Source organism: Pan troglodytes, chromosome 6 (genome assembly GCF_028858775.2).
Source record: "Pan troglodytes isolate AG18354 chromosome 6, NHGRI_mPanTro3-v2.0_pri, whole genome shotgun sequence".
Lineage (NCBI taxonomy): Eukaryota > Metazoa > Chordata > Mammalia > Primates > Hominidae > Pan > Pan troglodytes.
In genome coordinates, this window is record NC_072404.2 from 141,242,212 (window position 1) to 141,314,300 (window position 72,089).

General features: G+C 35.0%; 1 long non-coding RNA gene across 1 annotated transcript; it reads right to left on the reverse strand.

Annotated features, from left to right (window-relative positions):
- Positions 1–20,802: 20,802 nt before the first annotated feature.
- Positions 20,803–31,359, reverse strand: LOC129144612 (uncharacterized). Its single transcript, XR_008549064.2, has 3 exons — positions 31,098–31,359; positions 28,836–28,953; positions 20,803–22,382 (listed from the first exon to the last, which is right to left on the reverse strand). It is a non-coding gene; the product is annotated as an uncharacterized LOC129144612 (long non-coding RNA).
- Positions 31,360–72,089: the final 40,730 nt, after the last annotated feature.

Sequence of the window (72,089 nt, forward strand, 5' to 3'; positions counted from 1 at the left end):
GCATACATTTCAAAGTTTTACATGAGAATAAATTTTTAATAACTTTTTGTGACATATCCAAACAAAGTCTAGTTTGAGGCACTAAGAAGTATGAGACGCCAGTTTGAAAAGAGCGCCTACTAGAGCAACATGAATTCTGCTAATATGGAAGCAAGAACAAGCATCAAATTTATGGCGAGGCTTGGGTGAAAGAATGGTGAAATCTTTGATGTTTTATGAAAGGTTTATGGGACCAATGCCCTTAAGGAATGATCGGTTTACAAATGTATAACTCATTTTAAGGAGGGATAAATGATGTTGAAGATGAAGCCTGCAGCAGCAGACTATCCACATCCGTTTTCCAGGAAGAAAAGCCCTTAACTGGAGAGGACCAAGGATTAACAGCAGAAACAATAACCAACACCATAGATATGTAAATTGGTTCAGCTTACACAATTCTGACTAAAAAATTAAAGTTAAAAAACATTTCCACTCAATGGATGCCAAAACCATTGCATCCTGAGCAGACAAGAGCAGAGCTTTCAATGAAAATGTTTAAAACCTGGGATCAAAATCATGAAGCACCTCTTTGAAGAACTGTAGCAGGAGATAAAACATGGTTTTACCAATATCATCCTGAAGACAGAGCAATCAAAGCAATAGCTACCAAGAGGTGGAAGTTGTGGTCCAGTCAAAGCAAAAGTGGACTGGTCAAGAGCAAAGGTCATGGCAACAGCCTTTTGAGAGGTTCAAGGCATTTTGCTTGTTGACTTTCTGGAGTTCCAAATAATAATAACATCTGCTTGTTTTGAGAGTCTTTTGAGAAACTCAGCCAAAACTTTAGCAGAAGAAAACCTCTTGGGAAAGCTCCACCACAGACTCCTTCCCCATCACAACATTGCTCCTGCTCCCTTCTCTCACCAAACAAGGGGAATTTTGTGAGAGTTTCAATTTGAAATCATTAGGTGCCCACTCTACAGTCATGATTTAGCTCCTTCTGACTTCTCTTTGTTTCTTAATCTTAAAAAATCTGTAAAGGGCACCTATTTTTTCTTCAGTTGATAATGTCAGAAAGACCTCATTGACATAGTTAAATTCCCAGGGCCCTCGGTTCTTTGGAAATTGACTAAATGGCTGGTATCATTGCTTACCAAAGTTTCTTGACCTTAATGGAGCTTATGTTGGGAAATAAAGTTTATAGCTTTTATTTTTTAATTCCATTTTTGAAAATTTTCCACAAAAAATCACACACACACACACACACATGCACACACACACACACACACACATGCACACACACACAGAGAGAGAGAACAGGAGAAAGAGTGAGAGCAGGAGAAAGAGAGAGCAGGAGACGGGGTGGGGGGAAGGTTTATATTATAAGGAATTGACTCATGTGGTTATGGAGGTTAAATTCCACAATCTGGCATCTACAAGCTGTAGACAGAGAAAAAAAAGGGTGGTATAATTCCAGTCCTGGTCTGAAGCCTAGAGGAGAAGAAGCACTGATGATATAAGTCCTGGTCTTACAGCAGGAGAGGATCAATGTATCAACTCAAATAGTAAGAAAAAGTAAATTCTCCCTTCCTTTGCCTTTTGTTCTATTCAGACCCTCAGTAGATTGGATGATGCCCACATACAGTGGGGTATTTCTGAGCTGAGCTTTACTTAGCTTCCAAATTCAAATGCTAATTTTATCCAGAAACACCCTCACATATAACCCAGAAATAACAGCTAACCAAATAAATATCAGGGAAACCTATGGCCCAGTTAAGTAGACACATAAAATTAACCGTCATAGATAAGTAGGCAGATAGATATAGATATGAATACAGATATAATATATAGATAATATACATTCACTTTGCCAAGCAATGGCAGATACAATATTATTTTTCAGAGCCAACATATCACTTGCTAAAGCTGACCACATCTTGAGTCACATAGTAGCCTCAAAAACTTGCAAAGGATGGGAATTTTCAGAAGATCAATAGCAGAACTAGTAACTAAAAAGTACTCAGATGTCAGTAAATTAATTGGTGCATATTTCAATAAGCCATGGATCAAAGAGGAAGTAACTATGAAATTCAAAGATATTTTGAATCATCTAATAATGAATAAATAAATAATCTGAATGATAATTAGAACTTATGATATTCAGGCAAATTGGTGCTTAGAGTTACTTAAATGTCACATCCTAAAAGAAGACAGAATAAAATGAATTATCCAGTCTCTCATCTCAATAAGCTAAAAAAGGGCAGTATATTAAACCCAAAGAGAGTATTAGGAAAGATAAGGCCAGAGATCATAAAAAGGAAAAAATATATATGAAAGAAAATCAATAACCACATGAATTTGTTCTTTGGAAATATCAATAAAATTCGTGAAATGCTATCAAGGCTGTTTAATGAAAGAGAAAAAAAGAGAGCTAGCAATGTTGAAAATGAAAAGTGGAAATGAACACATATCTTTCAGATATGAAAAGATAAGTGAGCAATGCCAATTTTATGCCAAAAAATTTACTGAAATAGAATATTCATTTGAAAAACAAAACAAAGCTGACAGAATAGAAACATATAAACTCAATCATCTTATGTATTTTAAGAGAATTGCATTCATAATTAAAAACATTCCAAGACAGTAAACTCCAGACTTGACTCATGAATTTTTTCAACTATTTAAATAAAGACGGTGAGAATTTTACCCAAATGATATAATTTAATTATAGGCTAATAAAAATCTGATTAGAAACTTGTATATCATGAGCCTCATAGTTGGGCAATCTGACTGGCCCTCTTCACTTGGAGAACCACTGAAGAAGTCTGAATCTTGCCCCTTTCCTATGCGACTTGACAGGTTCCCTTTGACAGTTCATTTATTTTTCTTCCTTGTAGATTATAGACCTAGATGGAAGCATTTTAGAAGCTGAAGAAAATCTAAGCATTCATTAAATAGATATACATTCAATACCCTGTTTTTAGCACATTAATCTTCACCCTGGTAGTCCCTGTTTCTGATACCCCCTGCTCCGGGGATCTACCATTTTACTCTGCTAGAAAATAAATCTGGCTTCTGCTTAGGTAATCACATACATAGATGGTGTGAGAAAAGGAATCTGGGATATGCAATAAAATTTAAAAGTGCTTTTCATTAGTCCTCATGTTTTAACCTGAAGATGTTCACAAGTTTGCCTTTCTTGAACTCTTTTGGAGCTCATTGATAAAAAGATTACTTCTCCACTTTCTCCACTCTGGCTTAAGCTTTAGCTCTCTCTAATCTGTGACATCAGCTGTCATCATTCATCCATCCCAGCTTCCAAAACAATATTATTGTTGTATCCTTTCCCATTCTCTTTGACATTTTTAACACATTCCTAAGAAACACTTTTCTGTTATTTAGTGGAATTTGCCAAATAAGCAAAGGGATATAATGCATACTCAATCTGCCCTCTTTAAAGCCTAGATCACTTTTCTCAAAGTGTGGTCTGTGGAACTCTGGGGGGTCCCTGAGACATTTTCAGGGTTTTGGCGATCTCAAAACAAATATACAAATATCATAACAATGTCAAGATGTCATTTGCCCTTTTCACTGTGTTGGCATCTTGGAATTTTTACTAATTGTGCAAAAGTAATAGTGGGGAAAACCACTGACATCTTAGCAAGAATCAAGGAAGTGTTACCAAATAATATGAGCAGCCATTATAGTCTTAATCACAATGTACACACTGTTAAAAAAAAGTCATTTTCACTAAGAATGTCTTTGATTAATCAGTAAAATATTATTCACTTTCATTAAATATTGACATGAGTACATTTTTAATATGCTTTGGATTAATGAAAAACATGCATAAAGGATTTCTGCTGTAAACTGAAGTATAATTATTATTTCAAGGAAAAACAGTTGTATGACTAGTTTTATTGAGCTAAACTAGCTGCTTTTTTTTTTTAATGGAATATCGTTCTTTTCTGAAGAACTAAATCAACAGAGTAAATCTGCCACTTCAAGGGAAACTACTCACAATATTGCCAATGATAAAATTTGAGCTTTCAAAAAACAAACAAACAAAAAAACCTAGAATGATGGGAAACTTGTATCTAACATCATGTTTGACAGTTTCCCAATACTTAAGGACTTTTCTGATCAGATTCATGGTTAAATAGGTGAACATGAGTTTTACTATTATATAATGAAATGTGTCAATATTTGTAAAATCTGCATAAGTTAGGGAACTGATACTTTTAGATAACTAATTCATGTTACAAAATCAGGCATGGGTGAAAGAACCACTCAAATTTGAAGAGAGACCAAGAGATTTTAGCATAACAGAATACCAAAACTTCACTGATATGGTTCCAGACTCCAAGCAGCAATTAATCTTTAAAAAAATACCACTTAACTTTTTGTACCACTTAATTTTTGAATATTAATTCAAAAATTCACAATTAACTGAAAAGTCTGATTAAATGTTCGCCCCGTTTCTTTCCAACAATGTGTCTATAGGAAGCCAAAGTATCTTCATACACTCCAGTTGAGCAGATTGAAAACAGAAGCAGATGTGAGGAATACAATTGTCTTCCATTAATCTAGAAATTTAAGAATCTTGGAAAATGTACATTTTTTCTTACTAAACTTTTTTCTTCTCCCTAAACAATTCTTGTCACTAAACTTCCATTTTTCGTTGTCATAAAATATATGTAACATAAAAGTTACTATCTTAACTCTTTTTAAGTGTACAAGTCAATGGAATATAATACAGTGGTAGTTTTATAAAACGGTCACCAACATCTAACTCTATAACTTGTTTCATCCTGGAAAACTGAAACTCTGTACACATTACATAATAATTCCTCATTCTCTCCTTCTCCTACCCCCTGCCAACCACTATTCTATTTTCTGTCTTTATGATTTTTACCACCCTAAGTATCTAATATAACTGGAAACATATAGTATTTGTCTTTTTCTGACTGGTTTATTTCACTTAGCATAATGTACCCTACCTTCATCCGTGTCATAGTGTACTTGATAATTTCCTTTATTTTTAAGACTGAATAATATCCATTATATGGGTAGATCACATTTTGATTATCCATTCATCTGTTCATGGACACATGGGTTGCTTTCACATTTTAACAATTGTGACTAATGCTGCTGTGAACATGGGTTTACATATATCTCTTTTAGAGCTTGCTTTCCATTCCTTTGAGCATATATCTAGAAGTGGGATCCTGGATCACATAGACATTATATGTTTAATTTTTTGAGGAACCGTTATACTGTTTCAGTAGACAGCCCACAAGGGCTGTATCATTTTACATTCCCACCAACAGTGCATAAGGGTTTTCTCTGCATCCTCACCAACATTTATGTTCTGTGTCTTCGATAGTGTTCATCTGAATGGGTGTGAAGGGGGATCTCATTGTAGTTGTGCTTTGCATTTCCCTAATGATTACCTCACTAAACTTTTGGAAAATACAGTTATTTTTGATAACATATTTTTTGAGTAGCTAGGTGTTGAAGTGGTCAAGTAAGACAATGAGCCAATCTGAAGGTAACCATCAAGGCTTTATTAACCTACTGCAATGTGTAGGCAAAATGCAAAAGAAAAGGGTGCCAGCTTTGCGTTATTGTATTTCCCACAGAGAATGACACTGAGTAAGGGTCACATGACATGCAGCACAGGTGGGGTGGTGGGACGAATGTGTTACTCACTACTGAAGAGTCCCAAGAAAAAGAACATTATCTTTGATAGTCACAGCAGGCTTGAAAGTGGGAGAAAGGAAGGACTAGGAGTTGAAAAATACTGAGTCACAACGGAGAAATGTGTCTTTGGCAAGCTTCTTCCATTTGGAATGGCCGTATTTACCCAATGCCTGTACCCTCATTGTATCTAGGAACTAACTAATTTGCTTTTGATTTTACAGGCTCATAGATGGAAAGGACTTGCCTTGTCTCAGATGAGACTTTGGACTGTGTATTTTTGAGTTAATGCTGAAATGAGCTAAGACTTTGGGGAACTGTTGGGACAGCATGATTGGTTTTGAAATGTGAGGAAATGAGATTTGGCAGGGGTCAGGTGTGAAATGATATGGTTTGGCTCTGTGTCCCCAAGCAAATCTCATCTTGAATTGTACTCCCATAATTCTAATGTGTTGTGGGAGGGGCCTGGTGGGAGATAATTGAATCATGGGGGTGGTTTACCCTATACTGTTCTCATGGTAGTGAATAAGTCTCATGAGATCTGATGGTTGCATCATGGGTTTCCATTTTTTCATCTTCCTCATTCTCTATTTGCCTGCCACCATCCATGTAAGATGGGACTTGCTCCTCCTTGCCTTTTGCCATGATTATGAGGCTTCCCCAGCCATGTGGAACTGTAAGTTCAATTAAACCTCTTTCTTTTGTAAATCGTCCAGTCTCAGTTATATCTTTATCAGCAGCATGAAAATGGACTAATACAGTTCCCAAACCTCAATTATTGACTTCTTTGCACCCACAGGCTCAACACCACATGGAAGCTGCCAAGGCTTGGGGCTTGTGCTCTCTGAAGCCATGGACTGAACCTTACCTTGGCCCCTTTTAGCCATGGCTGGAGCACCTGGGATGCAGGGCACCAAGTCCCTACGCTGCACACAGTAGGGAGACCCTGGGCCTGGCCTGAAAAACCATTTTTTTCCTTCTAGGCCTCTGGGCCTGTGGTGGGAGGGGCTGCTGCAAAGGTCTCTGCATGTTCTGGAGACATTTTCCCCATTGCTGTGGTGATAAACATTCAGCTCCTCGTTACTCAAGCAAATTTCTGCAGCAGGCTTGAATTTCTCCCCAGAAAATTGTTTTTTCTTTTCTATTGCATCATCGGCCTGCAAATTTTCCAAACTTGTATGTTCTTCTTCCTCCTGAACACTTTGCAGCTTAGAAATTTCTACCACCAGATATCCTAATTCATCTCTCTCAAGTTCAAAGTTCCACAGATTCCTAGGGCAGGGGCAAATGCCACCAGTTTCTCTGTATAGCAAGAGGGACTTTTACTCCTGTTCCCAACAAGTTTCTCATCTCCATCTGGGACCACCTCAGCCTGGACCTTATTGTTCATATCACAATCAGCATTTTGATCAAAGCCATTCGCGAAGTCTCTAGGAAGTTCCATACTTTCCCACATCTTTCTGTCTTTGGAGCCCTCCAAATCTCTAAGAAGTTCCAAACTTTCCCACATTTTCCTGTCTTCCTCTGAGCCCTCCAAAGTGTTTTAACCCCTGCATGTTACCCAGTTTCAAATTCTCTTCCTCATTTTTGGGTATCTTTACAGCAGAGCCCCTCTACCTGACACCAATTTACTATATGTTGCTAATGAAGACATACCCAAGACTGGGCAATTTATGAAGGAAAGAGGTTGAATGGACTCACAGTCCCACATGGTTGGGAAGGCCTCACAATCATGGCAGAAGGTGAAGGAGAAGGAAAGTCATGTCTTACATGGTAGCAGGCAAGAGAGAGCTTGTGCAGGGGAACTCACATTCATAAAACCATCAGATCTCGTGAGACTTATTCACTAGCATAAGAACAGTATGGGGGAAACTGCTCCCATGATTCAATTATCTCCACCTGGCCCCACCCTTTACACATGGGGATTAATACAATTCAAGGTTACATTTGGGTAAGGACACAGCACGAAACCATATCAATGATATTTGGCATCACTATTCAGATTTAGTAATCAGTATGTGGTGGCACAGTATTCAGATATTTATCTGTGAGATGCATTTAACAGCTCATTAAATTCAGGGTGATAGCAACTCCCTGGGGAGGCTTACCAATGATTGTGATGTGGCCAAAGTCACAAAGGCTACTATGTGGGGGAGAAAGGGGAGAATGTTAAGATCCCTTCCTCCTAGCCTCCCATTTCTGGGTCTTAGGGTTCAAAGGTGCTCATGTTCTATCAGTATAGTGAACTCCTTCTCATTGATTATTACATGGGCAATCTTTCATTACCATGGGCAAGCATATTGCCCCAGATCCTGCCCTCATGGCCATGAGTCCAAACTTTCTGGCTTGGGATCTCTTGTGGGTCAATAAAAGTTTTTAACTGTATATATTGATATTCATCCCATGGGACTATCCAGGAAAAGCAGCATGGCCACTTTAAGGAAAATGTTCAACTACAGATTTTAAATTGCTTGTCATTATTCTTGAGATCCTTGTGGGCAAAATTTATGCTCTTCACCCAGGGGGTAAATGGAGGAGATTGCTGTCTACCACCATTTACTGTTTAATAGCCCTTCTGATTTCCCATAGAATTGAGTTTTCAGGAAGCAGTTAAAATGGTTTGAAGAGACTTTCAGGGCTCACCATGGAGACTAAAGTGTGAATAATTGAAAAAAAAATGGGCCAAGGGGAGGGGGGCAGCCAGGCCAAATGTGGTATAAATGAGTATTACTCATTTGAGGAATTGCTGGATTGAGATTCCACTCTGCTTGCCTGGGATGTGTAGGCTGGGCTGGGATTATCATGTCCCCTGCTTAAGTCTTCCATTTAATTGTCCATTTAAATACTCAACTGCCTCTGTGTCTTGAAGTAACATGTAGCATAGAGAGCACATTTTATGGTCCATGATTGGGCTCATTGATGTGCATCTTCAGCCTCAAACCTGAGGGTGTTTCCAGATGAAATATTCCAGGGAACCCAAATAGAAAACAAATGTAGTCTTTTAAGGCCTGGATAGTGTGTCTTAAATCAGCAAAACATACAGGGATAACTAGGTCAAACTAGAGAATGTGTCAACTCCAGTCAGGATCTAATAGAACCCTCTGAAGGGGCAAAAGGCCCAATGCAATTGACCAGACAAAAATACCCCAGCATTTTGTCTTGTGAGATTTATCTACAAGCAGCAGCCTTGTATCCTTGCCTTTTAGCCAAGTCTTTTAGGCTTGGCCAGGATCTTGCAGGTGGGGCAGTTTTTCCACGCTGTTTTGGGATGTTCTGATAACAGAGTCTGTCCACGTCTGTGGGCCCAGCCCTAAATGATGTTTGAATTCCTGTGGGCATTCTTTAATGAATCCAAGAGGCAACTGGTCACACATCTGCTTGCTAAGGAAGAACAATTCAGTCTCCACATTTGGGTAACAAGTGTGGTCTGCTCATTGATTTTTCTTTTCGTTAGTCAATATAGGGGCCTTTCTGATGAAGATACACATGGGTAACAACTAATTAGAGCAGAATCTCTCTTATACAAAAGTCTCATCTTCAAAGAAGGGCTTAAAGTTTGAGGCCTACTAGTGTTCCAATCAAATAGCCAGGCCATTAGCTTTGGCCCATAAGTCAGTGAACACAGCACAGCTCATTTTCTGGGGTGGCTTGGATAGCTAACCACACTGCATGAGGCTCTGTCCATGCAAACCCATCAAGTTGTATACATTAGCTATGTACAACTTTTTCTATATCAATTATTATTCAATGAAGTGGCTAAAACAAAGAAAGCAAAAAACTTTTAAGCCTTTTTTTTTTTCTTTTTAGTGGACTTGAGCTCAGACTGAGTTCTGGCCTTTCTCCCCTATTGTAATCAACTTGGATAACGTCTTCCTTGTTTGTTTAATGGTCTCTTGCAATTTTTGCTTTGAAACTGGACACAAGTTTTCTAGAATCGGAGGGTGTAGAGAGTTGGATGGGGCAACGGACCTAGGATGGGTAGCCCAGTTTCATGGCCAGGATCCCTAGGGGTGATGCAGGGGGGCCTAATCTGGACACAGTCTGGGATGTTTCTGGGACAGTGGTGCCCAGAAGGCTGCTGCTGGTCTGAACACCATCGCAGTGCCTAGCACTGTGCCGGGCTATGCAGTGGTAGAGGTTGTTTGGAGAGAGGAGGGGGACATGGCCGCCATGCTTACTACTACACTCTATTCTGGTCGATCTTTAGGAGGGAGTGGCCAGGAGCCACTGTGCCATGGACACTGACAGACTAGGGCATGGTGCTCTGTTGCTTTTTCTCTGTTCTCTTTTTGTGGCTGCTGTCAGGGCACTCTGAAGGAACAGGTATGCAGTAGCATACCCACATGTCACTACCTTTTTTGATAAGTTTAATTAAGACTATCCCCTTTGTTGTGTAAACTAACAAACGGAGTCTCAGGGTCTCTTCAGGACACAGGCTACATGAAATCCTATACATCTCTACACTCTTTTCCACTTACGTTTCAACAATCCACTGCACCATGTGGCATTTACTGGTACCAATAATCTGCTTAGAGTTAAAAACAGTTGTTGAGGCCGGGTGCAGTGACTCATGCCTGTAATCCCAGCACTTTGGGAGGCCGAGGCGGGCGGATCACAGGGTCAGGAGATCGAGACCATCCTGGCTAACACGGTGAAACCTCGTCTCTACTAAAAATACAAAAAATTAGTCAGGCGTGGTGGCAGGCGCCTGTAGTCCCAGCTACTCGGCAGGCTGAGGCAGGAGAATGGCGTGAATCCAGGAGGTGGCGGAGCTTGCAGTGAGCCAAGATCGCGCCACTGCACTCTGGCCTGGGCGAAAGAGAGAAACTCCGTCTCAAAAAAAAAAATAAAAAATAAAAAATAATTGTTGAGCAAAGCTCAGCTGGTGGGGTCTCCCTCATTTTTTGGTCCCATCACCAGAGGAATTTTTTGTAATGGCTAGAAGACTGCTTCCCTACCTCTCTAAGAACCTGTTAGATCTCTAATTTGACACATCAGCTGAGTTTCCATGGAGTCCCCTTCAGGACGTTTCTGTAAATTTGGAACACTCCCTAAGACCCATTCACATGACTGCTGAAATATCCCTTGACATCTGTTAACACTCCTCTGGACTTATTGGTGAGGTACCTCGCCAGACCCAGGGGCTCTTGCAAATCCAAATCCACCAGCATTCCGTAAGAGTGCCTCATAGAACTCTCAAATGTTTTGCTCTTCCAGAAGGGCATTGTTCTCAGTAGATCACCCAACTCAATGTAGTAACTTATCCAGCTGCCAGGGTGCTGAGGTGATAGATTTAGAGAAGTGGCCCTAAATCAAGTTTAGCCTAACTTTTCCTCCTTACATATTTTAAGTTCAGCCTAAAGGGTTTCTCTGCACGTCGTGAAATATAACCTAAATGGAACTGTAAACAGAGTGTAGCCTACTCCTGTGCCAATCACCGAGTTTTGGCCAATCAGATGTGACCCATTGTTCAAATCGTGTTCAGATAAGGCAAACGCCGAGCTACAACCAATACAGCTGTTTCTGTACCTCACTTCTGTTTTCTGTACATCACTTTCCTTTTTCTGTCCATAAAGCTTCTCCCACCACGTGGCTGTGTTGGAGTCTCTGAGTCTCCTCGTTCTTTGCTCAATTAAACTTTTTAAAACTTTAATTCGGCTGAAGTTTTTTTGGTAACAAGCCAAAACAAAAATAACAATCAAGGCTTTATTTATTTACTTCAATAGTGTGGGCAGAGGGCAAAAGAAAAAGGTGCCAACTCCCCAGTGTGTCATTTTTCTCCATGAAAGGAACGCGGTATGATTTGGATGGCATGTGGCACAGACAGGGAAGGGAAGGAGCTCACCTTACTGCCAAGGAGTCCTGAACAAAAGGCTCTTGACTGTTTATAGACTCAGGTAGCTGTTGGGTACAAGAGGAGTAAAGCTAGGAGTTGAAAAGAAATTAGAGTGAAGAAAAGTGCCTTAGCTTAGATCCTTCCATGTGGAGATCCCCTGAGAGGTGCCTGAGGAATGCAGATGTGCATATGATAGTGGATTGAGGTGGGAGTGGAGGTGTGAGTCCTTCACTGCACCTCCCTCCAGAAAACTGTAACGCAGTGGCTGTCCAAGTGAGGTTTGAGGAGGGCAGCTTTCTCCCATGAGGTTTGTCAGGAAAGCTCTGTCACTGCCTATGATTGTTCCTGAAATATAACCCATTGGATTCTGGCCTGGAGCTGGACTCCACAAACATATCTAATATCATGTTAACATTTAATGAGTTTATTATATTCAGATAAGGTTGTAAGTAAATATTTCAAAAATTTATCCATTTTAGTTTTAATATTGCACATATTAATAGATATAACTCACTTAAAGAAAACTATTAGGAATCTATAATAATTTTAAGGGTGTAAAGAGGTTCTGAGACCAAATTTTTTAGGACTACTGCCAGCAGGTTTTTATTTATTTATTTTTCCTATCTTTACCATTTTATTTCCTCCTTTTACCTTTTTACATCTGAGACCTTCCTTCTAGGATCATTTTCCTTGTTCCTGAAGTGCACCCTTTGTAAATTATTTTAAGAAAGGTCTCTTGATTGTAAACTCACTTACTACTTACTTGTCTGAAAATATCTTTATTTTACATGCATTTTTAAAAGGTATTTTGACTGAGTATATAGTACTAGATTAACACAACTTCTCAGGTCTTTGAAGATATTATTTTAATGTCTACCAGATTCCCTTGTTTTCAGTTTTGATCAGTGATCCAGATATCTAATCATCATTTATTTGCAGGTAATGTATTAGCTTTTACCCTCGCGTCTGCCTTTGAGAAATTTTACTTCTACTTGTCATTTAGTTATTTCTCAATTGTGTGTCAAAGTTGACATCATTTTTCTAATCTTTATTTTTAAAATTTTATGTTTTACTTTTATTCAGCATCCTGAATCTGAATATTGGTGTCTTTCATGTCTTTATTGCTTTCACATAATCTATATTGCCTAGCTTTAAAAATCCAATTAGAGATATTTTTATCTCATCTCATTATCTTCCATGTTATTTAATATTAACCCCTCATTCATATTTTATATCTTTGTCTTTACATGTTTTATTTCTGGTAATTTTTTTCTGACATGTCTTTTTATTCACTAATTTGCTATTCAACAAGATCAAGTCTGTCAAGCATAGGAAGTAAAATAATATTCTGTACTTGATAATTATTATGTCTATGTATCTCTCAGCATTTTGACCCAAGTATTAATATGACTTATGATTTTAAAAAATATTATGTCCTCATATTGTTTGATTTTTTATTGGTAGAAATTCCTTGATATTTTCATTTGAAGTTCACTTCTTTAGTATATTTGTTTGTCAGGCACCTAGAAGCACCACTAATTTGGGACTATACTAAAATAAAACTTTGTGTCCTTTGAACAATGCAGATAGTATGAATTCATAAACTAAATTCAGGTGCATGTGGACATTGGTTAGAAATTGTATGTATGCTTACTTCAGATTATCTGCTTTACTTACAGATAATTTGAGAAAGACATATATTCCCACCGTATTTTTTTTTCTTTTCTCTACTAAGTAATATCTCCTGGGGATTCCAGTTTTATGAGGGGTGGAATTGGAGGGACTTTCTAATATGGCCTGGAAGTATTGGCAGTATTCAAGCTCTGCCTCTTATATTTCAAGGTAGACGCCTGTTAGAAACCAGGATTTATCCTACCAGATATCTCCAGTGGCAGTTCCCCTCTCCTTCTGGAGTAAAGCTTTCTTAACATTTGTGTAATTGATTTTCCTGCCATTTTAATTAACCATGGAATTAAAAAATGGAAGATATTTCATGGAGGAATATTCAGTGTATTAAACTGGCAGGAGGATTTCCTCTGAAAATTCAGTCAGCATTTGCTAAAAATTTAAGCAACTGATCTTTCTAAATTTTAAAAGTGATTATTTTACCTAGATGTGTAAAATCTTTCAATAAATCACCTTAATTTTAGAATAAATTGAAAATTATTATACCTGGCATCTAAGCCTATTTCTCCAGCTTAATCTCATCACATACCAACTTATGCCTCAAGTATGGGCAAGTTAGAATGAGGCCTTTGGATTTTTCTGAGTATGGCCTAGTCTCTCAGCCCTTCATTATCATGCTTTGATAATTTCTTTGTTCCTAAACCATTTTCCTGGAATTACACATTGTTTCTAAAAATTTTCTGCTTTTATTTCTGGTTTCCCAACATAAAATTTCTCCTGATTTATTCTATTTTTATTTCTTATCTATGACAATGTGTTTTATTAAATATAGTTTTTGGAGAAAAATCAAATACTTCAACACAATGTATACCTAGATGAAGATCTGGATATTTATCGAGGAAACTTCAATTATTATTTTTTTTTTGGTCATCTTTAAATTTATTTATGATGTAATAGAAGAAAAGCTAAGAAATAAATGAATGGAATGTGAAAAAACAATTAAATGATTAAATCAATAAAAATTATTCTTATATCAAGAAGCTCCTTACAGCAAAATAATTTTCAGCGCATACCAACAGCAACAATTTATTAGAAGGAAAATTTTGAATAGAAGTAATGGTTTGGTTCTTATTTGATAAATTTAATTAATGAAGAAGAGTGAATCATGAACATAGGGAAATATTTAAATTCTTACAGATTTGACACAAAATACTAACAAGTATGAAGAGAACATAAACTCATCATAGAACAAGGAAGACATTGATGAGCAACTGGTGATGTATTTAATCAGTTTAAAGAGTATTAAAACTAGTCATTATATGGGTAAATTTTATTTTTTAATGTTCTTTTGTAATTTTTTTATTATTATTATACTTTAAGTTTTAGGGTACATGTGCACAACGTGCAGGTTTGTTACATATGTATACATGTGCCATGTTGGTGTGCTTCACCCATTAACTCATCATTTAGCACTAGGTATATCTCCTAACGTTATCCCTCCCCCCTTCCCCCACCCCACAACAGTCCCCGGTGTGTGATGTTCCCCTTCCTGTGTCCATGTGTTCTCATTGTTCAATTCCCACCTATGAGTGAGAACATGCAGTGTTTTGTTTTTTGTCCTTGCGATAGTTTGCTCAGAATGATGGTTTCCAGTTTCATCCATGTCCCTACAAAGGACATGAACTCATCATTTTTTATGGCTGCATAGTATTCCATGGTGTATATGTGCCACATTTTCTTAATCCGGTCTATCATTGTTGGACATTTGGGTTAGTTCCAAGTCTTTGCTATTGTGAATAGTGCCGCAATAAACATATGTGTGCATGTGTCTTTATAGCAGCATGATTTCTAGTCCTTTGGGTATATACCCAGTAATGGGATGGCTGGGTCAAATGGTATTTCTAGTTCTAGATCCCCGAGGAATCTCCACACTGACTTCTACAATGGTGGAACTAGTTTACAGTCCCACCAACAGTGTAAAAGTGTTCCTATTTCTCCACATCCTCTGCAGCACCTGTTGTTTCCTGACTTTTTAATGATTGCCATTCTAACTGGTGTGAGATGGTATCTCATTGTGGTTTTGATTTGCATTTGTCTGGTGGCCAGTGATGATGAGCATTTTTTCATGTGTTTTTTGGCTGCATATATGTCTTCTTTTGAGAAGTGTCTGTTCATATCCTTTGCCCACTTTTTGATGGGATTGTTTTTTTCTTATAAATTTGTTTGAGTTCATTGTAGATTCTGGATATTAGCCCTTTGTCAGATGAGTAGGTTGCAAAAATTTTCTCCCATTCTGTAGGTTGCCTGTTCACTCTGATGGTATTTTCTTTTGCTGTGCAGAAGCTCTTTAGTTTAATTAGATCCCATTTGTCAATTTTGTCTTTTGTTGCCATTGCTTTTGGTGTTTTAGACATGAAGTCCTTGCCCATGCCTATGTCCTGAATGGTATTGCCTAGGTTTTCTTCTAGGGTTTTTATGGTTTTAGGTCTAACATGTAAGTCTTTAATCCATCTTGAATTAATTTTTGTATAAGGTGTAAGGAAGGGCTCCAGTTTCAGCTTTCTACATATGGCTAGCCAGTTTTCCCAGCACCATTTATTAAATAGTGAATGCTTTCCCAATTTCTTGTTTTAGTCAGGTTTGTCAAAGATCAGATAGTTGTAGATATGTGGCATTATTTCTGAGGGATCTGTTCTGTTCCATTGGTCTAAGTCTCAGGATACAAAATCCATGTGCGAAAATCACAAGCATTCTTATACACCAATAACAGACAAACAGAGAGCCAAATCATGAGTGAACTCCCATTCACAATTGCTTCAAAGAGAATAAAACACCTAGGAATCCAACTTACAAGGGATGTGAAGGACCTCTTCAAGGAGAACTACAAACCACTGCTCAATGAAATAAAAGAGGATACAAACAAATGGAAGAACATTCCATGCTCATGGTTAGGAAGAATCAATATCGTGAAAATGGCCATACTGCCCAAGTTAATTTATAGATTCAATGCCATCCCCATCAAGTTACCAATGACTTTCTTCACAGAAATGGAAAAAACTACTTTAAAGTTCACATGGAACCAAAAAAGAGCCCGCATCGCCAATTCAATCCTAAGCCAAAAGAACGAAGCTGGAGGCATCACGCTACCTGACTTCAAACTATACTACAAGGCTACAGTAACCAAAACAGCATGGTACTGAGGCAACTTCAATTCTACGCAAAGGATATTTGGTTGGATTTTGTAAGCACCACTATATAATAACCTTGGCAATATTTGATTAATATCAATCAGTTAGAAGAAATCTGTTTTATAAGAATAGAAACTTAAAATTTATTTTAAAACAAAATAAACGGTCATGATGATATACATACAAGACGTTTGAAGGTTAACTGTTCTTACTTCAATATTCAATTAGTCAATTTAGGCAGTCATTATTCTAACTTAGTAGTTACTTAATTTGAACTACTTGGTTTTGCAACTGAAACTACTTAACCTGAATTTATAGGTGAAACACTCTCTGTGTACACATATAATCTAAGAAACATCTTGCTAAGAGAACTGCATGACATACTAATCTTATGCAGCATGTTATTCCCTCTTTAACATGTGTAGCTATTTCTGCAGCTGTCCTTAGGACTCTTCATTTTATCTGAGAAAACTATTTTCATAATGAAGACACTACTGAACTTGTTATGTACATGTTAGTTTATACAAATCAGAATCAATTCATATTTATGGCTAATATGAAGAAAATGTGAATTATTATCTGCTAAAATATTTGGGCTACTTTTTTTTCAAATAACCTCAGAATACATTAAGCTGTAATAATACAATGATGTTTGATAGATATTAGTAGTTATGAAGGTAACTTCAATGACGGTAATATAATTTCTACATCAGACAGGGTCATTTTAGATTCAGAGGTAGTATGAATATTGTGGCCCCAGACAAGAGGCAGTTTTATATATCTGTGTTGCATTATTGTTACTCCTCTTTCACAAGATTAAAGCTAATCTGTTCCTAAAGGCTTTTCTGTGTTCTTTAAATGTGTTTCAAGGGAGGTATGGATAGATAAACCTGAAAAATTATGAAAAGAATTGAAGAAAATCAGTACATTTATTTGTTTTCTTAGTATATGCTATTATATACCATTATATGCTATAGAAAATATGCAAAACTCAAACATCTATATCCTAAAATTATTAAAAATCTGTTAATCAGAGTTTGATGGTCTAATCTTAACCAATTGTGCCTTCTTAGAACTGGTAGAAAATAAATAAATAATAATTACATAAGCTCCTAATGTCTATCTAGACTACTGTTCACACCCAGCATGCTATCGTCCAATTAAAGATCACTATAATGGTTAGTCCTGATTTTAGCCAAGAGGAAAAGCTTCTCAATATTATAGTATATGTTTTTCATGCATGTCTGAAGGAGCTCTTTCCAAAATGAATAATTCGAAATAACCTGTTATAAAAGAAAACGTCTTTAGTAATTACAGATTTTTCTCCTAAATGTGAGAATTTCAACCATCATTTTCAGTTGCCTCTTATTAAATACATACTGGTTTTAAGCGTTGTTGAAGTGATTTCTTAAGTAATGATAATGTTTATAGCAATACAAAAGAATTTGTTAGCTGCCTGAACAGCTCAAAGTTTAAGATGTAATGACAACACAAATTAAATATTATGAATAAAAGATAATCAAGCATTATGATTTTAGAAAATATCTCATTTTCATTTCTCCTCAAATAACGTTTTATTTTTGAATCCCCTATTTTTAAAAAGATGCTTAAATTATTCATTTTCTATGATTTTCACAAAATATTCACTAAATGCTAGCTATCTTTCTGGAGTAATTTCATGTTTTAAACCCATTTTTGAGTTGTGTTATTTCTTATACTGCATTTGCTCCAAAAGATGGCACAGATTTTTTTTCACTCTAAGCTGCATGACTGATAGCATTTTATTTGATATATTCTATTTCTTTCATTATACAACTCACATATAAATAAACAAACTAAAAAAATTTTACATAGCTTGCCAGAGAGCGAGAATCCACACAACAATAAAGTTGTTTTTTTTTTGCAATTCTTCATTGAAAGTTTTTGGATGGTATCCCAGAATCGGTACAGGGAATAAATGCTGAGGGATGCTCTCTAAAAGGCTTTCAGGCTAATGATGGAACAGAACTGAGGGAATCCTCCCCAGGTAAGCTGTACTGCTACCTGAAAAAGACAAGGGAAGGATCACAGTCAGAAAATCTAAAACAGGGCAGGAGGGATAAGCAATATCTCTGGAGGCTCAGAAAGTGGAGAGTGAGAATGGAGAGCAAACAAAACCCTACAACAACACAAATACAAGAAGCAGGGCAGTATATAAAGGAGCAATTTCCTACATTTCTGAAAACTTGCTACTTGACTTAGAAGAACAAGCAGAAATTCAGAATCTTGTCAGAGCTCAGATCCCAAACCCTCCTAAAAGAAAAGTTCTGACCCCATCCTTAAAATACTTCAAGAGATTGTGAGCTGATTCTAACTTAAGCTTAAAAAAAAAACAAAAACCAGAATCCAGTAGACTAGTAATGTATTTACTCATCCTCCATTCTGTCAGCCTATATAAGAAAGGACAAGAGGTAAATATTATTTACTTCAGTCTTTGCTGTTCTTTTATGCAATAATTACAGTATGCAGTCAAAAATCCTAATGAACATACTAATAATCAAGAAAGCATGTACCATACCGAAAAGCAGTGATAATTATTAGAAATATATCCAGATATGGCCTAAATATTAGGATTATCACATCAAATTTAAGTTAACTATAACTTAAAAATAATTTTGTGGAAAAGATGGAAAGAATTAATGAATGAAGAGATGGGGCTTTTAGCTGAGACATGGGAACTATACAGAAGAACAAATAGAAATGCTAGATATTAAAAATCAGATATATACAATTTATTTCATGAGCTTCAGATGGGACTGTATAAGGAAGAGGAATATATCCTTGAAGAGAAAGTTTACAAACAAAAAATATAAATAGAAAAGGAAAAGAGGAAACAGAGAATCCAAGATATGTAAAAACGTATCAATCTAACCTATGTGCAATTAAATCCCAAAAGAAGAAAAGCAAGACAGTAAAGAAGAAGAAATATTTCAAAGACAATGGCAAAAAAACTTAACAAAATTGATGAAAATATATCAACCCAAAGATCTAAGAAGTTTACTTAATGCTCCAAGCAGGATAAATGCATAAATACAAAATATATGTGCACACACACACACACATATATACACATCACAGACAAGCTGCTAAAAATTAAAGATAAAGTCATCTTGAAAGAAGTCAGGGAGAAAAACATCTCTTATGTACAGGAGAAAAATGATACCCATAAAGACTCCTTACCACAAATAATAAATAATTCTGAAGTTACTTTAAGGTATTAAAAGATAAAATATAACTCTGAAACTGAAATTCTGTATTTTGTAAATAACCTTCACAAATACATTGTCAAACAAAGCTAACAGATTTTGACTTGCAAAGACTTGTGCTATAAAAAATGCTCAAAAAATACTTTTAGTTGAAGCACAATTACAGAATTTCAAATGAGTGAGATTGATCAATAAGCATAGGAAATAGAAAATAACTTGGAATTTGCAGAAATACCTATATTCCTTAATTACTTTAGAAAATTAATAAGTGGTTAAAGCAAGAATGATAGCAATGTAATGTGTTTAAGTCATACATAAAAAAACCAATGGAACAATATGAACACAAAAACTGAGTAAAAGTTGTATACTGTCTATGAAGTTGCATGATATTGTTTGAAGCTACGGTGTTAAAAGATAAAAATGCATATTATAATATTTGTAGAAACCATTAAAAATTACCAAAGAGATGTAGCTAAAATGGTAATATAGGAAATAAAATATACAAACCTCAAATATGCACAATTCACTCAAAAGGGGGTAGAAGAAACAAAATCAGACTGATAATTATAAAACAAATGTCCAAATGAGAAATTCCTTGTATGAGGCCAAAATAACACTTTCCGTCAAAACATGAAAAATATTACAAGGAAAAAATCAGAACATATTCTTCTTGAACACAGATACAAAATTTCTCAACAAAGTATTGGCAAATCAAATTTAGCACTATATAAAATAAAAAATAAATAAGTCCTGTTGTCCCAGAAATACAAGTTTAGTCTGAGTATCAAAAAGTAATAAATGTAATCATTGAATTACCAGAATAAATGAAAAAATTACATAATTATCTCAATAACGCCTATAAAATCGAAAAGTCAAAATAATGTAAAAAACAATGACAAAACATTCAGCAAACTTGAAATACATGCATACTTCTGAAATCAGATAATGGGTATCTATGAAAACCTACAATAAACAATGCCCTTAAAGCTAGATCACTAAACACTTTTAAGATTGAGGATATGGCAACGATGTCTGCTCTTGATGCTTCTATTTAATATTTTAGCACGTGCAATAAAGCAAAATACACCAAAAAACTATAAATATTAGATAACGAGTTGTAACTCTTTTCATTCACAGAAAATATTATTGTGATGTTTAAAATAAAAATTTTCTGCACACAAACTACTAAAATGTAGAAGGGAATTTAATAAAGTTACAGGATAGTCTATATACCAATTAACTTTATTTGTATATAATTGTAATAAAAAGTACCCAAACAAAATGTTTTAATTGTAAAATACAGTAGCATAAAAATACATATCTGGAAATATTTTTGAATATGCCATACTTCTCATGTGAAAGCTACAAATTATTTCTGTGAGGAATTAATGATGATTTAAATAAATGAAAGATATACCATGTCTGTAAATATGAAAATTTCATATTATTACTGTGACTGTTCTTCATAAATTGATATGCAGATTCTAGTCAGATTCCTTACCAAATTCCCAAGCAATTATTTAAAATATATAGAGAAGATAATTCTAAAATTGATGTGGAGGTAATGAGGATACAGAATAGGTAATTCAGTCTTTAAAAATATCAAAATTAAAGGTCTTAGTTACTTGATTTCAAGGGTTACTATAAAACTACAGAAAGAAGAGAGCATGGTATTAGTGTATGGAACTAAATAAATGGAATTAAGTAGAGTGTTCAGAAATAGACCTTCATATATTTAATAAACTGATTTTGACAAAAATGCCAAGTAAATACAATAGAGGAAAAATATTTTCACAAACGTTGAAATAATCGGGTATCCATATAAGAAATAAATGAAATTCACTTATCCATAACCCTTCCAGAAATTGACATAACCAGGATAATAAAGCTTCAGAAGAAAACAGAAGTGTATTTTCTTGAATAGAAAATAAAAAGCACAAATTATGAAATAAAATAATAAAATGAGTAGACAAGCAGATACTGGAGGAAATATATTACAACACATATTTGTGACCAAAAGCTTTTATCCAATATATGTAATAAATGGTATGCAAATTAATGATAAAATAATTAACAACTCAATATAAAATGAGTTGAAGGCTTGAACACTCTTGACAAATTAATATATGCAAATGGCCTATAAACACGTGCAAAGATGTTCAACATAAATGGTCAATATGTAAATCTAAACTGAATCCACAATGAAATATCAGTTCACTCCCACCAGAATGGCTGAACCAAAAAATATGACAAAGCAAAATGTTGGTGAGGCTAAGTATCCTCTGACCTATTAATTGCCAGCGAGAGTATAAAATTCCTTACTCACTTTGAGAAATTGCAAAGCAATTTCTTATAAATTAAATATATATCTACTATTTAACACAGTGTTTTAATTCCTAGGTAGTTACATAAACAAAATCATCGAATAGACTTAGAAAAGAATGTGGAACCCTTCTTCGTGATTTACGATATACAATACAGAAACCATCCAAATGACCAATACCAGAAGTATAGACAAGCAAGTCATGGTATGTATCCATCCAGTGACACACTATTAAGCAACAACAAACAATAAACAATAATAATTGCATACAACCTCACTTATGTAAATATGCAAAATATCAGCAGTGGATCTCAACTATGTATAATCATCATGAATTGATCTTGAAAATGTTATGGTAAGAGAAAAAGCCAGACAAAAATGAATAGTGTACTTACTGCATGAATCCAAACTGAAAATTTATCTATGATGATTGAAAACAGTTGCCAACATGGGGAGAAACTGACTGGAGAGAGGCACTGTAGGACTTTCTGTGGAAAGAGAATAGAAATACACTACAACTTGTTTGGGGTGATGGTTTACAGGCCTGTAAAAACTCACCTAAATGACCACTTAAAATTTATGCATTTTTTCAGCAATAATTCAAAGAAAAACTTGAAGTTTTAAATACATAAAACTGTATAAATATTAAAATATATATCTATAGGTAATAGAAAATCTTCATTCTGGTTATGCTTATATGTTGGGTGAAATGTCAGCAATAATAACAAAATACCTTCTTTGAAAATTTCAGTTTTCTTATCTGATATGGAACAAAAATTCTTGCAACAGAGTACTGAAATGATTATTTGAATACAAACAAGGATAAAGACTGTTTCTTCACTGAATTGCCCCTGAAATCAATATTTGTAAAATACTTCTCATTATATTATCTTTTTCTTGAATAAAACCTGTTTTAAAAGTACACGTATTTTTACACACTATTAAATTTGCATGGTTAGTTACCCTCCAAAAACTCAATAATTATTCTTTTCAACTGATAACTAAGAGAGTGTGGAAACAAGAACTCCTCTGGTTAATTGCAAAGCAATGTGGTTTTCCCAACAGGGTATCTTTTCTAAGTAGTACTCTACCATCTGCAACCCTTAGGCTATAAATTCTGAAGATGGATGTAACAGCAGCTTGAAAACAGGACTTTTCAAACTGAGAGATGTTAATATTCTTTCCAGTCTTCTGGTATTTGTGTAGTAAGGCTATATCATTTTATGTATAAAATGCTTTAATCCCCAGGTAATTATATTTTACTCCTGATGCTTGAAATCATAATGAACCTGAAACCTAAGATTCTGACAAAATCGCATGCTATTTTGCTAACAAGTAGCTCGGTGGTTTTAAACCTTGCCTGACTATTATAATCAGCTGGGGTTAAAAAAAGAAAAAAGGTCTTGCCAGGAATTCATCCCAGAACAATTTAATTATAAACTTAGGAAGTCATGCAAAGGCATCAGTAATTCTTAAAACCTTACCAGTTGATTTTAATATGCAGGCAGGATGTGGAGTCACTGATAAATACTAAATGTTGATGCCTATACATATCATCAGAGGAAATAAGTGGGGAGCAGACAGGTGGGAATAAAAGTCGTGTTGTCACTAAATCCTGCACTCCTGGAAGCAATAATCAGATGGCAGAGAGCTATGATTGGCAGCCTAGAAGAATATGGGTTATACTGAGCGACAGAAAAGATGACAGCTGCAGATTGTAATAGTTGCCTGCAACTTATTGTACAAACTATTTTTATTAGTGAATTTGTTATTCTACACAAAGTGAGATTTAGGACATAAGAAAGGCCTAAAGTGGTTTTCAGGTGCATAAAAATTACCTCTCATTCAAGTTATAAAATGAGGTTTGGTTGAAGTTGTTCTTTGGTAGGGCTCAAGAATCTGCATTTTTAATCAAAGTTATTCTGATGCAGCTTGACCACAGTATATGTGTATATAAGTAATGATCTAAAGGATGATGATGCCCTACACAGAATAAATTGTGTGATTTATAAAAAGGGAAGCAGTATCATAAAAAGAATGTGACACAGAGGAAAAATGAATTAAATGAATTAAAACTACTATTTGGTCATTGTTTGGATCATGGGGACAGATCTTTCATAGCTTGGAGGTGCCTTTGTGATAGTGAGTGAGTTTTCATGAGATCTGGTCATTTAAAAGTGTGTGGCAACTTTTCCAACACTATCTGTTTTCTTCTGCTCTGGCCCTGTGATGTACCTGCTCCCCTTCACTTTCTGTCATGATTGTAAGCCTCCTAAATCCTCTGCAGAAGCTGAGCAGTTGCCAGCACTGTTTACTGTAAAGCCAGTGGAACAATGAGCTAATTTTATTTATAAATTATCCAGTATCAGATATTGCTTTATAGCAATGCAAGAATAGCATAATAGAAAATTGGTACCAGGAATGGGGTGTTGCTATAAAGATACCTGAAAATGTGGAAGAAGCTTTGGAACTGAGTAGCGAGCAAAGATTGGAAGAGTTTGGAGGGCTGAGATGTAGACAGGAAGATGAATGAAAGTTTTAAACTTCTAAAGACTTCTTAAATGGTTGTGACCACAATGCTGATAGTGATACGGACAATGAAAGGCTAATAAGGTGTTGGGTGGAAATAAGGAGCTTATTAGGAACTGGAGCAAAAGTCACACATGTTATGTCTTAGGGAAGAACTTGGCTATATTGTGTCCATATTCTAGGGCTCTGTGCAAGTTTGAACTTCAGAGTGATATTTAGGGTATCTGGCAGAATAAATTTCTAAGCAGCAAACATTCAATATGTGGCTGGACTGCTCCTAGCAGCCTATACTTAGATGCAGGAGTAAGGAAATGATTTGAAGTTGGAATTTATATTTAAACAGGAAGCAAAGAGTAAAACTTTGGAAAATTTGCAGCCTGACCATGTGGCAGAGAAAGAAAAAGCTTTTTCAGGAGAGGAATTCAAGCAGGCTGTGAAGCAACCACTTGCTAGAAATATTTGCATAACTGAAAGGGAGCCAAATGCTAATATCCAGAACAATGAAGAAAAGGTCTCAAAGGCATTTCAGAGACCATTGCAGCAGCCCCTCCCAACACAGGCCCAAAAGCTGAGAATGGAAGAGTGGTTTAATGGGCCGGGGCAAGGGCCCCATTTGCTCTGTGCAGCCTCGGGACACTGTGTCCCACATTCCAGCAGCTTCAGCTCTGGGTATAAGGGGCCCAGGTACAGCTCAGGCTGCCACTGTGGAGAATGTAAGCCCTAAGCCTTGACAGCTTACATGTGGTGTTAAGCCTGCAGGTGTGCAGAGTGCGAGAGTGGTGGATTCTAAAGAAATGCCTGGGTGTCCAAGGCAGAAGCCTGCAGCAGGGACAGAGCCCTCACAGAGAACCTCTGCAAGGCCAGTGCAAAAGGGAAATGTCAGGTAGTAGGTCTCCACTGGGGCACTGCCTAGTGGAGCTGTGAGAATGGGGCCACTGTCCTTTAGACCTGAGCATGGTAGAGCCATCAACAGCTTGCACCTTGTGCCTGGAAAAGCCACAGGCACTTAAATCCAATCATGAGAGCAGCCTCAAAGGCAGCAAGCACTCTGCAAAGCCAAGGTAGTGGAGCTGCCTAAGGACTTGAGAGCCTGCCCCTTGCAGCAGTGTGCCTGGATGTGGGACATGGAGACAAAGGAAATTATTTTGGAGCTTTAAGATTTAATGACTGACTGCCCTGTTGGGTTTTGAATTTACACAGGGCCCGTAGCCCCTTTCTTTTGGCTGATTTCTCCTTTTTAGAATGGGGATGTTTACCCAATGCCTATACCCCAAATGTATCTTGGTAAATAACATATGATAGAAGTAAATTAATTAATTTTGACTCATTTGATTTAATTCATGTCTTCATTCAATTGAATATTTGTTTTGTCTCCCTTCTATGCCAATAGTGGCCAGATGTGGTTGCAATCAGAATCACCTGGGGAATGTTTTAATAAACACTGATATTTGGATCTCACATTTAGGGATATACCAGGGCAAAGCCTGGGAAGTGGGAAGTTTTTAAAACATCCTCAGGTAAATATTAATATGAAGCAAATTTTGAGAACAACTGCTTTATGTTCAAGTAAATTGGGCTATTAACATTATTCAACAAATTGAGAGTTATGTGTTAAGAATTGTTCTAAAGAATTTGAAATACTAAATGAGCCTTGGTTTCATAATATTTTAGAATATTGTCAAATTACTCTAATGTGGATAAGCTGAGTATTTCTTAGATAAAATAAAACAGTAATTTAACAGAGTACTACAAAATTATAGTTAGTATAGTTGTAATTTTGCACATTGGATCCTTTTTCCCACTTTTTCTCTACTCAGGAAACTAAGTCCCTCTCTAGCCAATATTGGAGCGTGTTTGTTTTATTTTTCAGCAGAAGTATACTGATTTACCTAAAACTTCTTTAGAAAAGTATAAAATATTTCAGAGCCATTCACAATCTAAAGTTCTGTGTAAGTGATAAATAAAAATCACCTGTGTTTGACTCCATTCTCATTGATCATATTGCAGTTCTATTAAGATCTTTTGACTCCAGAGACTATTCACCTGCCAAACATTTAAATAAAAGACATTTCTAAGGGAGCATAACTGCACATAATCATGCTATTTCATTTTAGGTGTATGGCCATAAAAAAATTTTGCTCCTGCAAAATGACAGAAATAATAGTATTATTAATCTAAATTAAAAGGTAATATATTTTCTCTGTTTTGTGATGTTTTAAAAATAAATAAAAACTAGACTATATTTATTTTAAACTTACTCACTTTAAAAAATATTTTGGTATGTCTTTACTGTGTATATTTGATATGGGATAAATAAAAAAGTATATAGTTTGGGTTATAGTAGTACTCCTTATCCTTGAGGGATGTGTTCCAAGACCCCCAGAGAATTCATGAAAGCATGGATAGTACCGAACTGTAAATATACTGATTTTGTATAACTTACGATAGAATTTAATGTATAAATTAGGCACAATAAGAGATTAACAACTGTAACTGATAATAAAATAGAATAATTATAATAATATACTGTAATAAAAATTATGTGAATGCAGCCTCTCTTTCTCTTTCTCAAAATGTCTTGTTTTATTTTCACCTTCCTTGAGATGGTCTGAGATGACAGAATGCCTACGAAATTAGATGAAATGAGGTGAATGATGTAGGCATTGGGATGTAGTGTTTTCTACTACTGACTCCACATCCCTGAATCTGTGTAACCATCCCTTACTTGCAGTAAATGGCGTGGTGTCACTAGTTTCAGGGGATCCCTTGCTAAATTCTTTCTATAGGCTCAATGCTTTCTGGTGCAACACATTGCCATAAATCAGAACATGTTTCTGTTTATGTCTTCCACCCACACATGCAATGTCTTTTCCATCTTAACTAAGCACTTACCAAGCACTATTACTGTAACTGTTGCAGTTTGAGGTGTGACAGGAAAACTAGCACAAATATCTCTCTCTTTTACGATTTCATGGATAGAGGATTTGCTCTTACTGTAGATCTTAGAAATCTACAGCACACAATGATTTTCCCTTCACCTTTCATTTAAAGGAAGCACTTTGTGGCTTCTCTTTGGCATATCCCGATTGCCAGCATCACTAGTGTTGTGCTTTGAGGCCATTCTTAAGCAAAATAAGGGTTACTGGAGCACAAGTACTTCAGTACTGAGACAGTCAATCTGATAACCAAGATGGCTCTTAACTAGCAGCAGGGAATGTAGACGACAGTGTGGAGATTCCGGGCAAAGAGATGATTCACATCCTGAGCAGGAGGAAGCAGAAGAGCAGGAGATTTCATAATTCTACCCAGAATGATGCACAATTTAAAACTTGTGAATTGTTTATTTCTGAAATTTTATGTTTAATATTTTCAGACCACGGTTGACTGGTTAACTGAAACTGCAGGAAGCAAAATCGTGGATAAGAGGGGACTACTGTGTGTGCCATTTTCCCACATTTTAAAGACTGGCATTAAATGATTTTATAAAATATTGCTATGAGTTATTAAAAAATCAAAAAAGTAAAATTCAAGCAAAATCATAACTAAAACCTAAAAATGCCTGTGATAGTTAATTTTAGGTGTCAATTTGAATAGATTAGGGAATACCTACAGAACTGATAAAGCATTACTTCCATGTGTGTCTGAAAGTGTTTCCAGATGAAGTAGGCCTGTGAGTCAGTGGACTGAAAGAGTGGGGAAGATCTGTCCTCCATGCAGGCAGGTACCATTTAATCAGCTGGGGGATTGGGTACAACAAAATAGCAGAGCGAGGGGGGGCGGTTCTTTTCTTTCTCTCCTGAAGCTGGGGCATGCTCCTCCTCCTGCCCTTGTGCATTAGGCCATAGGACTCTACAGCTTCCTCAGCTTCCATAATAATGGAAGCCAATTTCCCTAATACATGCTCTATCTATCTATCTATCTGTCATCTATCATCTATCCCTTATTGGTTCTTTCTCCCTGGAGAACCCTGATAACATAGTGCCTAATATATTTATTCATTAGCTGAATAAAAGCTGAAGAAAGGCAACTCTTTCATCCTGGGTAACACACGGAGATGCCATCACTAAAAAAATAAAACAAAATTGCAAGGCATGGTGGCACAGGCCTGTAGTCTTAGCCACTTGGGAGGCAAAGGTAGGATGATTGCCTGAGCCCAGGAAATTTGGTGCTGCAGTGAGCTAGATGGCACCACTGCATTTTAGCCTGGGTGACAGAACAAGACCCTGCCTCTTCGAAAAAGAAAAAGTGGGCAGGTGGGCAGGGCATGATGGCTCATGCCTGTAATCCCAACATTTCAATAGTCAAGGCAAGTGGATTTCTTGAGCTCTGGAGTTCCAGACCAGCCTGGGCAACATAGCAAAACCCTGTCCCTACAAAAAATAGAAAAATTAGCCAGACATGGTTGCACATACCTGTAGTCCCAGCTACTTGGGAGACAGAGGTGGAAGGATTGCTTGAACCTGGGAGGTCGAGGTTGCAGTGAGCCAAGATGGCACTACTGTACTCCAGCCTGGTCAGCAGAGTGAGACTCTGTCTCAAAAAAAAAAAGAGAAAAGACAAGAAAAAACTCTTAATATAAGATGGAAAATTTATTGGAAATTTTTAGTTACTAAAACTGTGGGGTTTGCATTTATATCCTTTTCCAAATAAAAATATTTTAAATGATATGCAACATACATGGAAGACAATAGTAAACTACGTTATAACTTGTCACAAAGCTGGAAATATGTTATTTTACATGCATGTCACAAGCAATAGGTTGGTTATTATAAATACTATGGTAGTTAATGTTAGGTGTCAATTTGACTGGATTGACGAATGCCTACATGGCTGGTGAAGCACTTTTTCTGGGTGTGTCTTACCAGGGTGTTTCCAGAGGATACTGATACATGAGTCAGTGGACACAGAGAGGAAGACCTGTCCTCAAGATGGGCAGTCACCATCCAATCTGCTGGGGGCCTGGCTGGGACAAACAAGCAGAAGAGGGATTTTCTGTCTCTCCTCTCTCTCCTCTCTCTCTCTCTCTCTCTCTCCGTTTACTGTCTTCCTTCTGAAGTGGGATGCCGTTTTTCCTCCTGCCTTTGGACATCAGACTCCAGCTTCTTTGGTTTTTGGACTCTGGGACTTGTACCAGAGGCCTCCCGGGAGCTCTCAGGCTTTTGGCCTCAGACTGGGGGCTGCACTATTGGCTTACCTGGTTCTCTGGCTTCCAGACTGAGCCACACTATTGACTTCTCTGGTTCTCCAACTTGCAGACAGCCTATCCCAGGACTTCATCTCTGTGATAGTGTACATCAATTTCCCCTTACAAATCCCCTCTTATATATCCTAGTGGTTCTGTCTTTCTTGGAGGACGCTAATACAAATTTATACCATAAACCTCCTAAGGTAACATAATTGTAATACTCCCGTATAGTCACTCTAAAAATGTATAATACTGTCAAGAAACTTTAAAATACATACTAATAAAAGCCTCTAATAAAGAATAATAATATTAGAACCGGGTAACTCAGAAATTTAAAAGTTATATGTTTTTTTCGGCTTACTAAAATTTTTTCGCTGTTTTCAGAATTTGTTCAGAGCAAATACTGCTTCCAAACAGCACATCCCTATTTCACACTTTTAATTTACTTTCTCCCAAATAGAGATCTTTTATAAATATCTAAACTATCCACATAAAATATAGTTGAAATGAAACTAGACAAAATGTTGCTGTCATTTAAAAAACTCAAGTTTTTGAGCATCCAAACAAAATTAAAATAAAAATTTCATAGTACAAATCATAAATAAATCAAAACAATTATGTGTATAACAGGAAAACAAAGTAGTGGGACATTAAACCAAAGCTAGCTTAATAGCATGTCCTATGTATTTAAGTACTATACCATTTAATATGAATAATTTTATTTAAATGTATAAACAGTATAATTATCCATTACTTCAGCATATTCATTTTTTATTGTCTTTCATTTAAGTAAAACATGGTTCTAATAATTTTTGAAATATTGCAAATATCATGCTCCTATTTTTTTTTTTTTTTTTTTTAGACAATCTCACTCTGTCACCCGGGCTGGAGTGCAGTGGCACAGTCTCGGCTCACTGCAACCTCTGCCTCCCAGGATCAAGTGATTCTCCTGCCTCAGCCTCCTGAGTAGCTGGGGTTACAGGCACATGCCACCACACCCTCATGTCTCTGTTTTTATGAAGCCACAATTGTAGATACAATTTTTGAATTACATATAATTTACATTTTGATCCTAAATATTTTCACTGTAATATCAAGTTTTGATTCCTGGTACCATCCCCCCAGTAGGGTTAAAAACTTTTAAAAGTAATGTATAATACTGAGGCAATGAGAGCAGCAGACTGGCAAAGAGAAAAAAGGAAGAGCAGTTCTGAACTTTATATACCTCAATTAGTGGAATATTTCTAGGAGCTGTTTGCTCTCATTTTAAACAAATGTCTAACACCTTTCCTGCACGGGCACATCCTCTCCTCAATCATTGATCTTTCTTCAGTGATAAAAGTGACTAAACTGAAAAAAAAAAAAAAATTCTCCCTCAGGAGGCTGTTGTGATGTCTATTTCAAGGCGGACCACCCCTCCCCAGTGGCCTTGACAGTGCTCACAGCAGGATTATAAGGGAGGTCCATGGGACCTAATAGAATCCATTACCTCTTTGCCATAACAACACCTTAAAATTGCCAGGAAATGATCCAAAGAGGCGGGTAATAACTACAACTAATGGCTCATCTCCTGAGAGACTGGCAGGGGTAACTGCTTTGTGCTTTACATCTCTGTAGTCTTGTGACCTTCAAACACCAGCAGAAATCTCGGCATCCCACATCATTACTCTTCACCTAAGCCTTTATACTGATTTAATTATGATCACAACATGCCATACCAATCTGACTCCAAAGCTCTTAAAATCTACCTCTGAGATTCAGTTTTCTTTAGCAATTCTAGAATTCAAATTCTAGAACTTATAATTCTCCCTAAATTCTAACCCTCTTCTCTTGATATTTGTAGTGACTCTAATCCCCACGTAAGTGATTAATCTAACACTCTGGGTTTAACCATCTCACTTCCAATAGTAATTATCTTTACCCCAATTCAGCTACCCATTCTACTGACCATAGCCTAGACCATAGCCTAGACTCCATCATTACCAGTAGCAGCAACCCTCCAATGTCTTGACTTCAAGGATCCCACCATACTATCATGACATCCAGTCTTTCTGGCTCATTCCATCTAGTACCCCAAAGCCAACCCAGTTTTATCTCAGTGGGATTATCAACCTATTGATTTAGCTTAGTTATCTATTACTGACATATGCATTATCTATTACTTTCCTAATGTGCTTATCGGCCTTTTAATCCAGCATAGATTCCTGACTCATTATTGTCATTTTATTGCACAGTGTATAAACTTCTTGGCCCAATTTTTCCTCAGTGTTACTTTCCTAGTTAAAATTCAGCCCATCTTAATCCCAACTGAAACCCAGACATCTGGTCCTATCTGTAGAAAATGATATAATCATGGTGCTAGTTATCACTGTAATTTTTAATGTAAAACTCAAGTTGCTCTTCAGCACTGTTAGCCATTCACAATATTTTCCTAGCCATTCATTCTCCATTTATCCAAGAATATTGCTTCACAACATCTCTCTCCCCATACTTAGATTATTTCAGAGAGTAAAGAGAAACAAAAAGTACTGTTCTCTTCATTCCATATCAACCTATATCTCTATTATTACATAAAAACTGAGATTTACATTCCTATTAAAATGGATAAAATGTGCTTATTCCTAAGGGCAGTGATTCACCTTAGAACAACTTTTATTCTTGCCTATTCAAGGACTCTGCTCCTGTGAATATCCTGTCTCTGTCAAACTTGCTGAATACACACACACACACACACACACACACACACACACAGAGATAGAAAGAGAGAGAGAGAATCCTGTAATAGTTTTAATCCTAAAGAAACACATTGAAAAAAGAGTCTCACTCCTTGACTTTCTTCCTACTATGGTCCCATGTATACACACTCCTCCTCCAAATGGAATGCTATGAAATAGCTTTCTATACACACTGTCTATACTTTTTCAGTAACCATTCTCACTTGAACTCATTCCAGTTAGGTTTTAGACCCATCCAGGCCACTGAAACTGTTCTTATCAAGGTCATAAAGAAATTGTATCTTGCCAAAACCAATAATCAATTTCAGACTGCATCCAACACTTAACTGTCAGAAGCATTTGATATAGTCAACCATTCCTTTTTGGAAACAATTTCTTCACTTGGCTTCCAGAACATTACATTCAGCTGGTTTTATTATTAATTTACTAACAGTGCCTCTTTCTATCAAAGTCAGAGGTTATTTTCTTATTTTACGCCATAGTGCTTTCAGGAAATCTAATGAAATTTATGAATTTCTTTAGAATATTTTTAAATGCGTAGGTTTATCAAGGAAAAATTCATATCAATACTAGTTTCCAAAGATGTACTTTCAAATCTTTGGTGTGCTAGTAGATATGCTTCTTTATGAATGCATTAAATAAGAAGATCTAGTAGTGGGTCTACTATTTTGAACTTGTGATAAGCATAAGTATCTTAAGTATCATAATAATAAAGAACAGCAATGTGATATGAAGTTATCTGTGATTACTATTGATGAAGTCATAGAATTGCTAACATTACTACAGTCTTTGCTTATACTTGTATTTGAAAAAATTGCTACATCACAATTAATGATTTGTAAAAATAAAGAGGTAATGTTTCACCTGCCTAAATTCATTAACACCCTAAATTCTCTCCCCATATCCCTTTGTTAAGAACTTCTACTCTAAACATTGGCATGGCCCAGAATTTCACCCACCAACCTTTATTATTATTTTTCTGCTGAAACTTATTTTCCAGGATACCTCCACCAGTTTCATGGTTTCAATTACTATTCATTTGCTTCAGTTGCTTACAATTACATCTCTAGTTTAAACTTCATTGTGAGTTTCAGATTTATCCAGCAAACTTGCTACTTGATCTTGACACTTGGAAAATGCATGACGCTTGGATAATGCATCAACATCTCAAACTGAACAATCAAAAATACTTCTTGATTTCTCATACTTTCTAAAATCTACTATGACCCTAGCATTTTCTGTCTCAGTAAATTGTACCATCATGTGTCCAGTATGTGTCTCCCTCTTCTCCACCTTCTAATAATTTGAAACATATACTGGTACTTGAAGCATAATATAGTATCATATCATGTAGTATAATGTAATATAATATATTCCTCTTCTTAAATCTCAACCACATCTTTATCTATTTTGGGCTAACTTCCAGCCCCACAAAATCGCAAGTATCTCCATATTTTTAAATCTAATGGACATACTTTAATGCTCATTTTCACTGACTTCTGTGAATTACTTGATACTGTTTACCACTCACTCATTTAAAAAATATGTTCCCCTTTAATCTTATGTCACAACAATAACCTAATTTACCCCCAACCTTTCCAGCTGTTTCTTCTTGGTTTGATTTGCAGGCCTGTCTTTCTTTACTTGACCATCAAATATCTGAATACTTCAAGTCTTGCTCTTTGGCTCTCTTCTTTTCTTGTTCTATAACCCTACACAATGTCATTCACATACAACCATAAGGTTACTACATACACATAGATTGCTCATAAAGATTTATCCACACTCCTCCTTCAAGGTTCTAGGAATATAACCACGAACAAAACAAATTCCCTTTTCTCATAGTAGTAACAGCCTATTAATGCCCATATATTATATTCCTATTATTGTGTAACAGATGATCCCAAGGATCCAATATCCAACAACTCATGCGGGTTGGAAAACCAGGATCCTCTTAGATAGATGTGTCTGACTCAAACGTCTCTCATGGGTCGGGCGCGGTGGCTCATGCCTGTAATCCCAGCACTTTGGGAGGCCGAGATGGGCGGATCACGAGGTCAGGAGATCGAGACCATCCTGGCTAACATGGCGAAACCCCGTCTCTACTAAAAATACAAAAAAATTTAGCCAGGCGTGGTGGCGGGCGCCTGTAGTCCCAGCTACTCAGGAGGCTGAGGCAGGAGAATGGCGTGAACCCGGGAGGCGGAGCTTGCAGTGAGCCGAGATCGCGCCACTGCACTCCAGCCTGGGCGATAGAGCGAGACTCCATCAAAAAAAAAAAAAGTCTCTCATGAGGTTGCAGTCAGGCTTCCAACTGGGGCTGCAATCTCATCTGAAAGCATCATTGAAGGAGGGTGCATTTCTGGGGAAATACCTGTTTCTAAGTTCACGCATGTTGGCAAGCCTCAGTCCCTCAATGGATATTAAATGGAAACTTCGTGCTTTACAGTGTGGTCCTCATGATTTGACAGTGTGAGTGATTTTGTGTGTGTGTGTGCGTGTGTGTGTGTGTATGTGTGTGTGTGAGAGAGAGAGAATGTGCAGAAGCTGCAGTCTTTATAACCAAATCTTTGAAGTAACATACCATCAAATTTACCCTATGTTATTAGTCACACAGAACAGCAGCTGTGGTACAATGTGGATTCCATTTGTAAGAATCACTGGAGTCTATCTGGGAGGCTGGCTACTATAGTCGACTAAACATCTCTGAGATATCTCAAACATACCTCATATTAACATTTCCCAAATAGAATTCAGAATCTGATTTCGTGCCTTCCAAACTTGTTCTTATTCTAATGCTCCCTATCTTAATGAATTGTGTTATTACTCAGTTTATTAAACAATTTCTGACTTCTATCAGTCACCTTGATACTTTTCTTTCCTTCTCATTCTTATAATCAATCTGTAATTTAAATCCTGGCAAGTTTACCATCTAAATATATTTCAAACTCATCTACTTCTTTCCACCTCTGCAGACATCACTCTGGACCAAGGCACCACAGACCATTACAAGAGTATTCCAGCCACCTTTATATAGCAGTTTAGGTTCTTCTCCAGTCTGTTCATCACAATGCAGATCTAATTATATTACCCTTTTCCTAATAGCATGAAAACAAGACTCTTTATACCCCTTCAAGAATCTGCACAGTCTGATACTTGCCTATTTACTAACATTGTATCACATAGAGTCACCTTTACTGGCTTGTTTTCCTACCACAAGGACATTATTTCAGTTCAAAGTTATTTCCATATTTATTTTGGTAAAGAACTTTTACATGCATTTTGCTTTTCCTTTTAGAAATATCCTTCTCTTCATACATTGTAAACTTAACTTCTATTCATTTTTCAGCTTTCCTTGATATTTTAGTAGAAATACCCTTCCTCAATCTAATCTCGTAATATAGCTTATGCACATTTTTATGATGGTAATTATGATATTATTTATTATTTTATTAATAACTATCATATCTTCAAGAGGAAGCATTCTGCCTGACTTTGAATCCATTGATTTCCCCAGTGCCTTTCAAAGGATCGATGTATATTACTTTGTTAGATAAATGGATGCTGTGGTTTTGACATAACTTTTTACTCTTCTAGTCTTGTAATTGAAAAAAAAAGGCAAAGCCAACTAGTGGTACACTGGTTCTATTGAATACTGTATTAGAAACATTAGAATAGCATGAATTCATGAAATGAGGTTCAATTAAAATAAGCTGTCATAAACTTTCCAACTGTTTGTCCTGATTCACACAGTTGGCTACTTATCACACTTCTTCCTGCCTTCTAATTCAGACATCATGAAATGTTAGAATGACTTGTAATCTGCCAGTGAGGTGCAAAGAATGTTTTCAAATAGGAAAGCATGTAATTTCATGTCTTTTACATTTCTCTTTGACTCTCACATCTACCGTTCATTTTTTATTCATCTGCTCAATTCTATCTGTGTTCCCAGAATACTCATAATATCAAATTGTTATTTAAATAATCCCCACCTAACAGAGGCCATCTTATTGGGACATTATAAAAAATCCTCGCAGAGATTTATAAAAGCTAAACACCAAAATATCTTCCTTATTCAGATTACAATTTTTAAAATAAGATTATTTGTGGAAGAGAAATATATACTGTTGAGGAATATGAGACGCTTCTTTGTTCTTGCTTTAACCTCCACTTCCACATATACTTGTATTTCACATGCATTTGTTATGACTATTTCCTTTGCTTCAAATATGCTTGCCTCATTAAGAATCTCCTGTTTTCTTCGAGAAGACTTCTACTCATACATAAAATTCTAATATTAAAATCACCTTCACTGCTAAATAATAAAAATGATTCAATGTTTACTGAATTAAACATTCTAGTAGCATAGAAGCACATATTGCTCTCTTCACCCTGCTTCTCATATTTTCAGGGAAGTGTGCATCTTAAATATTTTTTAAATGTCAAAGACAGCCATGCTGGAATGAAAATAAGGTTTGGCACAATGTGTAGGAAACATGTGAAGTCATGAATTGTGAATTTGAGAAACTGGGGGTATCTTGTAGTCTGTCCAGGATATGGTTGTCTTCTAACCATTTGGAACTCTTTGATCTTTGACCTCTTGAGTTATCTTTCTTATAAAAAAGAACAACCCTGGCAACCTTTTCCCATTACAGGAGTCCCTCTATCCATGGGGAATACATATCCAAAGACCCGCATTGGATGTCTGAAACTGGAGACAGTGGGGAACTCGACTGTTGTCAATGGGAACACATCTATATTCACGTCTTTCACCCACAAATTGAATTCATTTTCCATCTTAACTAAGCACTTATTCACTGTAGCTGTAACTTGTTAGTCATTGTGCCTGTAGCTTTTGCAATTTGACGTGTAACAGCAAAACTAGAGTAAATCTCTCTTTTTGCACAATTTTTTTTAACTTTCATTTTAGGTTTAGGGATACACGTGCAGGATTGTTATACAGGTAAACTGTGTGTCACAGTGGTTCAGTGTACAGATTATTTAGTCACCCAGGTAATAAGCATAGTACCCAATAGGTTTTATTTTTTAATCCTCTCTCTCCTCTCACTTTCCACCCTCAAGTAAGCCCCAGTGTCGGTTGTTCCTCTCTTTATGTCCATGTTTTCTCATTGTTTAGCTCATGCTTACAAGTGAGAACATACGATATTTGGTTTTCTGTTCCTGCATTAGTTTGCTTAGGATAATGGTCTCAGATCCATCTATGTTGCAGTGAAGGACATCATTTCAATCTTTTTTTATGTCTCTGTAGTATTCCATGATGTATATATATACCATATTTTCTTTATTCAGTCTACCCTGATGGACATTTATGTTGATTCCATGTCTTTGCTATTGTGAATAGTGCTGTAATAAACATAAGTGTGCATGTGCCTTTATGACAGAATGATTTATATTCCATTGGGTATATACCCAATAATGTGAGTTCTGGGTAGAATGGTAATTCTGCTTTAAGTTCTTTGAGAAATTGCCACACTGCTTTCCACAATGGCATAACTAACTTACACTGCCACCAGCAGTATATAAGTGTTCCCTTTTCTCCAAAAAACCTTGCCAGCATCTGTTATTTTTTGATTATTTATTAATGGCCTTTCTGACTGGTGTGAGAAGGTATCTCATTGTGGTTTTCATTTGCATTTGTCTAATAATTAGCAATGTTGAACATTTTTTTCATACGCTTGCTGGCCACATGTATGCCTTTTGAAAATTGTCTTTTCATGCCCCTTGCCCCCTTTTTAATAGGGTTGGTTTTTTCTTGTAAATTTGTTTAAGTTCCTTACAGATTCTGGATATTAAACCTCTGTTGGATATGTATTTGTAAATATTTTCTCCCATTCTATAGTTCATCTGTTTACTCTGTTGATAGTTTATTTTGCTATACAGAAGCTCTTTAGCTTAATTAGGTCACATTTGTCAAATTTTATTTTGTTGAAATTGCTTTTACTGTCTTTGTCATAAATGGTACTGCCTAGGTTATCTTCCTGGATTTTTATAGTTGTGGGTTTTACATTTAAGTTTTTAATCCATCTTGAGTTGATTTTTGTATGCAGTGTAAGGAATGAGACCAGTTTCAGTCTTCTGCATATGGCTAGCCAGTTATCCTAGCACTATTTATTGAATAGGTAGTCGTTTCCTCATTGCTTGTTTTTGTTGGCTTTGTCAAAGATCAGATGGTTGTAAGTATGTGGCATTATTTCTGGACTCTCTATTCTGTTCCATTAGTCTAGATGTCTGTTTTTGTATCAGTACCATGCTGTTTGGTTACCGTAGTCCTGTAGTATAATTTGAGGTCAGGTAACATGAGGTCTCCAGGTTTGCTCCTTTTGCTTAGGATTGCCTTGGCTATTTCAGTTCTTTTTTGGTTTCACATGAATTTTCAAACAGTTTTTTTCTAATTATAATTCTGTGCAGAATGTCATTGGTAGTTTTGTAGAAATAACATTGAATCTCTATATTGCTTTGGGCAGTATGGCCATTTTAACAATACTGATTCTTCCAATTCATGATCATGGAATGTTTTTCCATTTATTCGTGTCATGTATGATTTCTTTAAGCAGTGTTTTGTAATTCTCATTTTAGAAATCTTTCACCTTCCTGATTAGCTGTATGCCTAGGTATTTTATTCTTTGTGCGGCAATTGTGAATGGGATTCTGTTTCTGATTTGGCTCTCAGCTTGGATGCTATTGGTATGTAGGAATGCTACTGATTTTTATGCATTTATTTTGTATCCTGAAATTTTGCTGAAGTTGTTTATCAGATCAAGGAGCTTTCTGGCAGAGACAATGGGGTTTTCTAGGCATAGAATCATGTCATCTGCAAACAGTGATAGTTTTACTTACTCTCTTCCTATTTGGATGCCTTTTATTTATTTCTCATGCCTGATTGCTCTGGCCAGAATTTCCAAGACTATGTTGAATTGGAGTGGTGAGAGAGGGTATCCTTGTCTCATTCCAGTTTTCAAGGAAAATGCTTCCACCTTTTGCCCATTCAGTATGATGTCTGCTATGGGTTTGTAATAGGTGGCTCTTATAATTTTGAATTCTGTTCCTTCAAAGCCTAGTTTAGTCCGGGCAAAGTAGCTCATGCCTGTCATCCCAGTACTTTGGGAGGCTGAGGCATGTGGGTCACCTGAGGTCAGGAGTTCGAGATCAGCCTGACCAATATGGTGACACCCTGTCTCTACTAAAAATACAAAAATTAGCAGGGTATGGTGGCAGATGCCTGTAGTCCCAGCTACTCAGGAGGCTGAGGCAGGAGAATTGCTTGAATCCGGGAGGAGGATGTTGCAGTGAGCCAAGATCGCACTACCGCACTCCAGCCTGTGCGACAGAGTGACACTCTGTCTCAGAAAAAAAAAAAAAAAAAAAAAAAGCCTCATTTATTGAAGGTTTTCTTAAACATGAAACAACATTGAATTTTATCAAGAGCTTTTCTGCATCTATTGAGATAGTCATGTTGTTTTTGTTTTTAATTCTGTTTATGTAAAAAATGACATCTATTGATTTGCATCTGTTGAACCAATCCTGGATCTCCCAAGGATAAAGCCTACTTAATTATGGTGGTTTAACTTTTTGATGTGCTGCTAGTTTCGGTTTGCTAATATTTTGCTGTGGATTTTTGCATGTATTTTCATCAAGTTATGTTGACCTGAAGATTTTTTTTTTTTTAGTTTGTCTCTGCCAGGTTTTGGTATCAGAAACCTGGTGATGGCCTTGTAGAATAAGTTAGGGAGGAGTCCCTCCTCCTAAACATTTTGGAACAGTTTCAGTAGGATTGGTATCAGTTCTTCTTTTTATATCCGGAAGAATTTGGCTATAAATTTGTCCAGTACTGGGCTTTTTTGGTTGGTAGGCATTTTATTACTGATTCAAGTTTAGAATTCATTATTGGTCTGTTCAGGGATTCAATTTCTTCCTAGTTCAGTCTTGAGGGGTTGTAGATGTCCAGGAATACATCCATTTCTTGTAGGTTTTCTAGTTTATGTGCACAGAGGTGTTAGTAGTAGTCTCTGAGGGTTTTTAATATTTCTGTAGGATCAGTTGTAATGTCCCTTTTGTCATTTCTGATGGTGTTTATTTGGATCTTTATCTCTTTTTCTTTTCGTTATTATTCTAGCTAGTGGTCTATTCATCTTATTAATTTTTTCAAAGGACCAACACTTGAATTTGGTCAATCCTTAGTATGGCTTTTCATGTTTCAATTTCTCACCTTAGCTCTTAGCAACTCCAGCATACAATATTTTTCTTTCTATATTAAGTCGAGAACTTTCCTCCTATCACTTAAGAAAAAAAGCTCTTTATGGCTTTTCGTTGGCATATCTGAACTGCCAGCATCATTACTCTTGTATATTTCAAGCCATTATTAAATAAAATAAAGGTTATTTGTACACAGTCACTGTCATACCATGACCGTTGATCTGATAAATCAGAGGACTACTAAGTGCCTAATGAGTGTGTAGCTTACACTGTGTTGATACATAAACAAATAAATGATTTACTTCCCAAGTGGGAGGCAGCATGATGGCACAAGATTTCATCACACTATTCAGAATGTCATGCAATTTGAAACATATGAACTGTTTTTCTCTGAAATTTTCTATTTAATATTTTCAAACTACAGTTTACCTAGGTAACTGAAATCTGAAAAAGATGAAACTGAAGAAGTGGGGAGTGCTGTACTCTTCTCTTGAAGGAACTCCTGCCCCAGGGCACTGCAAGCATGTTTAATGCCCTGAAGCTAAGAGTGTTTTGACTCCCACTGATAGACAGGTAAAGGGGATAGGTTCTTCTTTTGAATTTCAACTCATTGTGTTCCAGACTCAGTATGAAACTAGTTATTGGTTTTCTTTTTTATTACAGGAGGGTATTATAATTATAGATAGAGTCAAAATAAGTCTACATCAATAATCAACTTTAATAAGTTTCAAACAAAAATATAAAATAACTTTTCAAAACATATTGTCTTTGGAGGTGATCTATATTAGCAGGTTTTGTGAGACAGAAAAGTTACTTATTCTTGGCCACAGGTGAACTAGTAAGTCTATAAATTGCCTGTAAAGCACTAAGTTAAAGACAAATGTGCAAGATTTTGAGGTGTTTTCTTTAGACAGCATCCTTGTATGAACAGGGCATTTTGGACATTTTAATTTTCTGAACTATGTTTTGTTTTTTGTTTGTTTGGTTGGTTTTTGGTTTTTTTGACATGGAGTCTCACTGTGTTGTCCAGGCTGGAGTACGGTGTTGTGATCTCGGCTCACTGCAACCTCCGCCTCCCAGGTTCAAGCAATTCTCCTGCCTCAGTCTCCTAAGCAGCTGGGACTACAGGCATGTGCCACTACGCCCAGCTAATTTTTTGTATTTTTAGTAGAGACGGGGTTTTACCATGTTGGCCAGGCTGCTCTCAAACACCTGACCTGAAGTGATCAGCCCACCTTGGCCTCCTAAAGTGTTAGGATTACAGACATGAGCCATGGCATCCGGTCTTCTTAGCTATACTTTGATGTAATGTTTACATATATTTTAAACTTGGAAAATAATTATCACAATTAAGTATTCAAAAAATAAATTTACCACTCTTGACTCCAGAGGGTTTGTTGCTGAGCCATAATTTAAAGCTGCTGCCCCTTAAAATGCTTGGATGCAGACTCATAAATCTATTTTAAATAATATAAAAATTTCAAATAGCGATCTAAACACACACACTATTATAAATAGAGAATCAAGTTGGAACAATTTTAAATGTATGAGGGCATAGAAAACCGAGAAAAGTGCCAATTATTAGTGCCATCAAAACTTTTTAACCAGAATGACATCATTTGTTTTTTCCAATTATTTTTCAGCCTTATACTAAACCAAGGAGATTTTTGCTACCTTCTCAAAACTAGTTTCTTTCATAAATCCGAATCTTACTTCAAAGTCTTGTTTTATTAGTTCATTTCTTTTTCTCTTCCTGGCAAGTGAACCAAATCCACAGATCTCCTAATGGAACTTTCTGGAGTCATATGTGAATTGCGATGAATTTAGTTCAACTCTTGTAAGTAGAAATCCCTAACTCCAAAACAAACAAACAAACAAATACCTGTGAAAGTGTACGTTTTTTGGTAAAATAAAGCCTAGTCCTCTCAGAGGTGTGATGTAGATGCAAAAATAATTTAAGATCTAAAGTAACTCTCTTATTTTGGGGATGTCGGGTAAATAACTTTTCACCAAATTCCTTATATCTGAACAGTTGAGGCTGTAGAAACAATGAGAATTGCACTTTACAAAATAACAATAATTATTTAAAACATGTAATTAACCTCAAGAAAGCATTGGGATTAAAATATATTTTACTGAAACAATATTTATTTAATTAAAATATTTGATAGATTGAGTGTATGTGTTGTCTTTTCTTTATAAAGTTAATACATAATGAACTCCATCAATAGAACATGTGTTTTGTGCTTTTTTTTTTTTCAAAAAACCAAGATGGTTTCCCTTATTCATCTTCATTTTCCCATGTATATTACCTTAGAAACCAATGAAATGTACATTTATATGATTGTCTGCTTGATGAACTGTGAATGTAAGAAAAGTAAGGTTTTTCACATTAGGTAAAATTTTGCATGTTTTACATTTGCTTATTGATATGGTTTGGCTCTGTTCCCATCCAAATCTCATCTTGAATTGCATAATAGTTCCCATAATCCCCAAGTGTCATGAGAGGGACCCTGTGGGAGGTAATTGAATCATGTGGACAGTTTTCCCCATGCTATTCTCATGATAGTGAGTAAGTTCTCACAAGATCTGATGGTTTTATAAGGTGCTTTCCCCTTTGCTCAGCTCTCATTTTTCCCCTTCCTGCTGCCATTGAAGAAGAATGTGTTTGCTTCCCCTTCTGCCATGATTGTTAAGTTTCCTGGGGCTTCCACAACCCTGCAGAAATGTGAGTCAATTAAACTTCTTTCCTTTATACATTACCCAGTCTCAGATATGTCCTTATAGCAGCATGAGAACAAACTAATACACTTATACCTTGACAAATTCTGTCCTTTCCATAAAATTAATATTTCCTCTGACCCTAAAGACATATTATGGTAACTTTAAAATTAATTTAAATTTAATATTTCTATTGATTTTATTTGCAATATCTATTATAGAAACTTACAAGATATAATAAAGAGAGGTAATTATTACTCTATGGTGCCAACTTAACATATATATTATGAGTAAGTTATGCATAATTTTAATTAATAATTATCATTTTGTTCTCCATTCCAGATTTGTTTAGATTTTCCATGGCTCAGCTTAAAATCATCTATCCCATGAAACTCAACCTAGGTTTATTTTGATGATTCTGTGATAACTAATTTTCTCACTACTATAATATTTCCCTGAACTTATTTTATAGATTCAACATAAAACACACACTATCTACTGTAAAAATTATTTTAAAATTTAAAAATTTATCTATCTATATCTATACATATACTCCCTAAATAACTTAATTTTCCCTTTGTTCTATTTTTGTACCATTCTGCTTTCACATTGAACTAATTAATGCCTGGTAAAGGCTTTTATTAATTTTTAATTCAACAAAATTTTATTGATTAATTATATTCAAAACAGGTATTGAACATGAAATTAAATGAGTCTAGATTTAACTTGTTCATAGTTAACCATAATGCCTCATCAGAAAGACAAGGTTGTTACTTTCATGTTTTATATTTGAATCATTCAAATAACACTTACTCCTCAACCTCATCCCAGGGATAAAGACTGTTCTGAGGACTGTTATTTGAAAGACAGAACATTGACATTTACTTTACTGGCATAGTTCAAACATTAAAACATCTCAAAATTATGGAGACCAGAACAATTGGTGATTATATAAGGGCTAGTTTACAACACTTCAGATAAGCATATATTACCCTCCTTTAAACCATCAGTTACACAAAGGTTTACGCCATATTTTAGAAGATGAATTATTATTATAGAAGGTAAACTACTTCACAGTGTAATACCTAAAAAAAGTAATAAGTGGAGTAAATGTTGGTATATTTTATAAAACGAATGGTAAGTTTTCTAAAACATTCATTTGTCTTTGTCATTTCCTCCAAAGAACCAAATTTATACTAATAAAAATGGACTAACAGGACTTTTAATATGTCAATGTATATTTTTCCACTGAATTCAAATTGTTCTATTTTTAGAAACCTATGAAAATAACGAGCTCAATTTCCCCTTATGACCAATTTGCAAATAAATGTAGAAGTTTGACAAAATACAGCTTATGTTTGTCCTTTGTTCGTAAATTATTTTATCAAATTAAAATAAATCACAGTTTTATGAACTCTATAACTTACTTGGAATACATCAATTGCCCTTGAAATCATATCCATGGAGTTAGAAGTTTCTAAACATTTTTTATTGGAAAAGCTGGAACTTTAAACACAGTCTCTGTATTTTAGAAATATATTTTTTTCTTCTCACCTAAGTATGGAATGGGTTTAATTTAGGACACTCATTTAAAAGGAAGATTTAAAGACAATGCTCCACTGGGCAATTCCTTTTGGACATTATCTCCGTTTGCCAGAGAAGTTTTCAGAAATTTAGAGAAGAAAAATAACCTCTTTCAAAGTAGTTCAAAGTAATTGGTTAGAGACTATTCTTGATGGAGTGTAAAGCCTGAACATAAGTTGAAAAATAAAATACATTCTCACATAGATTGTAATGTGTTTAAAAAGAGAATTTCTATAGATGAATTTAATTTGTTGGACAGAGTTAATTTCTAAGTCTATAGTGACATATTATCTGGCTGAATTATGTAAGCAGTGTTTTACTTCATTATCCTACTTGGTGATTATTTTCATTGAACACCAGACTCTAACAGATTGAATATTGCCTGCATTTGCTAATGAAAGAGCCCACCAGAGTCCAGTTAAAAATAAAGATCATATGGAGGGTAACAATATGCATCAATGTGCATGAATGTTGCATGATATGGTCTTTGTCCTTAGGCAGCTTACAATCTACACAGGAAAGTAAACTATTTATATGAATAATTAAATGAAGCTTAAATATACAGTGGGAAAATTTGAGAATGATATTATGGAAGATGAGGTCTCATCTAATTCATGGAAGGTTCTATCATAATAGCAGAATCTTAATAAATCTTGAGAAGTATACAGGACTTTGTCAGGTTGGTGGTGGAATGGTTGGGGAGAAATATCCAAGCAATGGAAGATGCAGAGAGTATTGAAAGCTGTTTTGTTATTGCTTTACTTTGTTTAGTAAGGCAGCACCAGTGTTTTGATTTTAAAAACTAGTGGGAGAGATATGTAAGGAAAATAGATGGAATCTCATGACCCTTTTAATAATCTTGTTAAACAGTATAACCTTAAAGGGATTTGAATAGCAGAATTTCAGAATAAATTGTTTGCTATAACTGAAGACAAATTAATCTTCAATATGGCCAGTAGATGCAAAGTTATGGAAACTGGAAATATAGCATGAAATTACTGGCTCATATGATATTCTAGAAGAGAGACCATGGTGAGCTATTGTAGAATAGTAAGGTGTAGAAGATACATATGAGAAACATTAGGGTCATATAAGCTTGGCCTAACATGAGTAATCTCAAGTAAAGAGCTAACTATGCCTTTGGCTCTGTAAACTTTGAAGACTACATAAAAAATTGTGTCATGAATGGAAGTAGTAAGGTTAGAAACATAATCAAGAAGTTTAAGAGAATTAGTTTAATTTGAACATGCAGTTGGAAAAATATTTTAAGCCAAAATACCTCCAAAATTTATATTTTGAAATTAGTGTATGGGAGAGAGTTTGAGAATGAAGATAAAAATTATGTAGGCATAGGAATTAAACACTGGCTGTGGATAATCTAGAATAAGATAAATAAAGAGAGTGAGAAAAAGCAAGAAAAGGACTGAGGAATTTTCCTTAGAGAAAAATTATATTTAAGCAGGAAAAAGAAAAAAAAGGACTAGGAAGAGGAGTGAAACAAGGGGAAAAATGAAGAGGAGTCCTTCAAGGGCATCACTTATTTTTTATATCAATAATTGGTACACTAGATCAGAATTACCTGGGTATCTTAGGCAATATATTGCTGAGCCCACCACCAAAGTTTATAATTTATTAGATCTTGGATGAGGCCAGACACTCTGTAATTCAAAAGTTTCCAGATAATTCCAGATAGTGTTCTGGAAAGTACACTTTGAAAACCACTGCAATAGGGTGTCATGAAAAATAAGGGACGAGATTTTCAAGAAAATGAGATAGTCCAAACGTTAAATATAATAAAGCATGCAGGAATAATAACTGCTGAGAACTGGCAACTTAGTCTTCTGTACCAGTGTTATTTTAAAAAAGATTTAGAATTTAATAACTTGTATTAATGGCTTTGGCAGCAGTAAAAGAAGTTGTGAGTGTATGTGTATAGCTAGGAAATGAATGTAATAAATATAGATTGCTTAATAAGGTTGATGGTGAAGAATACTTTCAAAAAATAGGTAAGGATTTTCTGGAGCATTTTATTCTAGGCCTTCCAAGGTAATTAACAAAATAATAAATGTTTCCATGCTAAAGCATTAGTATGAAAAGAATGCTATGTTTCTAGAGCTGGGAGAAAAAAAATCTCTTGTAAAGAGACTGTATTAGTCTGTTCTCACACTGCTATAAAAAACTATCTGAGACTGGGTAATTTATGAAGAAAAGAGGTTAACTGATTTATGGTTCCATGGACTGTACAGGAAGCATGGCTGGGAGGCCTCGGGAAACTTAAATCATGGTGGACGGTGAAGGGGAAGCAAGCACCTTCTTCACGTGGTGGCAGGAGAGAGAGACAGCATGAGGTGGGAGCTGCTACAAAATTTTAAACCATCAGATCTCATGAGAACTCACTCACTATCACGAGAACAGCAAGGGGGAAACCACCCTCATCATCCGATCACCTCCCACTAGGCTCCTCCTCCAACACACACGAATGGCATGAGATTTGGGTGGGGACACAGAGCCAAATCATATTAGAGACTATCTTTACAGGACTTGATAGAAGCTCAGGCTAGCCAACACAGTTCGCAAAAAGGAAATTAATAAAGGATCAAAAAAAGAGGAAAAGAAGAACTGAAGATGAATCTGAGGTGAGACCCAATGGCCTGGGGCCAGGTGGAGGAACAAGAACAAAGAGTTACATCTACTGAGGAGTTTCCAGTGAAATTTTATGGGAACATAATTGGACCTGTCCTTGGTACCATTTCATGATGCAGCGACTATAATTGGCCTTCTCATAGAAGCTGTTGAAAAAGCTGAGCTGTGCATATACATTTTGGCACATGTGCAAGTAAACATACATCTGATTTACATTGTTATAATACTTCATTAATTTAAGGAACCCTCTTAGTCTCCCCATTTTCATGTGCTAACTTAAATCTGAGGTTAAAAATGTATTCACAGCAATTTAAAAAGTTTAATCACTATTTAAACATTTTATATAGATATCAGATTTCTAGTATCTACAAAAAAAACTAAGATATTTTCACCGAAGGTGACCTGATATACGCTGTTTCATAAAAAAAAAAAAAATGTTTTCAGCAGGGCACAGTTGCTCATGCTTGTAATCCCAGCACTTTGGGAGGCCAGGAGTGCGAGACCAGCCTGTACAACACAGCAAGACCCTGTCTCTACAAAAAACAAAAAAAGTTTTACATATCCTAATCAATGCCACATTTTTATAATATTAAAGCATTGGCTTTGATCTGTTAGTTCTCCTATTTGTAAATATATATATGATGTAATTTTTTTCTATTTGCCTTGCAAATATTAAAGACTTTTTAAAATTTGGTTTTGGTTTTGTTTCCATTTCATCTTCTCTTTTAGTATGTGACATTTATTCAAACATTTTTGTGAGGTTTGGCTTCCATTTCACATCAAGAATGTACTCATATAAGCTCAGTGAAGTTTGTCACTATTCTCTCACACTGGTGTTGAGAGCCCAATGTGTTTTATACATTCCTGGTTTATAGTCAACATTTACTGTCTTTTGCCTTACCACTGTCTTGCCTCTTTTTTCTAGTAATAGAAATTTTCTTGGGGGAATATCCCTTCTCCCATATCATTACTTATGGCTTAAGGGCACTCACAACCATTCTGATCACAAGGAACTTAAGTAATCCTGTCAAAACCAAACAGAGCATCAAAGCAACTGCAATAATGATTGGTTCAGAATAGGCATTTGATCTAGGCTGATCAAATGCAACTTTATTCTGGGGCTCTTTGGACATACTGAGAGGAGACAGTCTCTCTTTCCATAAACTAGAAGCTGTGTTGATATGTCTCAGTTGCTAAGGGGGAAACCATGTGGAGAAAATCTGCCTGAAAATGAAACCCAATACAAAGAAAAGCAGAGTGAAAAGAGACTAATGATGACAGCCTTTGAATCTTTGAAGTTCTAGAGGGTGATAAAGGCAGCTCAGCTATAGGAAATAATGTATTCCTTGTTTCTACTTAAACCAATTTTGGTTGAGGTTTTTTTTGTCCTAATTTTAAAAAGTGTTTGTGGAATTAGCGTGGGATGATAAAAAATTCTGGAAGCATAAGGCTGAAGTTCTGCCTTGATTCCAAAATTTTCAGGATGGTAAACTTGTAATGGGATTTATGAATATTGCATTCCATCTATCCTTAGACTATTTTTATTCAAAGTCTAGGCAGTGGAACAGCAGTACCCTTTCCCCTCACCTGAGAGCTTGTCAGAATGCAGAATATCAACCCTCCCTTTCCTATACTTAATAAATCAGAATCTGCATTTTTAAAAGATTCCCTGTGAATGTGTATGTATATTTGAGAAGAAATGTTATAGATCTTTGCTAGATCTTGACCCGCACGATTCAACTTTGTGGTTCTCACACTGGCTACTCCGTTTACACTTAGAAAAACCATTCTCCAGATTCCTGCATAGCTAAGTTCCTAACATTTTAGTCTTTTTCAAATTTTATCTTTTCAATGAAAGCTATTTTTTCTCCCTCCCTCCATAGGAATATGAATTCCTTAAAGCAGAGAGTTTTTCACTATTCTGTTTTATGATGTATCCCAAACATCGAATGCAGGTACCTGGTACTGACAAATACTTTCCTCTTGACCAAACTTCAATCAGGCTCCTCTCAGCCCTCTTTTGATTTGGCCTTGACCTCAGACTGCCATGTCCATGCTTGCAGAGTCCAGTTTTAGGAGGAGTCATACTAAGTCAGTTTAGAGAGAATCCTCTTAAACTTGATATGATTACCTTCGATGTCTGATCACCCTCAATATCTGATCAAATTCCTCCTTCCCCACCATCCCCCAGGTGATATCTGATTACTGGCTGGCCATCAGCAAGAGTTCTGTTAAGTCAATGAAGTAATAATTTCTTCTACCCTTGATGTCTCCTCTTAGTAAATTTTCATCTATTCACTCCTGCACCACCAACCCAACTTGCTTCTTGGCTATACATCCCCACTTGTTCTTGTATTTAGAATTGATCCGTCTCTCTCCTCCGTTGTTATTGTCTTGACATCTATTGTGGTAGTCCCAATTATTTTCTTATCATTTTAACAAATGAAAAAATATTTTTTATCTACTATACATGGTACTTAATAAATACTGTTGAATTAATTGATCATATACTAATACTTATCATATAGCATAAGGATATAAGTATCACAAAAATTGGCACCAAACTATATATCAGACATCATCTTATATTAATAGCCCCTTATTTCATTCTGGTCTAGATATACCGTTTTCTTCTTGACATTGAATATACCAAGTTAGTTCTACTCAAGTCCTTCACACTTGCTTTTATCTACTCTGGGCATTCTTTACCCAAATCTTCACACATTTAGCTCTTATTCATCACTCAGATCAGAGATTAAATTTCATCTTCTCATTTTAAATATTTGGTGTCTCAAACACATATTTTTATAGAATGTATCCCTTAACAAATTATTGTAGTTATTATTTTAATAGTTTTATTTTCATACTAAAGATATGTGATATATATTCCACAATTGCAGTATTTCAGTTTTCTAAACTTGACTGTCTACTTACTTTCAACAGTGAATTTTATACTTTTATATTTCCTTTGTTACTAATTAGCATTCTTTTACTTCTTCTTGAGGAAATTCCTTTATCATTTCTAGTAAGACAGGACTGGTGTTGAATAACTTCTTCAACTTTTGTTTATCTTGGAAAATCTTTATATCTTCTTTATCAGTTCATGGACCTGTGGACATGTGGGTTATTTCCACTATTTTACTATTAGGAGTAAACTTTTATAAACATTCTTCTACAACTTTATGTGTGGACATAAATTTTTAATACTTATGAGTATCTACCTAGGAATAAAACTGCTAGATAATAAGTTATACAATTTGAGAAATTTCAAGAATCTTTTTCTTTTCTTTTCTTTTTTTTTTTTTTTTGAGACAAAGTCTCAATCTGTTTCCCAGGCTGGAGTGCAGTGGCGCGATCTCGGCTCACTGCAACCTCCGCTTCCCGGGATCAAGTGATTCCCCTGCCTCAGACTCGTGAGTAGCTGGGATTACAGGTGTCCGCCACCACACCCCCTCTAATTTTTGCATTTTTAGTAGAGACAGGGTTGCACCATGTTGGCCAGGCTGGTCTTGAACTCCTGACCTCAGGTGATCTGCGCACCTTGGTCTCCCAAAATGCTAGGATTACAGGCATGAGCCACCGCGCCTGGATAGCTGTATCATTTTTTATTGCATGAGAAGTTCATGAAGTTCACAATTTCTTTATGTCATCATCACTTGTTAATGTCTTTGTAGTTTTAGCCATCTTAGTGTGTATGAAATCATATCTAGTTGTGTTATTTTTATTACACTAATAACTAATAATGTTTACCATCACCTTTTCATGTGTTTTTTGGCCACTTGTACATTTTCATTGAAAAAATATTTATGGAAATATTTAATTTTTTTAATTGGGTTATGTGGTTTTGTATCGTTGTGTTATTAATATATTATTATCAGATATATAATATGAAAACATATTTCATTACCATGTGGGTTGTCTTTTCCTTTCCTGATAGTATCCTTTGAAACACAAAGATTTTACTTTTGATGAAGTCTAATTTATCTACTTTTTTTGTGCCTATACTTGTCACTTTTACTTTTTGTATCATATCTAAGCAATCACTGTATTGCAAAGTTATATGTATCTATCTCTATATTTTATTCTAAGAGATTTATAGTTTTAGTTCTAACATGTAAGCATATGATCTGTCTTAAGTTAATAGTTCTATATGCCATAAATTAGGGACCCAACCTCATTTTTTTGGCATGTAGATATTGAATTATTTCAGCATCATTTATTGAATAGACAATTTTTTTCCTATTTATTTGTCTTGTCACTCCAGTCAAAATTGATTATAAATGTAAAGATTTATTTCTGGACTCTCCATTTTTGTTTGATCTGTATGTCTTTCTTTGTGCCAAAATCTTCTTCTAACTTTATTCTTATTTTTCAAAATTGTTTTGGTTATTCTGGATACCTTACATTTCCATTTGAATTGCAGTTGCTAGCTTGCCAATTTTCATGAAAAAATGAAGATGTGGTTTTGATAGAGATTAGGTTGAATCTACAAATCAATTTTGGAATTCCAACCACTTTAACATCATTAAATATTCATATTCATAAACATGAGATTTCTAATTCACATAGGATTTTTAATTTCTTCAATAATTTTTGAAGTTTCAAGTGTACAAATCTTTAGCTTCTTTCATAAATATATATGTATATATATATATATACCCATTTTTAAAAGTAGGTATCTTTTATTATGCATAGCCACTTAAATCTCTGCTCAGTTATGTTAGTGGTCAACTAATAATCTGAAGGTATTTTCTTAAAATGCTTTAACTAATAATTTTTTGAGCATTTGTCAAGGAACTCTGTGTGCATGTGAGTTAAAAATTTAATGTTTCATCAAATAGTATATAACTCTGTTTTAGCCTTCACTACTTGTCGAAGTTCAAGGTCAGCCTAAGATGAGAGATTACAGTTTTTTCAGATGTATCCTAGACATGGGAAATTTATGAAAATGTATGTAAGCTTCTAGATTCACAGAAATATGTCAAAACTTTTTAAAGCTCCTACCGACATCTCACTCTCCATATTTTTATTTTGAGTTTTTTGGTAACCTACTGTTAGGGCTACCTAGTATCACCACCTTAGGCAAACACAGTATTAAGCAATTGCTGCTAATTGTTTGTATCAAACCTTCTGTGGATATGGCTTTTTGCTCAGTGTGAGCTCTGAGTTAAGTCAAAGAAGGCAAACCTTAGTTATTCACTTTTTTCAAGAAGCTTCCAGAGAGGCAAATTACTAAGAATTTTCTGGAAATAGGGCCTTACAGGACTTCTAATCATGTTCTGACCCCTTGAGTTGCAACTACACTGCTTGTTTTACAGTTCTCACAGTTTTGATGTTGATGTTGTTTGTTTTCATGGCTACCACAGAGCTAGAGAAAGGCAGATGATAACATTGCAATTTAAAGCACAACAATGTTGGTCAGTCTTACTAAAATTCAGTCATTTTTCTTGAATAATCATTAATCTGACTTTTCAAACTTCGGTTAATTTACAGAGTTCTGAAAAAAATAATTTTGACATTTTTCTTGTGGCTTTATGAGGTAAATTTTCATGCTTGTTTCCTTTGCCATTCTAAAAGTACTTTCAGAATTTAAATTTCCAGAATCTAATTTAATAAATTAAATGTAACTCAATTGTATTTAAATTTATATTAATATTATACCCAATTTCATTTTACTTTCTCAGTCATATTAATCACTTTTTAAGTACTCAATAACTACACAGGGCTGAAAGGTACCTTATTGAATAGTGAGGATATATATTATTTTCATCATCATGGAGCATTTTATTAGGTGAGGCTGTTTAGTAATATTACTTTGCTGTTCATTAAGTAATTGTTGGCATAATAAACTATTAATCCCTTCTAGCCAGTTGCCTATTGGCCTGACCTGCCAGGTTTTCTAATATCTGGGTTTCTCACCTTATCAGGGCAACCACACAATAAACTTCAAGTTGTTTCTGACAAGCAGAAAACTTACTATGTAAGAGATAAAATGGAAAATCCCAAGATTGTTTTTGGAGTAGTTTGGTTACCCTTGATCATTCACATTATTGTGGTCCTGAAATAAAATTAGAAAAGTGCACTGAGACCTAATTTTAGAGGCCTTGAATGCAAAAATTAGAAGTTCAGAAATATAATTCATGTAATTCTCATTTGCCAATAGGTAGTCATTTGTGGAGACCTATTGTGTTGCAATCAAGGAGAATTTCAAACCACACTGAGGCCTTGTAGAGTAATTCCATGATTCATAGAGGTCATTTCTGTGCCTAAAGAGAGTAAGTGGTATTATATTTGCTACTTATTAATTATACTCAAGCTCCACACTACAAATTTGGGAGAAATTACAGGGTTCTCTTAAAATTTCAAATGCTTCTTACATTCATTATCTAATTTTATTTTTGTAGCAACTTTGATATTGATGGTATTATCTATATTTTTAGGTGAGGTACTGGCAGGGAGGTTAATTAGCTGACCCATAAACAGAATTAGATATAGGGAGAAGATTTTTTGTAACATAAGTTTGCTAACTTCAAGTCTTTTAACCATAAAATAGACCATATTGTATAATTTGCTCTATGCATCTCAGAATAGTGTCATATTTCCTTGATTCTAAGTTGTCATCTACCATTATTTTAATAACAACATGTAGAAGCCTGTTATTTTTAAAAAAAAAAAACCTATAATCCTAATTCACATCACTTGTAAGACACATTCAGATTTTAAAAACAGTAAATACAGAAAGAATGTGAACATATAGTGACCCAAAATAGGAAATTTATAAAGTCAAAGAGGAGAACTTATAAACAAACATGTTTTTTTTTCCATTTACTGCACTTAAAATAGTGTATTCATATTGTGCCACTGTTGTATTCTCTGGGAAGCAGACTTAAGAATTGTTTTAGGAATTTTAAAAAGATTTATTGGGTGGTAACACCTCAGAAAGAAAACAGAAGAAAGCAGGATTGGGCAGGAGGAGTCATCAGACATTCCTGCAGACCTGAAGAAGTAAATCTCTGCCAGCCCACTGGGGGAGTTCCAAAGCAAGGATTGCCATTTATATGAGTCTTGTTGTAAGCGGAAATGTCTAGGTCTTTGTCACTCCATCTTGCATCATCTGGGGACCATCCTGGAAAGAGTGTGGCCTTTGCTCAAGAGATGAGACTGACCGTGTAACAGCAAACAGCTACATAATGCCGCTAGCTACACTCTTAGAAACTGGACTATGAAGAAGCTTCCTGAAGGAAGATCTGAGTGTTCTATATCCATGTCTGCCATACATGTTTATCATGAAATTAATACTTTTAAGCACACATAATCATCATATTATGGAATTTTTTATATTTTATTTAGTTAAAAAAATCAATGTTGACATTCTGCAATTACGTATTAAAGTAACCGACTAAAGTTAAAAAGAGTACCATATATTTTCACAATACACTTAAAACCATTTATCTTATTTTTAAAGTTTTTGAATATTTTATCATACTCATAATTGATAATACTATAAACACTGACACTCCTTCCACATATAAGTTAATCATTCCTAACAGTCTCCTTGTTAAAACTGGATCTAATGCACAATTATATCTTATTTCAAAAACCCTTAAATTAAACCCTTTTGTGTCTGTCTAGTGTAACTACAACTGTTACATTTGGTATTAAACAAATCTTGAATGTAATCATGTAAATATTTATATTATTCAAGTTGTTCAGTACAAAATATACTCACTCATAATATCTCACTGAGTTATATTATAGGACACTTCTGATGTATTTATTCATAAGTAGTTAAAATTGGTCTACTCAGTAGCTGTAATAGACTCATACTTTTATCACCAATCCTGTGATTTATAAAAGTTAATTTTTGTAAAAAGAAATATTTTCTACTGTTCTTACCAAAGTTTTCTACCATAATTATCAATTTCTAATATATAAAGTGCACCTTTAAGTCTCTTAATGGGTGAGCAGGAAAACTGACAATATGTTAATGTGGCCTTTCTGCCATACTTACTGCCTTAAAACATGGTCTGAACTCTTTCACTGCATTATCTTTTTGGCCTGGTTGACTGCCTTTAACAAAATGTGAACAATATATTAAGGACAGACAGGTAAGTCTCTGAACTGTAAAACTAATAAAACTTCTGTAATTTCTTCAGCGAAAATACAATCAAGTTTTTATTTAATTGTGGCAAGCATCTCATTTTAGTTTGAGGGTAAAGTAGAACTGGAAGTATTTATCTCTGAAACTGAAAGCACTGGTGACTGAAACTTTAACCACTAAACAAAACAATGCTTAAAACTACTGAATCCTTATTTATTCACTGTAACTGTCTTAATATGAAAGCTCTGGGAAGCCAGGGGCCTTTGCATTTGAATGGTTTGTTTTCATGTATTGGAGAATTAAATCATAAAGAATGTGAGGCCAGGCATATCGTGTTTCAAATCCCAGGTTCCAGGGTTATGTGATTTAGGAAAGTTACTCAATCTGTTTTATTTTTTTCTAAGTTTTCATATATTTTAATAAATAATGTAGAAAAGATTTAATATAGAAAATTTTTGTGAAGATTAATTTTGGCATTTTAAAAACAAAGAACAGGCAATGTGTTAACAGAGCAGGAGCATTGCCATCTTGGACAACCACTGACATTTTAAAGCTCCCTTTGATCAAAAACTTTCTAAATCCAAAGGGCATCAGCCTAATAGCTAAGGTCAGCATGACCATAAACCACAAATGACGCCTTTGACCAGAAACATTCCAACTCTAAGATAAACCCTTCCCTGACTAGAGACATGCCAGCCTGAGACAACCTCCCCTCCGGCCAGAGTCATGTCAGCCCCAAGATAACCCCCTCTCTGACTGGACATTCCAGCCCCGCAATAAACTTCTCCTCCATATAGAAACATTCCAAGCCTGTGATAAGCTCTCTCGCCCTAAAACCCTTACATATTCTTAATCTGTAAGAGAGAGTGCTCTTGACAGAAATTGGACAGAAGCCCATCTCAGGTTTATTCTCCAAAATAAACCCTGTCTTTGACTGTTGAGCTGCTTTTCATGTATCTTTCCTCTTTCTTTAACTCTTACAAGTGTCTAGCACAAAATTAATTTTGGATAGTCTTCCCCTGGCCACCCCTGCATCTCGCACTGTGATTTGGAGTTTACACTTAAATTCATTATTTTGTAGCAACTACATCTGTAAAGCATTCTAGGGAAAGAAAAGACATGGAACACATTTTTGAATATAAAATAAATATAGGCAAAAATTGGCACACTTTGTCTAACACAGAAAAGAATCATGTAGTAAAAGAAGTCTTACAAACCTGGCACCTATGAAAGGAGCTGCATGTTGTGGGCTTATTATGAAAATTTTGTCAAAATATACAAACCTTTTGACTTTCAGGGGGAAATATCCACATAATTTTTAAATTCTATAAATATTTACTAAATACTATTATTCCGGGTAAATGAAATAAATATTCCAATGAGACATTAAGAGGTTAAACAATAGTGTTGCTAAAATATCAACTTCAGATAATAATTTTATGGGAACCAAAAAGTCACTTGTAATTTCCTTTAGTAACTCATTTTATCTAAAAGAGTATTATTATTACATGGCCATGTTTTTGCATTCTGCACATCAATTTTATGAAATAGGCAAATGGCCAGACTTCTTGTGCCAGTAATTAATGTGGACATTTTTGAGTATCCCTTCTAGTTTCTACCACCCATGTATTTAGTAGGGTAAAATAACTGATTGCAATGGCAACCGGACTCACAAAGAATGTTCCGTTGTGTTTACCATATGACTTCACTCAAACTGAAAATTAAGTGAAACACTTTAAAAATATTTTCGTTGTAGAGAACACTTGGACACAGAGTGGGAACATCACACACAGGGGCCTGTCGTGGGGTGGGGGGAGGGGGGAGGGATAGCATTAGGAGATATACCTAATGTAAATGATGAATTAACGGGTGCAGCACGCCAACATGGCACATGTATACATATGTAACAAACCTGCATGTTGTGCACATGTACCATACAACTTAAAGTATAATAATAAAAAATAAAAATAAATAAAAATAAAAATATTTTCATTGTAATAGACTGAATAGTTTAAACAATTATCCAAGAAGTACATTCATTTAAAAGCCTTCATTCTTCAACATAAAGTAACTAAAATATTTTCTCATTTAGAATAGATGTTATATGATGGGGACCTTACTTTATCTGTGTTAGAAAACATCATAGCATAGTGTTTGAGAGCACAGAGTTTTACATTTGATTTGATAGGCCAGAATTTAATTCCTTACTGCATGAATTTGGGCATATTGCTTAAATTCTCTGAGTTTCAGTTTTTTTTATCTTTGAAATCAAACTTAAAAGGGTTTTTGTGAGAATCAAATTACCTAATTCATTTAAAATGCATAGCACATTATGTGGAACATGCCAAGGATTTGATAAGCAATATCTATTGATGTTTATATATTATGTATTATTTATATTATAAATTATTATTTTTTGTTGTCAATTTAGTTTTAAGCCCATTTAAAGAAACACAATACTGCATTAGCATTAGAACTGATTTCGATAAATGAGTAAAGTGGTGATAGGCATTCTACTAAATTTTAATATTCTACAAGTAATTATTTTTTTGGTTTGTTTTTTGCAGTAGCAAATTTCATTAGATACAGTGGTGGGTGCCTTCTTAGGACAAAATTTTGAAAAACTATTCATCTTTTCACATATAACATATAGAAAAACAGGGCTTCTCATTTATTCATTTATTTGGTTTGCCATTTGTTTATAGTATTTCCTACATTCCATAATTTTTATCACATGAGAAAAATGGATTAAACAAAAATGAAAAATTCCTACATAATTTTCAGAGTCCCATGACTTCTTGTACTATTTTGCTAAAATTCACGGTCTTCTTTATTTTTTATTTTTTTTTGAGATGGAGCCTGGCTCTGTCACCCAGGCTGCAGTGCAGTGGCAAGATCTTAGCTCGCTGCAACCTCCACCTCCCAGATTCAAGCGATTCTCATGCCTCAGCCTCCCGAGTAGCTGGGATTATAGGCGCCTGCCACCACGCCCAGCTAAATTTTGTATTTTTAGTAGAGACGGAGTTTCACCATGTTGGCCAGGCTGGTCTCATCCTCCTGACCTCAGGTGATCTGCCCACCTCGGCCTCCCAAAGTGCTGGGATTACAGGCATGAGCCACTGCGCCCGGCCTCAGGGCCCTCTTTCTTTAAAATAAATTTTGTGTATATTTGAGACTTACTACTTGATGTTAGGGATACATATAGATAGTAAAATGGTTACTACGGTAAAGAAGATTAGTGTATCTATCATCTCACATATTTACCTATTTGTGTGACAAGAATAGTTAAAATCTACTTATTTACAAAGATCCCTAAAACAGTGCAATTTTATTAACTTTAGTCTTCATGCTGTATATTAATCTCTAAACTTATTCATCCTACATGTGTACTATTTTGCCTCATTTCACCTTTATCTCTCTATTTCCTCCCCCTGAAATAAGAGAAAAGGAAGAGGAGCATTTGAGCAAATGAAGAAAAAAAAATTACCTCTAGATCTTAATTCAATGAATTGTTAGAGAGCATTTCATGCTATAAATGATAAATAACTTGTGTGATTATAAATAGCTTCAGCTATAATTCCAGTTGCTTTTGTTATGCAGATGAATGCAGTGCAGCTTTATTTTGATATTAATAAGTTTCAAAAGCTATGTTTTAGAATAAATATAAAACAGTAAGTATTAGGAAAGCTATTAACAATAAAATGTGTGCTGTACTTCTATAATGGAAATGTGAAATGCAAGAACAAGAAATGTACTACTAACTAGTTTCTACACAAGATAATGTTACTTGTCAAATATTATAAAATAGTAATTTCCTTTGGAAAGAGATCTCTAAGGTAAATTTTTTATTAGTTTGACAGCGTTTTGTTTTCAAAATCATTATTATTATCATCCTGGAACTATTAACAATTACCCATTGTGTAAGAATCAAAAAAGAAAGAGATCTCCTTTTAAAAAATATAGTAAAATAATGAGATTGCTCAATTTTTGTTTTATTCATGTAAGATGATGTGTTGTCTATCCCAGATAAGTCTACGGAAGACAAAAAAGAAGAGTCTCATGAGAATTCTGATGGTTATTTTGAGAATTAAAAAAGTACCAGATTTTAGTGTTTTTAAAAATGAGTTATATTTGCTTATGGGAAAGACATTAGAGAATATTTTTCAAAGGCACAACATTTTGGACTCTACACAAAGATATCAGAAAAGGCTGACATAGATTTTTAATCAGGAAATAAACTTCAAGAGCTATTTAATAGTATGTGTGCCTAACAAAAGTCAAAAAAAAGAGATGAGTATGTTTATCTTAAAGTATTTCTGTTGACTATCATCTTAATTTTGAACAAATGCAAGTTTTTAAAAAACAATTTCCTAAATTTTGAATGATGCTTTCCTTTCACAAATCATAATATAGAACATACAGTGGACAAGAGCCAAAGAAAAAGACCATTGTAAAGGAATTTTCAAAATAGTATTACAAAATACAGTCAGATGGATGTAATCTACAACTGAGTCAAAATAAAAACAGTCTAGACAAGTGTTAAACACTATGAGTTTTTGAGAAATTTTGACCCCCTTCAGTATCACAACTGCAATTAGGTAATGAAGAGTTTAACTGGACTAACTAAGCCTTAGACGGTATTTTGACACCATGGTGCCTGCTAGTAGCATAGAAGTATATATACTGTAATCTCATAAAGCCAACCTTGGAAATTGTCTTTCCCAAAAGTTTATATAAAACCAAATGTCCTTTTATACTTTAATATAATTTATACTTCTTAAGTTTTCCCTTTTCCAGCAACTCTGAAAAGCAGATGATACTAGAAAAGAGCCTGCATTTATGTTTGTTGTCAGAGGTGTCATATGTAGATCCAGTTACCCTCTGTAGATCATGTACCCAGTTAGCATACCTAAGAAAGTGCCCCGAATGTTAATGCCTAGGTTTTCTTCTAGGGTTTTTATGGTTTTAGGTCTAACGTTTAAGTCTTTAATCCATCTTGAATTGATTTTTGTATAAGGTGTAAGGAAGGGATCCAGTTTCAGCTTTCTACATATGGCTAGCCAGTTTTCCCAGCACAATTTATTAAATAGGGAATCCTTTCCCCATTGCTTGTTTTTCTCAGGTTTGTCAAAGATCAGATAGTTGTAGATATGCGGCGTTATTTCTGAGGGCTCTGTTCTGTTCCATTGATCTATATCTCTGTTTTGGTACCAGTAGGCATGGGCAAGGACTTCATGTCTAAAACACCAAAAGCAATGACAACAAAAGACAAAATTGACAAATGGGATCTAATTAAACTAAAGAGCTTCTGCACAGCAAAAGAAACTACCATCAGAGTGAACAGGCAACCTACAAAATTGGAGAAAATTTTCACAACCTACTCATCCGACAAAGGGCTAATATCCAGAATCTACAATGAACTCAAACAAATTTACAAGAAAAAAACAAACAACCCCATCAAAAAGTGGGCGAAGGACATGAACAGACACTTCTCAAAAGAAGACATTAATGCAGTCAAAAAACAAATGAAAAAATGCTCATCATCACTGGCCATCAGAGAAATGCAAATCAAAACCACAATGAGATACCATCTCACACCAGTTAGAATGGCAATCATTAAAAGTCAGGAAACAACAGGTGCTGGGGAGGATGTGGAGAAATAGGAACACTTTTACACTGTTGGCGGGACTGTAAACTAGTTCAACCATTGTGGAAGTCAGTGTGGTGATTCCTCAGGGATCTAGAACTAGAAATACCATTTGACCCAGCCATCCCATTACTGGGTATATACCCAAAGGACTATAAATCATGCTGCTATAAAGACACATGCACACGTGTGTTTATTGCGGCATTATTCACAATAGCAAAGACTTGCAACCAACCCAAATGTCCAACAATGATAGACTGGATTAAGAAAATGTGACACATATATACCATGGAATACTATGCAGCCATAAAAAATGATGAGTTCATGTCCTTTGTAGGGACATGGATGAAATTGGAAATCATCATTCTCAGGAAACTATTGCAAGAACAAAAAACCAAACACCGCATATTCTCACTCATAGGTGGGAATTGAACAATGAGATCACATGGACACAGGAAGGGGAATATCAGACTCTGGGGACTGTTGTGGGGTGGGGGGAGGGGGGAGGGATAGCATTGGGAGATATGCCTAATGCTAGATGACGAGTTAGTGGGTGCAGCTCACCAGCATGGCACATGTATACATATGTGACTAACCTGCACAATGTGCACATGTACCCTAAAACTTAAAGTATAAAAAAAAAAAAAAAAAAAAACTGCCCCGTGAGGCTGGGGGAAATATATTCTACTAAGCATCATAACTTCAAAGGTGAATAAAATACCAAGTTGAAAAATTCTATGTAGCAAATATTCAGAAGGTAAAATTGTACAATTTAACTTACCAAAGTCATGCCTGAAAATGAAAATTCTTAGGAAAAACAGAATTCAGCTTAGGTAAGCTATAGTCATAACTAATGAAATATTAGATGTGATAAAATAATCATATAAAGCCCATTATACCAAGAAAAATAAGAAGGAAATATACGCCAAAATAATAAGCCCTGTGTATATATTTTCCTGTTAGTCTAGGCCAGTGGGACAGTTTACCCTAATTCTGTTAATGGACATATCTTTTTAAATCTGCCCAACAAAGGTGCTCTTTAAACACTCTCATAACCAAGAGTCAATTAAATTCATCAATAACCACAGTGAAAAATGGGGCTTGGATATTGCTATTGACTGAATCTTTATGTCTTTCCCAAATTCATATATTGCAATCTATCCAATGTGATGATATTTGGAAGTGAGGCCTGTGGGAGGTGATTAGGGAATAAGGGAAGAGCCTTCATGAATGACATTAGTGCCCTTATGAAAGAAACACAGAGCCCAGCCTGGCCAATATGGTGAAACACCATTTCTACTAAAAATAGAAAAATTAGCTGGGCGTGGTGGCAGGCACCTGTAGTCCCAGATACTCGGGAGGCTGAGGCAGGAGAATCGCTTGAACCTGGGAGGCTGAGGTTGCAGTGAGCTGAGATCATGCCACTGCACTCCAGCCTGGGCAACAGAGCGAGACACCGTCTCAAAAAAAAAAAAGAGACACAGAAAGCTCCTTCACTTCTTCAACTATGTGAAGACAGTGAAAAGACAGCTGTCTCTGAATAAGGAAGTAGGCCCACACCAGGCATCAAATCTGCCAGTGACTTCATCTTGGACTTTCCAGCCTTCAAAACTGTGGGAAATAAATTTCTGTTGTTTATAAGACACTCAGTCTGTAGTGTTCTATTATAACAGCTTGAACAAACCAAGATGAGCATTAAAGCAGTGAACAAACAATTATTTTCCTTGCTCTCTAATGGGGAAATATTAAAACAATTCTACTTCAAAATTATTAAAACACATTAACGATTCCTATATAGAAATAATTAACTATATCAGATTTGTGACCAATACCAAGACCTCTAGAAAAGTTGTTTTTATATACCTACTTGACAAATTACCTGTAGATAGATGTAAATGTGGCACTTGCCTAAGATATTTGAAAGAATGCCAAGAAAAACTGTGCAGATGTTAGTAAATTGTGTCAGTACATCATATCTGTTAAACTGATTGCCTTTATGAGTTCTACTGAAATATTAGGTAGAAGGAAACATCAGACTAAAATTATCCTTCCATACTTAGAAAATTGGTATAACTTATGATAAAATATAGATTCCACGACTGCAGGAGTTCGAGGGTAAGAGTTAAGAATTGGAGGAGAAATCATCTGTGATTACTGTCATTGTATGAGGATTGTGGTAGATGGAATTAAAGGAGCAACTAGTCAACATAGCTCTGCTTTCTGCAGTTAAAATAAATAGAAGATTTTTAGCACAAAGTTTAATTTAAAAAGTAAGGAGTAATTAATTAATTTCCTTTTTCCAGAGATAGTTTTAGATCCAAGAAATACATGGTATGAATTTATTCAATCAATGTTTATTGAGCATGCTGCTATCTCCTTGGCACTGTGGTAGACAAAGAACATACAAATAGAGCTTAAATTCTTAACCTCAACAAACTCACAGTTAGTAAAATAAATAAATGAATTATATAGTATGTCTAATGCTACAATTGTGATGTATACAAAGTGCTAAGGGTAAATAGAAGTGGTTGTAGTTAATAATGTAGAAAAGGAAAAAATAGCTTCATGGAAATGGTAGTATTGCGAAGAGAAAAAAATGGGGCTTAGGCATTGCTATCAACTGAATCTTTATGTCCCTCCAGAATTCGTATTTTGAAACCTAATCTCCAATGGAGAGAGGGGTGTCATTCTTTACGCAGGAAAAAGAAGGTGAACAGGCAGTAAAAGCAGAGACACAAAGTACATAGAGTCTAGAAAAAGTTCTGTGTGTAAGATGGGAGACTCTCAAAATGGAATCTATAGAAATCAGAAGTTGAAGTTCTTAATGTCAAGTACATTGCTGCTGTCGTTGTCTGATTTTATTATTGATGAGTCCTTGAAAATTGTAAACATTTTGAATAGTATAATTAGTGTTTTAGAGGATAAATCTTAAACAATGTGAAGTGTAAACATGGGGCAGTCAATGACGGGGGGTAGTAGCTGACCTGTAAAATGGAAATGGAGAGGCTGCCAACTGTCTGGATTTGAGAAAAGAGAGGGAAGTTTCAAGAACACTCTCTTCATACATTGCCAGATGATAGTCAGGTTTTAAAAACACTGCCCTACATCATGGTGGCATGTTTATTGAGCAGTGATCTATAAATATTTTTTGGCCAAATAAAGAGGGTGAAGATGAACATAATATAAGCCAATATAATAACACATTGAGTTAGGTTGAACACATCTAATTCAATGTGCTACTGTATGCTAAAAGAAAAAGTAGGTCCACAAAATGTTGAACACCCTTAAAAAGTTTTATGAAAATAAACAAAATGCTTTTATATTATTTTTATATTTTATAATATAAAAATTTTTTATTTTATATTTTAACTTTTTACGTAATAAAAAGTTATTACATGTTTTTACATAATAAAACATGTAAAAAGTACATAACTTTTTACATAAATGAAAAAATAAAAAATATATTTTTATTTTATATTTTATTTTTAACTTTTTAAAATACCAAGATGCAGCTCCACCTGGAATTCTGTTCGGATCTCATCAGTCAAAGTAGATAGCTTGGAGCTGCAAAGTATATAGGGAGGGTAAACTAAAGTTACGTAAAGCATAGATCAATGCAAAGGAAATGACTGCTCAATGAGGACAGGTTGAAAAGATTGAGTCTGAAAGAGAGCTCTGTAGAAATGTAAAGGAAACATATAAAATATAAGAATTAAGAGACAGGATCATAAAACATGGAAGATGCTAATTTAAGACTACAAATTGGAAACAGCATATTTTAGAACAGATATTAAATTCAAGAAAACCATTTACTTGGAGAATGATATACACTGAAGTTTTAATTACAAGAATGATTTAGATACATTTGAGTGTGAAAGATCTGCAGTGTGAACTACACAGATAACATAGAGGAAATACCCTGATTTCTATGTAAAACCGTGTTTTCTACTGTCCCAGATCCCATTTCCTCATTCCCTCAAGGTCAGGAGGGTCAATCCAACATTTCCCCTTTCTCTCTCCCATATCATTTTTTCCCATGTATTTCATTTCCATCAATGTGCAGCCAGTTATTATTTTGTCTATTTTTAAAATGTTTTCTGTAAAAAGCATTACTTTCTTTAGGCCATTATTCCATTTTCTATACCCCTTAGAATATTTCTGGAAAGAATTATCTAAATTCACTGCCGTTATTTCTCTTCTTTTATCACCTCGATTTTTAAAATAAACACTTTACATACATATAAAAAAAACTGCATAAAATCGTGAGTGTTCCATTCAATGCATTTTCACAAAATAAAATCCTAGTGTAAATATGAACAGATTTAAAAATGCAAAACAATAAAACTCTATCTCCACTCCCAACCATTTTTGCACCTAGTCACAATCCATCTTTTCTTTTCTTAAATAAGTTCTTATTCCACTGATAAGCTTCCAATTTTTCAAACATCACATACATGGAAGGTAATATTACTGCAGTTAGGTTCTTTTTTTAACTTCACCATTTTAGAGGTGTGTGGTGATATCTCATTGATAGCTTCATATAATTAATGAGGTAATCTATATCTATATGGCTAAATGAGGACTCTAGCAACTTCTCATTATCTTTTTGGCCATTTGAATATCTTCTTTTATGAAGTACCCAGTTACTGTATATGTTTTTTACTCATTTGTAATTACATATTTTTTATTTTGATTAATTTATATGGATTTCTATTATTCTAGATATAAGGTTTTATCAATTATATGATTGCAAATACCTTCTCTAATTTGTGGCTTGCCCTTTAACTCTCCTAATAGAATATATGGATAAATAAAGATCTTTAATTAGGCCTATTTACCAAATATTTAGAGTCCTCTTTACAAAAAAAAAATTACTTCCCAGTGATTATAAAGATTTTTGCCTATGTTATTTTCCAGAATTATTTTACTTGTCACTTATTAATCTATAATCTACCTGGAATTGATATTTGTATGGACTGTAGATGAAGGGGCTCAATATTTTTTTTGGCTACTTACTTTGTTTTTTATATATATATAATATATAATATTATATATAATATATATATTTATATAAAACAAAGTAGCAAAAATATATATATAAAAATATATTTATATTTATATAAAACAAAGTAGCCAAAAAATGTTATATGTAAAAAATATATATTTTATATATATACATATATATGTGTATATATATATATTTATTTATATATATATGTATTTTTTTTTTTGAGACAGAGTCTCACTCGGTCACCCACCCAGCAGACTGGAGTGCAGTGATGCGATCTCGGCTCACTGCAACCTCCACCTCACAGGTTCACACAATTGTCCTGCCTCAGCCTCTCAACTAGCTGGGATTACAGGTGCCCATCACCACACTCAGATAATTTTTTAAAAATAATTTTAATAGAGAAGGGGTTTCACCATGTTGGCCAAGCTGGAAAACAACCTGCTACTTTGGTTTCATTTATTGCTTTTCCCACTGCTCTGTGGAACCAACTCTGTCAGAAATCCAGGGTCCATATGTGTGTGGGCCTGTTTTGGAATTCACCATTCTAGTCAGTGATTATTGGTATAGTCTTTTGACATTACTACAGTGCTTTAATGACTAAACTGTATAAGAAATCTTGATATCTGGCAGTAAATGTTGTCTAAGTTTGTTATTATTTTTCTAGTATTTTCCTGAATATGTGCCTTGGCTCATTCCATTTGCATATATATTTTATATGCATGTATATTTTACGCAAATAGAATGAACCACGACTCATATTCAGTTTCTTTAAATAAATCTGTAATTGTGACTACAATTCCATTAATCAATAGGTCACTTCAAGGGGAATTGTTAACCTTCCACAACTGAGTCTTCAATACATGAACATTAACTATTTAGATCTTCTTAAATTTTTCTCAATATTGTTATTTCATTTTCTGAATAGAAATTATATTGTATCGTTATATTGTATCACTATATGTCTTTCGGTGAAATTTATGGTTTTTTTCGTATAGTTTTCTTTTAAATAAATTTTCTAATTTTTTGTTGCTAGTGATATGGTTTGGCTCTGTGTCTCCACCCAAATCTCTTCTGGAATTATAATTCCCATAATTCCCACATGCTGAGGGTGGGACCTGGTAGGTGGTGATTGGATCATGGAGGTGGTTTCCCCCCATGCTGTTCTCATGATAGCCAGTGAGTTCTCATGAGATCTGATGGTTTTATAAGTGTTTGACCATTCCTCCTTCACACACACACTCTCTGTCTCCTGCCACCTTGTGAAGAAGTTGCCTACTTCCGCTTGGGCTTCTGCCATGATTGCAAGTTTCCTGAGGCTTCCCCAGCCATGCAGAACTGCGAATCAATTAAACCTCTTTCCTTTATAAGTTATCCAGTCTTGGGTATTTATTTATGGCAGTGTGAGAACAGACTAATACAGCTAGTAAATGAAAGTAAATTTTTAATATAGTTTATGATATGTAATGGCATTGCTAAATTTACTTGTTATTTGCAAATTCTATTGCATTTTCTATATGCTCAATATCTCAAATAACCAGAGCATCATTTTTTTTTTCCTTTCTGAGGCTTACATTTATTTTTCTTGCCTTATTTCTCTTAATATATTTTCAAGGCAATCTTAATGGGCATCCTTGTCATGTTCCTATTCAAAGAGAGAATACTTTTAATATTTTGCCCTTAACCATGAATCTTCCAGTGTTTTACAGATATTTCTTATCAAATAAAATGTTTTTAATTTCCAGAGTTTTTTTCAGAAATAAGTATTAAATATTAGTTATTTTATTTCTAAAACAGGCAAGTGATTTTTCTTCGTTTTTTGTTATTTTGGAGAATCACATTGTTTTCAATTTTATTTTAAACTAACTCACATTTGAAACTCGATTTTTATGTCATAATTTTATACATATTAGTACATTTATTTTTCTACATTTTAAAATTATTTTGTCATTTCTCTTCATAATATAAATTGGTCTGTAATTTTTTAATTTTAATTTTCTGATCATATTTTGGTATCACCATTGTGTTGATTTTATAAAGAAAATTGAGAGCATTTCCAGTTTTTCTATTTCCTGGGTTATTTTATTTTATATTGATGTCATTCTTCATTAGATCTCCTACAACTTAATCTAATTAGGGATTGAGCTGATTTAAGCCTGGTTTTATGAGGCCAGGTGTATTTGCTCACAGAATTTATCCTTTGAGGATTACTATCTGAAAGCTTTGAGTTTACCATAATTTCTTCCCTTTTTCCAGGCCCTAGTTGGTGAAAAATGCATGCCTGTCCCACTTTTTGGATTTTCTGATGCGTCTTATGAAATAGATGATGAATCAAGGGAAAAGCAACACAATGTCAGGCTCATCCTCTGTACTTTCTTTTTGTAAAGACTTTGGTCCTTGGACTGTCAACTCCTCTGAGACTCGACTCACGATTCCTGCAAATCATGATTTTCAACCTCCCATTTGATCTATTTTTCCAGGTGTTATCTTCAGAAGGGCTGATCGTATATAAGCTAGTCAGCCTCAGATGTCTTCATTTTATTTTGAATTCACTCTTAAGAAATTTTCATTTTTGGGCTGGGCGCGGGGGCTCACGCCTGTAATCCCAGCACTTTGAGTGGCCAAGGCGGGAGCATCACAAGGTCAGGAGATCGAGACCATCCCGGCTAACAGGGTGAAACACCGTCTCTACTAAAAATACAAAAAAAAAAAAAAATTAGCTACTCGGAGGCTGAGGCAGAATGGCGTGAACCCGGGAGGCGGAGCTTGCAGTGAGCCGAGATCCCGCCACTGCACTCCAGCCTGGGCGACACAGCGAGACTCGGTCTCAAAAAAGCAAAATAAACAAGAAGTTTTCATTTTTGTAACTTTACTGAAATGACTTTTTTTATGGTCAGTCTTTATTTCTGAAATCTTACCCTCAGTTTTCCTCGAAACTAAGAGGCCACTTCCACTCTCCTTTTCTTGTTCTTCCTCATGACCTCAACCTCTAAGTTGTTGAGCTTGGGATCAAAAGCTCCTCTCAATTACTCTATCTATACTCACCCATAACACAGCTTCAATTACTACCTACGTAATTACCAGTCTCATATCTACATTATCAGCCTCAGTCTTTCCCATGAGCTTGACATTGATACCCACCTGCCTCCTTGATGCTTCTGCTTATAAGTACCTCCTTCATACCATGCTCTAAATAGAAACTTCAATTCCCCTACTCCTTTCCACTTGTTTTTATTTTAATATTCTTCATCTCAGGTCCAAAATTTTAAATCTTATAAACACTCTTGTTTTTGTTTTCTTTTTTTTTTTTGTAAACTTATTGCATGCCCTAAATTTTATGTATGAAGTTTTAAATAATAAATCCACTCCCTACTCTTCTTCAAAAATCACCAAGGCTTCAGGGTCTTTCACTTTTTGTTTCTGTACCTCTGGTGTTCTTTCACCAGTTACCACCATGGCTTGACTCCTCACTTCCTTTAGGTGTTTGCTTGAATGTACTGTATAGGAATAAGGCTTTCCCTGAGCACCTAATAGAAAAATAGCAATCCTCCTTCCACAATCCATCCATTACATTCCCCTACTCCTTTTTTTTTCCACAGTGCTAAGTACCATCTGATACTTATGATTTTATTTATTTGTTTATTGACTATCTCCCACCACAAAAATGCAAACTCCATGAGCCCACAGAATATATTTCTTTGTTCATTACTGCATTTCCCTATTTGTAACACTGGAAATAATACATGGATAAGTGAAACAGTGGATGAATAAAATAAAATTAGCAGACAGGAAAGCATTTCTAAGCTTTTAAAACCACCATTAAGTACAACAAAATGAAAAACTCATAAATCATTTAAAATACTAACTGTAAGAAAATTAGTCTTGATAGACAGTGATTCTGACATGGTAACATGCTTCTTTTGTTATTTTTCTACAGCGACTTCCAGTTTATCCTAAGCCTCTTTATGAGTTGACCATAACAGATGTGTCTGAGAGAGGAAAAAGTATCTTGGAAGAGACAAATTCAGAGAAAAATCAAGCAGTTGTTTTCGCAAACTCAGAGAAAAATCAAGCATTTTCTTCTTGATTCTTGTTTTGTTTGCCTATGTTTTTCAGAAGCCAGTTGATTACATTGATGCAAACATTAAAGAGTAATCTTGTATTTGCCCCATATCAAACCATCTCATAGACATTAACAGGATTTTTTAAAGCTGTTGTTACATCCAATGCTGCCACTGGTTAATTTTCATCTTTGTAAAGAGCTAGTGTTTTTCTTTTAATTAACACATAATAGAGAGTTGATATATATAAACAAACTGTGAAACAGTTCATGTTTCAGTAAAGGAATATTTACTAATGAAACATTCTTGACAAGGAAGATTCCTTAATGTGGAATTCAAAAATGCCTGCTAAAAATTGCTCCATTCTGTAAGATGCATACTTAAGTACAAATTGTGCTATTGTTTTTTGGTTAGGCATGGTATTATTTCATGCAGATATACAGGTGGCATATAAAATGTATATAATGATATATAAAATGGGAGAAACATTTAATTTCTGAGAGCAGGAAAAACAGATCATGCTTTGCAGTCACTGCAAAGCATGACCTGAATAATACATATATTGTAAGGAAAAGAGAAAAAGGAAATAAAACAGCTGTGAACAGAAGCACTTGGTATAGGAACATGTATTAATATAATACTTGGGAGGAAAAGGCCAATACTTACTACATAAATGTAATCAAAAGTAGATAAATACAATATAGGTACTGGTGGTATCCTAATAGCCTGATAAGATCTCTGCCATTCTAGCAAGAAATGAGAGGAAGCCTATTGGAAATTGAGTGTGGATGTCCTCCAAGATAAAACAGTCTAATTCACTCTCTTGTGGCCCCTACCAAAAAAAGAACCAGACTATTATTCAGAAAACCAGAAAGGAAAACAAAAGAACTACTGAAGAATTAAAATATTTGGAAATATGCATGGAAAACAATTTCCTAGTCCTGCTTTGAAGAAATAAAATATGATAAAATACCCTTTTATAGATACACAAATTTAGTTTTATTAAACTGTCAATTGCTTTCAATATCTAATAATTGTTTACAATATGTGCCTATTTGCCTACTGTAAGGATTTGGATAAAATAATACATTTAGGAATTGTTGGAAGGGAGGTGAAAAGTTGGAGCTGATGAGGTTTAGGACATACTACTTCAAAGTATGGCACCTTGGCATTGAGAAAACAGCAGAGACAGGAAAGTCTGTCTGAACTTCTCCTGCCATTCTCCCCTGAAGCAGGACATAAAAGAATTATCTGACCTTTCTCTAACATAAGTCCTAAGATCCTCATTTCAGAAGAGCCCTCCCTGTACCTGGAGAAAAGGAATGAAGACACAGAGACACAAAGAAAAATCTGAAAATAAAAAAACAGGGCTCCTAGGGTTTTCCAAGTTTATTACCAATCATACCTCCTTTTGTTCATCATATGTGGACATGACTGTCCACATTTCATCAAAACTGAGCATAAGATACAATTTTTCCTGTTTCTTTGGGTCTTCATTTCTGAATGCTCCCATGCCATGTAAAACTTATATTAAATACATTTGTATACTTCTATCTTGTTAATCTGTATTTTGCTATAGAGGTCTCATCTATGAACTTAGCTACTGTTAAGAAAGTAAATTGATTTCTTTTACAGAGTAGAAGCAGAAATAATCGGATTGTGTTAATTTAGTGGAATCAGTGTGTACTTAGCATATGCTAGGTTCTTGGAGAAGGTCCCTTATTTAATCCCTACCAAAGTTCTTTGAGCTGTACATTTTCATCCACT